The following is a 72,089-nucleotide window of genomic DNA, read 5'->3' on the forward strand; positions in this document are numbered from 1 at the left end:
GAAGCAAGGATTTTTAATCACAGACCTATATATTGATCTTGCCCAAAGGGATAGGGAAAGAGACAAAAGACAAAATAATGTAAAAAAGAAGGTTATGGTGGAATGGGATGTTATGCTGTTTACTATTTTTGATTCATAAAAATACAAGTATGTATCTAAGGATTTGTCTCAGATGAAAAAATATAGTGTCAATGCTCATCAGTGATATTTTCATATACAGAAAATAAAAAGAATCCTTGCCTACTTTATGAGTGGTTGTGTAACATTTTACTCGATCCAAGAAATTGTCAGAGTTTGAGAATGATACCACATTGTTTTGCTTTTTATTACAACTCATATACACTTCCTTTGTGGTATAGTGTCTTATACAATATTTATGCACCATATACATTTGAAATGAACAAACAATTATTCAAATTTTCTATATGCTACATTGAAAATACAAACCACTTAAAATACTGTTAAAAATAATGGGAGCTGTTCTATCATTGCAGTTGTCATCTGGAGATTAAGCTCATATTTGCTCTGTAATACACATTATAATATTTTGCATGGTGTTACTGGTGGTATAATAGTTGTCATCATAGATACAATGTAAATTTTTCAATGTATAGTGTTCTGTAAAGAAACCAGACTTCTGATACATTGTCAAAGAGCTTTTCTTTCCAGTCACTAGTAATTAATGAAACAGGTTAGATCATTTTGTATAAAATTCTGGTATCACATGTCATACATTTGGATGGGTAACACAGAAAAGGAAAAGCAAACTTGGGGCAAATAATCAGTGAAGTGATTGACTTTAATAAATAATTAACTTAGTCTGTGAATACTAGATCAGTGCAATTCATGTTCACTTTTAATGCCATTTGAAATAAGTTGAATTATCAAAATGAAGATGGAACTGAAAATCATTATTTTATACTAATTTTGGCTGGAAACATGTTGAAATCTTCTCTTTGAGTGATACCCAGCTCAAAAAAAAAACACAGGGGAAAAACTGTGAAAAAACTTCTGAGGCCTTTTGTCTGAAATATTTCCCAGAAAAGACGTAAATTATAGGGTTAATGCAACTGTTGGTGATAGCCAGAGTAGAACTAAACTGCTCGCCAAAGTTGATCAGTTCTTCCCAGAAACAGCCTTTGACCACTTCCATCTGGAATAATACATCAAGGAACGTAAAAAGATGACATGGAGTCCAGCACAAAAGAAACATCAGCACCACTAAGAAGATCAGCCTGGTGGCCTTCGTGTCTTTGTGGTTCTTGCAATATTGTGTCCTGAGTGCTCTTCGTTCCCTTGTGTGTTCTTGTAGGGAGTGAATGGTAGAGAAATTGAAGAAGATGATTGCTATAGATGGCAATGCAAACCCCACTGTGCTGAATACCAGGCGCTCGGCTATTGCCCACAATGGGTCGGGGAAGTCTAAAATACATGCTGAGATATTCCACTGGGGAAAGTGTTTTACAGTCCGAAATGTAAAGATTGGGATGCTTACAAGGATCCCAAAGAACCAGGTAAGCAAGCAGATCCCTTTGGCCATGGTTTTGTTCTGTATCCTTCCGTGTGTCAAGGTATGAACAAAAGTCAAATAGCGATCCATGCTGACTGCCACTAGCAAGTAAATGCTGGTATACATGTTTAGGTGAACGGATGCACTGGTGCTACGACAAAAGAAATTGCCAAATGGCCAGTGAAACTTGTTTCTGACATTCTCTGCCCAGAAAGGGAGGCACGTGAGGAATATAAAGTCAGCAACAGCTAGGTTCATAAGGTAGATTTCAGCTGTCTTCAGGGGGCCCTTGCACAGTGAGTAAACAACAAGAACGAGCAAATTTCCAAGCATTCCGATAACACAGATGGCGTTGATGTACTTGGGTACTAAGTAGTAAACGATTTCCCACCAGTCATTCAAGTCTGGGCAGCTAGTTAAGTTGCTCTTGTTTTCACTCTGGTTTGAGAAGGGAATATTCAGAAGAAGACTTTCAGCCATTTTTCAAAATTCTGAAATGAACAGAAGAACATCTTTAAAGCAAGAGAAAAGGACTACAAAAAAGAGCCATAACATTCTAAAAGTTGTCTCCTATTGATTGTGTAACAGACATTTAACTGTTGGAAATTCTTTATTAGTGCTCATTGATTGTATAGGCTAGATCAATCCATGATTCTTGTGGGCAATGGTGAGAAATATTCACAAATTGATAACAATGGAAATTCCTTTACATCCCGTGAAAGTTCCTCTCTTTGTTGCCTCTGTTCAAGGTTGCAGAGAGGAAGGCATGTATCAGTTTAGTGTAAGTAACTCTGTGTGTCTACGTCAGGCTGGTGAAAGCAACAGAGATAGCAGAAGTCCAGCTCCCTGAGAGTAGGGGCAGTCATGCTGGTGACATGATGCATAGCTCGCAACTTGTCCTGCCCTTTCTCATACTCTTGTGTGCTATGTATAACTTTAGCAGGATGGTGCCAGTTTTGCCATGTCTGGGACTGCTAATCACTGTCTGTGTGTGTAACTTGTTTGGTTAAAATTGCATTCTCTTCTTCTCTGTCAGTTCCTCCATCCCAGACTTTGGGATTAAAATTACTGCTAGATTAGACTTTTTTTTTTTGCCCTCAAATGTCAGCAGTTGTAATAATAAAACACTGACTTCTCCTACACCATGTGCTCAAAATCCTACCTGGAGGGAATGCCTCTGCAGCTCCAAATTCAGTGTGCTTCTCCTGTCTAAACAGAGGCAGCTCCAGTTCTAAAAATTCCACCTGAATTCAGCTGGAGAGAGGCAACCCCAGACACCAAAGCATTTAGTATTTCATAGCATTGGAAATACATCTGCTTCTTTGTGGTAATGGTAACTCAGTGTGAGATTGCGCAGGAATGAGAGCATGGATAAAACATTATACCCCTGTGAAGCTCCACCAAATTACCAGCGCTGCCTCCTACAGAGACTTTATTCTCCCAGTGTTGTCATGCATGACCATATTACCTGGATCTTGTCTATTACAGGCATTGACTCTTAGAATTGTTTCAGTAGGTAAGAGATTACTGAGTCTGTGGCGACATCTTACATTTCTGTATTTCATATGCAAGGCAAGTGTGTCAGTCATAAAAAAAGAACCATTAAAAAAAAAAAAACAAACCACAATATTTTGCAATCAGTTGCCCTGAATGTTAACTTCCTCTTACAGCTATTTGTCTGCTCTTTCAGTTTTTACACCAAAGAGATAGCTAAGGATAGAGCTTCTGAAAAGAGCATTTAAGGTCAGGGTTTGTCTCTTTTACATGTATGTACAGCCTCAGTGATGTCTGTCTGAGCAGTTTGCAGTACATATCTCTGTGGTGGAGAAAGGAATTAAGAGTACTAATATTCCACTTCATATGAATCAGTACCTAACGCACAGACCATTTTTCATTACTGTAGAATTAAGCGCACAGTCAAGTTTTATTTGAGTTCATAACCATGCTCAAGCTGGCAGGCTTGTCAGGGGGCTGGGCTGCAATTCAAACTAGCACAGCTCCATGGCTTTACACACCTTTCCTCACAGCAGTCAGAGTTCACTGAGTTCACCAACCATCTTGTGCAATCTAAGATAACTTGTGAGGATCTATAACTGCAAAGAGGGTGCAAAGAGTAAATGAATGAATTATCAGCATCAAGGAAGCAGAAGTCTAACCTTTGTCATAGCAGGAGACTGATTACGGTGGGAGAGTAATGGAAGAAAATCTGTAGCATTGTATATCAAAAATACATGTCAAGAGCAATGTAGAAAGACACCAGTTAAACATTTCCTTTTGTAAATTGAATTATTACTATTACTAAATATAGAGGAGAAAGACATGCTTGTTTTCCTTGCTTGCTCATTTCCTGATATTTTCTTGCTATCAGTCGGTTTGTCAGCCAGGTTGTGCACTTCATATGGCACATGTGGGCTAGAGCCCCAAATTCATCCATCGTGGGCTAAATTAAAAACTTTGGGAATATTTGCTTGTCATTGCAACTGAGATTTTAGCCACAGCTAGATCTGACTTGTTCAAGTAGCAATTGTGCATGAAGTTTCTGTAGAGCTTGTGTTACTGGGATAAATTTCTTCAAAGTCTACTAGCTAAAGCCCTAGTGCTACCACAAGCCACAAGCCACATGAACTTATAGCTCCAGATTTATTCTTGAGAGAAAATGCAATTCATTTGCAATTGCTTAATTAATTTCTTCTTCAAAGGCAATTTTATTTTGTGTTTTGAAGTATTTAAAGCTGATTTAAAGCTGATTGACAAGTAGCCACAAGAATGGTTTTCAGTTTATAGCCTTAATGCATTCCAGTATTCCTGCTTTTATGCAAATAATGACATATTTTTTTTTCTACTTTGAACTAATTTCAGATTAGTTTCCATGTTCTTTGACTATATTACCACTATTACTATTAATAAATAATTCCTAGTTAGGATCATGTCTTCTGGAAACCTTTGAGTTCTGGAAACAATTTTAAAAGCAAAGATAACTTTGAAAGAGAAAATTCTGCAATCAGATAAGTATATTCAGCTATACAGAGATTCAAGGATTGAAACAACATATTTTTACAGATTAGGAGGACCTTCAAAGTTAGCTGCACAATGAAAGAGAAAGGGGATCTTTTACTAGACATAGCAGAGCCAAGAGCACAAAAGAATATATATTTTTTTTAATAGAAAAGCATTTGAAAGACTTTTAGTAAAGATAAAACATTAAAAACAGATAGAAATACCTTGTCCTTGTGTTTCTTGGAAGTGTAGGTGAAGCTTCAAATTCAGGAAAAGTTGGCAAATAGCAGTACAGTGATTACCGAGAGAATTCAAAGATAAATCCTGAGGCAGGACTGAGTGCTGTCGTGCTGTCTGAGTGTTTTGTTGGCCAAGCATGTTGTGTATGATAAAATTTGGCAGAAAGCCTTAGGATTTTTTTTTTTTTCCTAAATGTCAGCTGAAGTAATTTTCGAGGCATGTTAGATATTTCATTCTTGCAAAACTATATAAGCCATATGCCTTGGATTTTGTGTTCATGTAACCATAAATGAAAGTTTTACCGACCTGTAGGCTGGTGGCAGTTAAAAGTTCCTTTGTGTGATTAACTATGTCTGCAACAATAGCAATTTTATCAACAGCTCCAAACCACCCTCTCAGTGCCAACACAAACAAAGCCAAACTTTTCACTAAGTTTTCAGTGTGGTGGGAGCTCCTTCCTTGGCCAGCCCCAGGGAGGGAAGGTGGCACTGCATCCGTGATGGGTTGTGCCAAGGAGCTGGGGCTTTTTCTTTGGGAAAGGATGCTGAAACTTGGAGCCACTAAATCTTTCCTCTGTTTTTGAAAACTGATGTCCTTTGCACTCCACTATTACTGATTATCACATGAGTTTCTGTGAATGTTACTTTTCAGGAGTGCATGATGATGGCTATATTTTATCAGGCATGTACCCATATAGAATGTGCATTTTGTGTGATCGCCTCAGTCTTTGTAGCCTGAGACTAATTGTTTATAAACTTATTTTTATGCTTTTCATTTTAATTGTCCTCTGATTAAAGCAATATTAAAAATAATGAAAAAACAACAAGAAAAAAAGAAGATATATATTGGTATATCAATGTATCAGATTTTTAAATACAAAATCTCTCTTAAGTACATGTGTGTAAAAAATAGGTATTTTCAGCTTCTTTTTAAAGAGCTGTGAGAAATTATGAGGGCACTGGAGTGTTAATTACTTATATGAAAGCATTCTTCCCATTGGCTATCTACCTAACAAATGCACCATCTCTCTGAATTCTTTCTCTTTGTGTCCTTTCTTGTTTGATGAGTTAAAAAGAAAGACTGTGAAGGCTGAGCTATGATATCTTATGAACTTCCCTGTCGTCATAAAAAATACTTTGATGCCAACTCTCTTTTTATTCATTAAGAATATACAATGTTAGGGTAAAATTGACAGAATCTTGAGAAATTGTTCTGATTGAAAACCATAACAATGAAGGAAATTCTAAAATAAATAAATAAATAAAAACACAAAAAAAATAATTTGAAGATTTAAAGGATATAAATATTTTATTTAAATAGCATCTTATTTCAACATGTATTTATTTTACTAAATAAATGAAGCAGTATAAAAATATATCTCAAATGAAGCTACATGCTTCACTTCTGTCAAAATATTTTTTTTAGGCATCTTGATTAAAACTTTTGTTTTGGTGAAGACCTGAAACACATTTTTATTTTTTTATTTTTTTTAATTACTTGGCCTAAGGAGCCCTAATAACCAACAGGAGATCAGTCTTTAAACATTGCAACCCATTCTGACTCAGTAAGGTAAGTGCAATAGAAGAGGAGATCTTCGTCACAGACTTCCATAATTTCTTCTTTGCTTACACTAGTGGATTTTTGTTTAGATTATTTTTTTTCATAAAGAAGAACATTTGAGCAATAACAAGAAGTCTGGAATTGAGCCTTGCTTGGACTTAACTCTATAAAAGCAGCCAACATTCACATTTTCTCATAGACTGAATAGCAGCTGCATCTAAAATCTAAATCAAAAACATTGTCTTACTAAACTCATCATTTCAAAATGGGATCAAAGCATTATACATTTGGTGGAAATTGTGAAATGAATAGGCTCTACTACAGCTCTCAGTTCTTAAACATCTTAGAAAAAGTCCATATAAATGGTATCTTTACAAAAAGAGTGGATTTAATTTTTTATTTCTTTGTGACTTGTGTCTTCATTTCAACCTGTGAAAAGCATATAATGGTTTTGTAACATTTTACACTTTACACAGAAATAGTGGACTGCAAGTGAAAGAAACATGAAGGATCTGTTTCTGTATACAGAATTAAAAATTAAATAAAAATGAATTTGTATACATAATTAAAACATATTCATCTATTGTTGCCTTCAACTTCTGATACTCAGGGTGCATTAGTTTATGTTTTAAGCTTATACGATCTTCAGCCATCCCATTTGTGTTGACTTCCCTACAAAAAATCCCTAATTGGGCCTCTCTGATCAGAACGATTAAACAAATACGTTGATGAAGGCAGAGGTAAGACTGGTTGCTCAGTTAGTACACACATTACAGAGTAGAGAAGTGGCAGAAATACAAAAGGTCTCCAGGGTTCTGGCTCTTGGTTCAACAATTCAGCCATTAAAATCCTCTTCCTTATAGCACAATTGGAGCCTTTAATTATCTGAACAGATTATCTTTTTTGGGACAATTTGGTTTAGCACTTTGATTTTCTTTATGGAAGTGGCTTGTGTATCAATATAGTCATCTTCTATGAATGAACATTTATTCTGGAACAGAAGAGAAGTTCTGTGATGTGACCTTGTGATCTTGGTTTAGTTTGACTAGATTTATTTATGTGTACTACAGACAGTGGTTTGTAGCCACTTAAACCAATGGCACGGTGATTTACAATTACTAATAAACTGATCCTGCCAATATCACGTAACAGTTATAATCAAGCCCTACTACGGGCTGAAACAGCAAAATATGGAAGGTACAAGTAAAATCTGGGAACCTACAATGTACTGACCAAGGAACAGAAGGAAAGGATGATCTAATGGCTAACACAAACAGCTAAAGAATATGGGAGAGCTGAACTAAGTGCCTGACTTCTCAACAAAGTGCCTCCTTAACAGCAACTTTGTCCTACCCACAACAAGCATCAGCTGCTTGTGCCAACTCTTTTTAAGGCTGTTAATTATTCTTTTCAGGTGAAGTCAATAATCCACTTGAAAAGGTCAGTAAAAAGATGATAATTATTCTTGCCCATACCTGGGATGAAGCAGTGCTGGACCTAGGCCCAGGCTGGGGATGAGTGGCTGGGGAGCAGCTTGGCAAAAAGGGGCCAGGGACTGCAGTGAGCCTGGCACGAGCCAGCGGTGTGCCCTGGCAGCTGAGGGAGCAACCTGCATTTTGGGGGGTGTTAAGCCCAGTGTAGCCAACTGCTCCAAGGAGGTGATTCTCCTGCTATACTTAGCACTGGTGTGGCCTTACTTTGTATGTTGTGTGTGGTTCTGGGCTCTGCAATAAGAAAAGGATATTATGGTCCTTGAGAGTGTTGTTGCTCCCTGCAGATCCACGAGGAGGGGAAGCACAGAGGGAGGCACCGCTCTCTGCTCCCAGCACACAGTGTGGTAGGGAATGGCACAGAGCTGTGCCACGGGAGGGTCAGACATGCCTTGACCGTGAGCGTGGTCAGACAGTGGGACAGGCTTCCTAGGGAGGTTGTTGGTGCCCTGTGCCTGCCAGTGCTCAAGAGGCATTTGGACAGTGCCCTCAGTAACGTGCTTGAACTTTTGGTTAGCCCTGCAGTGGTCAGGCAGCTGGACCAGATGATCTTTGAAGGTCCCTTCCCCAGCTGAACAATTCCATACAATTCCATCCCGGAAATGTCAATGGGGTGTTGAGGTAGCTGCTGTTCCTCTGGCAATGGTCCCCAGCCACCTCTATCAGACTGAACGTAGAGTTTTCTGTTTGCATGACTGAAGTCTAAATGAAAGAAGAGTTGGCAGCCTCAGGTAAGAGGGATGACAGACAGTGGGAGGCAGGCAGGGTAAAGAAGAGTAAAAAGTGCAGTAGTAATAATTTGATATTCCCAGCTCTGAGGTCCTGAGGATAAAGTCTGCCCTTGTTTTCCCAGGAACGTGCCTCACATTTTCCCTGGTTTCTGTGAGAATGGGACAGAGCAAAGTGTGCAAGTGTGACCATAAACTGCCAGTAGGTAAGATGTAGCTTGGACATTACATTGGACGTTCATTTCTAGGGTGTTCTTATTTCTTTTTTGGTTATCTGCATAAATGATAGATGCCAATGCTACACAGTGTGTCATCACTCTAGAAAGTGGCAACCTGGAAATCAACATTATGCATTCTACAATCTGCAGAGCCTGGTGTAAGGAATTTTCTTTGCTGCTAATATCAGTTTGCTTTGATAGCAGAGCAAAGGTTTTAGGCAGAAGGCCCACCCTACAGACAGCTATGGAGAGCACCTGTAGGTTCTTGTGTACCCCAGGTCCTCACAAAGAAAAGGAGTATCTGCTGTTTCATGGGAGCTTAGGCTACCAGAGTGCTAGTGAAATTATTTCAATGTTCTTAGCTGCCTTAATACAGATTTTAACTTCCACGTGTATCGAAGGTGTTCAGCACCATGCAGACATGGGCCCTGAATAGAAAGCTGACCCCAAACTTTGCAAGTAACTAAAATTCTTTTGTTTTAACTCACTTTCTGTTGGTACAACAGGAAGTGAAGGAAAGTGTCTGTAACAGTTGCGCTTCTCAGAAGTCTTTCCTGAATAAAAGGACTCAGGCTGGAAAACAAAATGCCAGCAAATTTAATATCTTAAAGTCATTTATTTTCTGTTGTACATACTTTCTGAACAGCAAAACAACACGTGTATGTATTTACATATTTTAATTTAATATATTATTCTTGACAAGTCATAACATTTTCATATTTTACTCATACTTCTCAGTACCACATATCCAAAATTCTCTTTCATTGCCCCAATAACCTCTGAATGGAGTTCCTTTCATTTAAAGGTTGTGTGAACAATATGCTCATGAACAAGACAATGTTGATAATACTGGAAATAACAGAAAGGCTTGAAGTGTTTCATCATAGATGTCTAGGACAATATATAGAACAAACTATAAAAGTACTTATGATATAGGATTATACTGGATGATTAAATAAAACATAGAAATTTTCAATAAATCATCTACATACAACAGTTTTAATAGTGCATCCACGAGCTTCTAGAGCATTTCTTTGGTTTAATTATTTGAAGATTTAATACAGACTTTCCAGCTTGAATGGAACTTTATTGCTCCATTCAAGCTCTCATGATTAAAGGCCATGTATTAATAGTCTGATCATCTCCAAGTTGGTTTTAGATCAAGGTTCCAATAAGTAAAATTGCATACTGACAATTACATACACAGAGTTTCTTCCATGTGAAGTCCTTTGATTTTTTTTTTTTGTTTTAATTCAGTCTAATTTAGGAATTGATATTTTGTATTAAAATCACTCATATTAACTCTACAAATAAAATTTAGGTAGTATTAGAGTCTGAAAATACCATTTTTGATTACTCTGAATATTCAAAACTCCTATTAGCTTCAGTTAGATTTCTAAGGCAGTAAGGTGATGCTCTCCTCCATATTTTGTTTCTTCTTGTGAGATTATACCAGTTGTACTGTGCATTTATACTTCCATTAAATAACATTATGAATATTAATTATGTTTTGGTGAACATTATAAAACTAGTATCTGAGCTGACATATAGGTATGAATGAAGATAGCATTCACCCACCCCAGAAGAGCTCTCCATAGTGAACAATTTTACCTTGTGGAAGAAAGAGTAAAGAGTCTCCTGCTACAAAAAAGACCTCTACTGCCTTCATTAAGCTGGTTGAAGTTTTCCTCCCTTATCTGCATTACCTTTTCTGAGCTATGTTCCATGTGTACAGGCAGATGTAAATCTGCACCTAGCAGAGGCAGGGCAGTTGCAAAAAGGCACAGCTTGTCAATCAAGCAACCCATATTGCTTTGGAGCAGAGAAAGGAAGTCCAAAAGAGGGTCACACCTAAAAATCTATTTGAATAATAGTCCTACAGGATTCATTTAAATTTACATAAATATGATTCCCTTCTATAAAAACATGGTCTAACAAACTGTATGGGTACCATAAGTAGTTGCACAACTCTGACAATAGCTTCTGTACTGGGACTCTAATAAGACAACTGTATGTGCATTCAGACACTTAGATTCCATGGAAATATAAACATTTCAAATGGAACATGCAAGAAATAAAATTCAGCCATGAAAACCATAAATACATTACAAAGAATGATTCAACTGTGAAAAATGTCCATAACATTAGAAACAGTTCTCTGTATGAAGTTTGCATTAAGATCAAACCATTCGTTTCCCACAAATGATGAATGCTACCACGTGTTTATTCTGTAGACCTGCCCTCATTGTGAACAAATTGTGCTACCGTTGTAATGGCAAAACAGACTTTTTCCTTGGATATTCACTTGAAATGGAAGTTCTTAAAGTGTCCAAGGAGTTCACCTGCACAGGCTGTGACTTTCTGCACCTCTGTGGGAGCAAGTTTTTGTAGAATTCCACAGCCTTCTTCTGGAAGTGTTTCCCGACGATAACGTACAGGATCGGGTTCAAGCAGCTGTTGCTGTAGGCGCAGTAGGTAGCTATCTGAGTCAAAATGTCATTGATTTCTTCAAGGCATTTCAAAGTTTCTGCCAAGGAACAGATTGTATCGATGAATGTGCTGATCTGGAATGGGAGCCAGCAAATGACAAATAGCAAGAGCACAGCGAGGACCAGCATGGTGGCTCTCCTTTCTGTCTGGATTAACTTCATTTTTTGTAACTCGCTACTTCGTAAGGCCTTGATGATCTGGGTAGTGCAATAGGTAATTACACAGAGCGGGATCACAAAGCCCACAGCATTCAGCAGGAAGTTGTTTACCAGGTGCCAGTAGGTGGCTGGATAATCAAGACCGCAGGCTGTGATGTTGTATTCTTTGTAATACTGTAATTTTCGGAAGACCATTGTAGGTGAGCATAAGAACAATGCACACATCCAGACTACAAAGCTATTCCACTTGGCACAGACAGTTCGCCGCATCCGTCCCAGAGACATGGTTTTCACCAAGGCCAGATAGCGGTCGATGCTCACTAGTGTCAGAAAATAAATGCTAGAATAAAGGTTCATTTTGCTGACTGCGTTGACAGCTTTACAGAGGAACAGCCCAAAAGGCCACTGAAAATTATTAGAAATGTTGATGGCCCAGAAAGGCAAAGAACAGACTAGCAGTAGGTCGGCAAGTGCCATGTTTGCTAGGTAAATTTCAGCCACTGTGCAGTGACCCTTGTGGAAACACAGTACGATAAGGACAAAGGCATTTTCTATTGCTCCCAGAATAAATATAAACCAAAGAAATCCAGGCTGAAAAGTCTGTAGCCAGAGCCATGCACCTGAATTTATACATTGATATCCATTCAGCTGATGTACTTCAGAATCATTGTAGAAATCTGTTGGAATGATTGGGAGCTCCTTGGTGGCCATAAGCTTATAAAGTTGTGTAACATTTTCAGTTGTGATGGTAACCATTTCTGTGCAGAGAGGTGAAAAAAAAAAGGTGCAATGAGATCATTGCTGCAAAAGACACAATAAGAAAAGCTGGCTCTGCTTTTACCACTGTCCTAAAAACATGGTATTGAACAGGCTCACAATTCACAATTCTCTGGCTTGTTTTTCTTTATGCACCCTGCATACTTGCAGAAGGTTTCAAAAAGCAAACTGCCATGGACTGTGCATTTGGATCAATCAAGGGGCTGAAACAGAAGGGATGAAGCAACAGTTGTCATTGTAACAAGCAGGTTAACTGAAGTTGGAAGAGAGCATTGGCTGGCCTTTATTCACTAGAGCCACTTTTTTTTTTTTAATTTTATTTTTTATTTTTCCCTGTATCTTTTCCTTCCTTCCTTTCCTTCCTTCCTACCATAGTAGGTGGGTTGGCAGGTTTGCAAAGATGGTGGCCATCTGACTACAGTGAGCTAATTTGGGTGCAAGAGCACAGTCTGAAAAACAGGTGCTGTACTGTAAATATTCAGAACAGCCTAGGGTCTTACAGGGAGCCATTTAAGGGCCTAAATGTCAGGTATGTGCTTAAATGTCAGTAGGATCAAACAGTAGTTAAGTGTCCGGGTTTCACTTAGTGACGTTAAAATGTTAACTGTATTGCTGTGTTTCCGAGATGATTAATGCTCAAGTACAAGACTGGTTTCCCAGTATGTATGTATAGTTCCCTGGACTAGGTGACAGTAATACTGTTTTTCTTATCCCAGGTCTTAAAAATACCACTGTTTACATTACAGTTTGGTTGGAACCTTTTCAGATGTACATGTATTTTTAACTTAAATATTTGTCTGATTCATCTGGTGAAATGACAGAGAAAAGGGGACACATTTGTAATTCCTGGAAGGATGAGGTTCTCATTTGTTTTCTAGTTACTGCATTTGTTGTTTGATAAATGTCAGTGCTGGATATACACATAGATATTTGGCTGTTAGATGCAGAATTCCTGAGAAATGATGGCCATATTTTGTGTATTTGTTTTGAATTAAGTGCCACAGTGCTTGGGAACCAAAAGCAAAGATCAAGATGGAATTTCACTACATACACTAGAGGCAACAACAAAGACTCTCTAACATAAAATTTAATAAAATTTATAGCACAGTTGTCAGGCAATACAGATAAACTGGATAGAACAGGCAAGTGGGACTGAGAACTTTGAAATACAGGGCAGTTCAGAAATAGATTAATGCGCGCAAACCAAAATGACAGCAATGCACATTTCCAGTCTTTCATAACTTGAGCAAAGGACAATATTTGCATAAACTGGACAGTAACATAAATATTCTCATCCTCCAAGTTTATCTTTCCAAAACCAAAACTTTTCAAGCCCGTATCTAACCTCAGGAACACATCTCTATCCTCTAGCATGTATCCTGACTCTTCATTCATTTTGTCCTTACTAGAACCACCTTAGCCTTGAGACACCTATGTCCTTTACATTTCTGAATGTTTTCAACCAGCATCTGGAGAATCGGCTGGTGGACCCAGTTTATTATCTGTCATTACACATTGTAGACACCTGTCCAGTGACCTATGCTTTTGGTTACACTGATTATCTGGAGCTTTTAGGTCTTGAGGGTATGGATTGATTTGTTCTATATTGAAAGCAAACACGATATGCAGTGCATGTTATACAACATTGGAAATATTCTCATCTATGTTTGTTATTCATCTTCCATGTGCAAACAACTGCCACAGGTTGTAAATGTTTTGGTTAGAAATCTTATTTTTGTCTGAGCCCTTTCAGAAATCTGCATATACATTGCATTTTTTAATGTGATTTTATTTATTCATATTTCAGTACAATGGAATGTCGGAAAATGCCAAAAGACTCACTGAAACCTAGATCTGGTGCTTCTGATCTATCCATTAGTCTGTATTGGATTGTTTTGACAACCTTATTCTCAACATGCTTATATTGGCAGTTACTTATCACTTTAATTTTCTTTATTGTCCTCTATCTGTTGATATTCTGATTATTTATTTATTTATTAACCTATTTCCAGGAATTTAAAAGAGAATGACAGGTCTGTAAGTCCCTGGGTCCTGCACTCTGTGCCTTTTAATGACAGGTATTTTTTTATTTTACCCTCTCTGGTCTTCTGAAATGTCCCCATTCTCCTTGACCTCACAGACACAAGAATGAAGATTTCCTCTCCTAATTCTGGAAAACCAAAATGGTGGGTTATATAAAATCCTACCATTTTGAGAGCCTCCATATGATCTTTAATTTTTTTTTTTTTTCTCAAATCACATTTATCAAATTGTTCAAATCGGTCATCTTAAATATCAGTTTACAATCTTTTCTGAGAAGATTAACTCAGCTAACATAGCTGTGATTAACACACGGGACTAACACAGCTACTGCAAACAGTAGCTTCAAGTCTCTCTTTCTGTGTCTCATAGAATCACAGAATCATAGAATATTCCAAACTGGAAGGGACCCACAGGGATCATTAAGTCCAACTCCTGATTCCACACAGGACCACCCAAAACCCAGACCATATATTTGAGAGTTTTGCCCAAATGCTTCTTGAACTCTGTCAGGCTCAGTGCCATGACCACTGCCCTGGGGAGCCTGTCCCAGTGCCCGACCACCCTCTGGGTGCAGAACCTTTCCCTAACCCTCAGCCTGACCCTCCCCTGTCCCAGCTCCATGCCATTCCCTTGGGTCTTGTTGCTGTCCCCAGCGAGCAGAGCTCAGCGCCTGCCCCTCTGCTCCCCTCGTGAGGGAGCTGCAGGCCGCCATGACGCCTCCCCTCAGCCTGCTCTGCTCTGGGCTGAACAAATCAAGGGACCTCAGCCTCTCCTCATACATCCTCCCCTCCAGACCCTTCACTATCTTTGTAGCTCCTTCTCCTGGCACTTCGTGCTGTAAAAACACATAGGAAATTCTGATGGATGACCAACAGAAGGTCATCTGGGAACAGAAGATCTTGGGCATTGCTACTGACAGAAGCTGTTGTTTCTGCTGGTAGCGGGCTGTGAACTGGTGGCAAGAATTAAGTGTAAGTGTATTATAAAAATGTTTTCAGGTTGGATATCCACATATATTTAATAAAACATTAATTAGTGATTCAAAGTCAAACAGGCTATGATGTAGCTGGCAATTTCTATGCTGTCCATCATAGTCATGACAAATAGAAAAACAATAACCAGAAATTAATTCTACAGCAAATAACTGTTCAAAAATTGCCTATTGATTGATATTTTTCCTTTAATTTATCTCTTTTAGAGGACTGTGCTTTAGAAGGGAAAGCCCTAGAATTCTTTAAAATAAATTACTTCTATCACATTACCATGGTCTAAGAACAGTGTGCAGGGACTATTCCCGTGCTGTGGGGCTCCTGGATGACCTGCATCCTTGGTCCTTACCTCAAGCACTTCTGTAAAATGTTGGTAGAAATGTGGGTGTGAACAGTATAAAATGTACAAATGATCATTACATGCCCTATTTAAATGATTGCCTGGAGCTATTCTCTATAGCACAGGAAAGTAATTTAAACCACGTGCTTCCTGAATAAATTATGATTTACACAGCCACAATTTAGAAAAGAGATTTATGTCTATTTGCCATTATCTTATTATTGAAATTTAGTGAAAATAAATGTAATCCCTTCACACAGCCTCTATAAACACTTTCTGTGCAGTGCAAGGCAGTTTTAATGTCTCAGCTGGGATCCTCAAAAAGATTTTATCCAATGATTTTGATATAAACACTGCCCAGCTGAAGCAACCCACTTATTACTGAGATTATGAAGGACTGCTGTAGTGGGTTGAACTTGTCTCTGCTGAAGTTCACCTCCTACAGCTAGTCAGCTGCCTGATAGTCACGTAAAAACATTGTCAGACATTGCTTCATGTTGTTCTAGAATATTTTTTTTTTCTTCTAATAGTACTGGGCATAAATGACAATATTTTGGTAGCAGGAGGCTGCAGGGTGCTCTGTGTTGCAGACAGCTATGTCCTGCCCTGTGCAGATGGCACCCAGCCCTGTGTAACCTTCAAACACTGACCTGAGCAACAGAGAAGGGTTTTGAGGTTGGCTGACACAATCATATGTTGGACAATGGGCTGATCCTGCCAGTGCTGCAGAAAATGTACCCTCATGGATGAGCTAGGAAAAAGGTGGTAATACACTGCAGTTGCTGTGCTGCTGGAGAGGGGAGAGGGGTCCCAAAAGGTGATGCTTTGAAGTGCCACGGCCTGAAAGCTCTGAGGACTGGGCACAGTCATTAATGCCTCTCACCTGGAACCTGGTAGGATGTCCTACTGATCAAGGATGGACTTACATGTACCATCCTGGGGGGAGCATGTTAGAATAAAGGCATGAGAAGAGCAGCAAGCCAAGGATAATGCCCAGAGTACAGAAGACTTGGAATAAGGATCAGGTGAGGATGGAAAGTCTTCATGCTACTGCTGTACGTGCTGGGCTCTATGGATGGTCCTTACTGAAAGAGGAGAAGCAGAATATGATAAAGCAAAACAAAAAGCCCTCAAAGGATCATGAGCTGTGAGCTAAAAACACAAGCACAGGGGAAAAAAAGTCAGAGCTCAGTTAATGATGTTACTGGATACGAATAGGTTTGAGGAAAGCTAAGCCATTTTACTCCCCAAATGGGGAAATGCGTCAAGTTAACATTTTTTCACAACCTGTTTTGGGTTTGGATGAAGCCCTGCAGCTACTGGATTCATGGACTGATTAACACCTCTGAGAGTGGTGTTAATCCTTTCTTGTACTATGTTAAACATTTGTTTCAATGCTAAGATACAGTGAGATATAATCTGAAAGACCAAGGGACAGACCAGCAGGCAGAAACTGTTGTCAAATAACCTCAGCCTTCATGGCTACCTGTTGCCACAGGGTCAGGTTGGGTTAAGTGTAACCTGTGGTATAAACAAGGGTATTTGAGACTAAGAAGGGGGGAAGAGGGCTATTTGGCTTAAGCTGAGCCAGAGCACTGTGTGCTTGTTTAATAGTTCATGGGACAACTTTTTATTGGTATCCAAGTTAGAGATGAGATGTTTGAGTTAACTGGCAAAAAATGGCATAAAAATTCCCTGAGGCGAGGCTCTCTTGCCCATGGAAATACTTCTGACTACAAAAGTACTGGAATTAAAAGCATGACGCAATATTTCAGATTCTGATAGTTTATGATCTCTCCTATTTGTAAATTATAGCCACATCCTGGTATGGTCAAATTGCCCGCTGATTACATCAGCTAGGATTATAGGGCTGAAATGAGTCACTGCAGGCATCTATGTTTCCATCCCTAATTTATGCTTTCCTGCAACAAACAACACTTCTTTTGCCCTCAAGCAAGAGTAAAATCTTGCTCAAGAGCAAGCAAGAGTAAAATCAGCTCAAATCAAAACAAGGGGCTGAGCATCCATGTGGTTATAGTTCAGTGAAGTGTCTTCAGTGTGAGCACTTGCTAGCTGCTGATGTTGTCCTGAGTGTACATAGTTAATCCACATTTCATAGAGACAAGAACAATTTCCAGTTTCCTTTGCTCTTTGGGATCACCATCCTGCTCTGAGTCTTTGTGAAGTCAATCCAAAGCATCTGGGGGCTTCCATACCTGGATTTCTCTTTTTTTTTTTTTTTTTTTTTTTTAGGAAAAAAAAAAAAGTCGGGGAAGAATTTGAAAATTTGGTCATTCCCTCAGGATTTTTCTGAACTCTGGAAGTCCAGACAACCATTCCGTTTTTTTCTCCAGTATATATTTAGGGACTGGGATACCACTGGGAGCCTATGTTTTTAGGTCTTTGAGTACTGGTTTCTATATGCAACGATGTTCTGCCTGTTTTGTCACAGTCACCATGTGTTTGTGTGCTGAGGACAAACTCATGCATTCTCAGCTCGGAAAGCTGAATTAGAACAACAACAAAAAACAAAAACAAAAACAAACAAACAAACAAAAACAAACAAGCAAACATCAATTCAAACAAAGCCCCATCACATACAGGAAACACAGACAATCCTGCCTGTGGCTTCTTGCAGGCTTTTCTTACAGGCTATGGCCTTGTGGTTCAGGGCCTTGTGTAATCTGTTGCCAAACCTCTAGCCAGAGCACAGGAGCACTGCTGCTGAAGCTGCTTAGAGGAATATAAAATTGTGCCTGCCCCACAGGCACAGAGATCAGGCAGTGCAGGGACCCCTGCACATCTGCTTATTCTGATGATGCACAGTGGCACTGCACAGAGAAACATGCATATCTGCTTGGGAACGGCTAGGTTCCAGGATAGGATTTTGTTGTCAGCATCTTCCAGCCTGTGGAATCATTACTTTGAAACCATAACAGTTACAATCATTTCAGTGTTTTTACAGGATACAGCTGATATCCGTTTTTCTTCCTGTATTAAATTAATTGGATACATGGAATGAACTCAGAGGAAAGGTATTTAATTAAAATAAACAAACATTACCTGGACATAAGCTTGTGGACAAATGCTATTGCAGAGGATTATTCTGCATCCGGATTGTTTCTGTTCCCTGAAATAAAATAATACAATACTGATGATTACTCAGCCTTGGGACTCTTGTAGGCCACTTCAGGTAAGATTTTATGATCTCTGAATATATACTAAAATTCTTGTGAGATTGCATTGTGTCGGTTTATGCCTCACCTATTCCCCAAAATGACTGTCCCTTGCTCTCAGAACTGCTGGAAACAATTGCATGAGACCTATTTGGTGGTAGTGACTGGGAGATGGGTATCTAGCACACAACTCCATTTGAGTGATACAGATTCAGAACAAGGGCCTTGTAAAGGCTAGATATGACTCTCAGCTGAATTCCAGACTGAAGTCTGTAACATTCTTAACAATAATTTATGATATCTGATTTAAGTGCTGCCAGTGACCAAATGGTTTTCCAGATATGTACAGCTTCAGATAAAGCCAGATGATGGTGACACAGAGGAGTGGAAAAGCTGGGAGGACAAACATATCTTTGAGAGAGTGGCTGCATACTGAGAGGGGCATTGGCTCACTTCTGACATATGAGGCTTAGAGATGGTGCTTTTTTAGAAGACAGAGCAGCTACAGAAAGAAACAGCAAAACACCCAAGGCCTGCCATGGTCTCCCCTCTAAATCCCTGTAAAGAGCCAAGCCTGTTATGATGCTATATATTTTTGTGAGGATTTGTACCCCTGAACATATCTGAGCCCAGCCTGGGCAGCCAAGTATCCCTTGCTGGTGGCTATTAGTTTCACAGCCTTACTTCTTCACGCTGGTATAAATGCTATAGTAAAAGCAACAGAGGAGCTGCCAGAGGCATAAGAAGATATAGAGGTATCTGTCCAACACATCTGCTATTACTGAAATGAGAAATAACAAGACTTTAAAAGATGTCATAGGTAAGGGTGGTTCTCTGCAGCATGGTGCTTACAAGAAAGCCTATTTCCTGCTGACTGTGGAAGTATTGCTTCTGCTTTCTCAAAAGCCTACCTATAGCGTTAAAATTGATGGACTCAGGCAAATAAGAGGTATCACAACTTCTTTTAACTGCCTCAGTTAAATATTTGTGACCATCTGACAGGTCACAAATATTTGCCAGCCAAGGAGAGGTAGGTTTAATTTTTCACATTTGGAGGTTTTCCTTCCAGGACAATGTTTGCAGGGAAAAAGGGAGTTTTACCATTTATTTAGTGTCATGTTATGACATAACAATCTCAATGCATATTCCTTTAACTGCACACCTACGGGTCTAGCAGGTCTGAAGAACATGTGATGGGATAACCTAAGCGGAAGCTTTGCTCAGCAAGAAGTCAAAGGCATATTAGATCATCGTAGTCTTCTGTGATGGACCTTGTTCTTGGAATTTGTTGTCAACAAAAACACGGGCAAGATATGCTCCTTATAAATTCTGTTCCTTCTCTGTAAAGCTTATTTTCAAAGCTTCTATTTAAACTTTTATATATACATCAGTAACTGTGATAATTCTGACAGAATATGTTATCTATGGGTAAAATAACTATAGCTGAGATGAAGAGCAGAACAGAACAGCTACACTCCTGTGAGAGCTGGTAGGAGGAAAATATGAACCGGATCAGTGAGAATTACTGAACACAGGGTAATGGAAAAGGACCAATATCACTATGAACACTGCGTATTTAGTCCAAATATAGTGATGGTGTTCATCCTTTGATTTGATGCTATCTATTTTAGAAACTGTTCTACTAACAATGCACTCCAAAATGGTACTAATGTCACACAAGTCTGATGTTGCTGCCATTCTGAAAGAACATTTTTGTTACAATAGTTTTATTTAATCTGAAATGAGAAAGAGTGATTTTTAACATTAGTGTCTGGTCTAGGATCAGAATAGCAGGATCATCAAGTTTATTCAGCCATTATATCATTCAATTTCAAGCTTGTCACCTTCAGAAGTTTTAAAGACCCAACAGGATAAAGCCCTTAGTATCATTGTGATATGGTTAACTTAGTGATATGGTTTAGTGTTAAGTCAGATGTTGGACTCAATGATCTTGAGGTCTCCTCCAACCTAGACAATTATGTGATTCTGTGTGTTTGTCTGGTCATCTTATCCCATCACTGGGCCAGATTTGAGACCTTTCTAGATCCCTTCCAACCTAAGATTCTTAATTTGTTCTTCTTGTGCTAATAGTTGAAACTTCCAGTTGGATTCAGGCCCACAAACAAAAGTAGAATTTTGTCAGTGAGTAAGTGAGTGTCCTTAGGAAGCTATGGACATTTTGGTGAAAGCACAATGTGAGCTGGCTTTTTCTATTTTTTTTTTTTGTTTTGCTAATATCAGGACACAGCAGTGTCTTGTCCAAATTGGAGAAGGGAGGAAAAACTGACTTGTATTAACTGGGGGTTTCAGTGGGGAGCCTGAGTGCCTAGGGAGCAAAGCTGGCACACTGGGGTGCTGATGAGTGATGCCGGGGGCTGACATGTGCCCAGTTACATCTTTTGCTCTGGGCTGTAGTGTGATGTGTGGGCTGTTGGAGCCATATTTCAAATGTGTATTATCTGTGTAGCACCAAAATATGTACTGTTGCATTTACTTTTCTAATCTTTGGGTTACTTCAGTTACCTCTGTAGATGGCTACGGGGGGAGGTGGAGAGAGATGGGGAGATCTCAGAGACTTGAGCTTCACTAACATTAAGTTAGTGAAGAAAGGGAAATGCATAAGAGAAAACAAAAATCTGTGATTTTGAGACAGCAGCAGCCAGGTGTTTGTAAGGTCATTTGGGTGCTTTAATATGGGCATTTTGGAAAGTGCAGGGTGTCTGCAATGTCTGCCTGAGGGTGGTACATGATACAAGGTCTCTGAAAGTTGTGTTTTTCTGGAGCCACATGAAACACATTGGAGTTCCTGAAAGAGTCCCAGACACTGTTGGGATCCCTTTGCCTTTTGATGTTAGCAAAAAGACTGGAGGGTAGAGGACATAACTCTGCTGCGAAACTAGCAAATCTTTGGGCTTAATAGGGAGTTACAAGGGCTATAAAATAGAGCATTGTGGCTGTAAAATGAAATGCAGAATTACAGCAAAAGAAGATAAAGAAAAGAGTCTCCTGGGAATAAGTCTGTTAAAACAGTCCAGATTTTAAGAGCTGAAAAAGAGAAGCTGATGATTTGTTTCAGAAAATAATAATAATTTTTAAAAATGAAATATGTTTATGCTTTTCAATTATGGAAAAATACTTAAATTTTTAAAAATATTAAAATAATAATTTAAAATAATATTAATATTAAAATATTAAAATTTGTGTTTGAAATAAATAAGAGTCTGATATGGTGTTTAGTATATTAGACCTTGGCTTAATGTTGTTTTGAGGAATATTCCTGCTCCTTATCTTCTGGGACATTAGGAATGCTATGTAAAGTTGTGCTACCTTGGCAACAGCTGAAGACGATGAGATAGAGCCAAAGTTTTTTGTTTCTGATATTATGTCTTTCCTCTGAAAAAAGGTATTATCTATGAGTAAAATAACAGAAGAAAAAAACAAACCTACCTTAGTACATTTATTTTTGCTGACTTTCTGACCTCTTTAAAATCTGCATGTTCATAACACCTTCCTCATTCCTGAGACTGCTGTATTTCTCAGAGTTGAGTTAAATTCCATCTGTATTTTAACTTTTCATAACTATATTAAGAACAACATAAGCTAGAAATATTCAGCAAGAAATAACTCTTAAAATTATAATTTCTCTTGTAGAAATATCTTGTCCTCTTTCCCTGAAGCATGGAGGAGAGAAAACACATGTTTAGTTAGAAAGGTAATGCCACAGAGCTCTGATATATCGCTCCTTTTGTAACATTTATAAATGTCATGTATTAATGTATTGTCCACTAGCAATAACATCACTGAGAGAAATTACAAATGTGAGTGGACTCAGTTACTCAGAAATCCTTTTTTTCTCTGAAAAGTTCTCAGATGAGCTGTCGTGAGGCTACATGACTTATACCCAGTCAGTGATGATCACAAGGGCTAGGTGTGACTAACAAGGTGCTGTAAAGATTTAGTCATGATCTTGCTATACGTATGAGCTTACGGAGCAGTTCTTTGGAGCTGTACATTCCTCTTGTATGGAAATTTTTCATGGATATGGGATTTCAGAAAGCATCCCCCAAAAGAACTGCCATTGATGATAAAATGACCGAATCTTCCTCTGGCAGAGAAAGGCTGCATCAGAGCTTTGTTAAATTAAAAAGTAGCCTAAATCACAGGGAAGGGTATAAGCACATAAATAGTCAAAAATGCCTAATTGTCATGGCAAGGTGCAGGTTGGACAAAGGAATAAAATATGATGGTAAATCCCTCAGCACCACCACTCCTTAAGACTTCTGCTAATATTTGAAATACTACTATTGTCTTTGGCAAAAGAACTAAGTGAGGTCTGTAACTGTGGGGGCATCAAGAAGTAGTATTTGGTACACACAGGTCCTATACATGGTGATGTGTGCACAGCAACCAATTCCCTAGTTTAAATTTAGACTCAAATAAATGGTTTACTGTTTTGTTTTCCTGTTTCCTGGAGATTTCCTTTGTGTTAACAGCGAGCAGCTTTTTCCTTCTCTTTTGTACGTGATTGATTGGCAAACATAGTAGGAGAACTTTCTGTACTTGTTCAGCAACATTTACCATAGCACTTAGTGAGCAGAGAAAGAAGATGGATTCACAAATTGTCAAACTACTCTGAGAACAGAAATGATCACTTCTTTTCTCCCTCTCCCAGAACACATTTCACTGTCTGCTGCAGAGAAATTCAAACATCTCTGAGGAGGTTTAAGCTGTTCTGACATACTAAGTTATTCTTTTTTCTGTCCCCAGCTTTCTCAACATGGTATACGCCTAGGTAGGAACAAAGTATATGATGTATGATGCTCTTAAATCTAAGTGTTAATCAAGCATAAGCCAATTTGATGCCCTCTTTGTAGTCATTGGGCAGATGGGAAACCTATATCCAGGTCTCTGCTCTGCCAAACTTGGAACAAGGTCTTCAACTCAGGTGATCTACATGCCTGTATCCTAAGACACCACAAGGTCATTTAATAATGTTGATTGAGACTATTCCTCTTGATGAAGCTATTTCAAGTTAATATAAGTACCTAAATAATTTTTGAAGCAGGGACGTGAATCTGATTCTTCTGTTTCTAGAAAATATCAACAACTGAAAGGTTCATAATGACAATTTTGCAACTCTTTCCCTCTCTCCTTGTGACCAGTGAATTACATCCTAGGAGTTCTCAAGTCTCTTTAATCTTTAATTCTCCAGAAGCTTAATCCTCATGGACCCCTGCACTACCAGATGTAATGCAGCTCCACTCTAGGACTGGTGTCAGGAGTAGCTTTGTGTCTCTGACAACCAAGATGCTCTCTGATTCTTTTACAGAAAGGCACATTACCTGATGCTTTCAAGTCACAGCTGAGTTTACACTTCTGTGTGCACTGTATGTGTTTGCTCAAAATATTTTGACAACTGTGAGAGAAAATATTCAAACAGAAGAAAATTGACCACAAACTCACTCTGCAAAGTTGGCAGAGTATCTTGTTCTGTTCTTTTTGGTATTTCCCATATGAGAACTGTGGCTGAAAGTTGGGGGGAAAAAAAAAAAAGAGAGAGAGACTATAAATTTCCTCATCTTATGAAGTGAAATACAGTTCTGCCATGTTGGAATAGATTCAAAAGAAGTTGAATCTCCTTCCCTAAGCACTGCAGGAGCTTTGGGAATTCTCTGCTGTATGAGAAGGGCTTGCTGTACCCCACACCACTGCAAAATACAAAGATGTTGGTGCACTAATGTTGTGAGATCTGTTTGATATCCCTTGCAGGAGTCTGATGTCGTGTGAAATGGCAGGTCTGATGGTATCACACTGTACAATGCAGCTATCAAGTGGCAGACAATACCGTGAGCCCAGTGAATAGCTGAGGTAATCCATATCCAGTGATAAAGAAAAATGCTTCTGACTTTATCAAGAATTTGTAGTTTGTACAGCAAGATTATATTTCTTTGTTAAAGTAAGCATTTCCTGCTTCAGAAAGCAACCTTTTCTGAAATCTAGATGGATCAAAACTATTGCAAGTGCCATGCTGAAAACAGCTATGCTGGGGAAGACATACATGAATTTTCAACTGGATAATGGCAACTTTTGAGGGGTGGGCTGCGGGAACTGTTCCTAAGATAGGTCCTTAGAACTGGTCTTGGGATTCAACTAATTAGTTATATGGCTGGAAAATAGGAGAGTGCAGATGAAGCATACCAGTGACATAAATTGCTTGATATCTTCTCTACAGAAATCAATGGGAATATCCTGCAGAGAGCACTGGACAATACCAACAAAGCAACAGAGGTGGAATAATAAAAGGAAAAAACCTGTAAGCTCTGAAGCATTTATGTTCCCCAAGAAGATGGAGCAACTGATGCTCCTTTGTTTGCTTTGCTTTAGTGGGGGCCCAGGATTTGCTCGGCAGCGTACAAAACTCCACTTAAGGCTCCCTCACTGAGGAGTGCATGGATGTCTTCATCAGCCCTGCAGTTTGTTGCATTGCTCTCACCAGGCCTCTTCAGCTCTGCTTACCCCACTCCTGAAACACAGCTCTTTTGCCTGTTTAGCAGCACTAAGTTCTCATGACAAAATGTGAGGGTCTAATGGCCAAATAGTTTTTACCACTGTTGCTCCCTTTTTGCACTATTTAATGGTGAGATTTGCCTTTCAGATGAACTGGATCTATGCCCTGATAGCACTTTCCTTCTAACACCTTGAGAATGTTCTAACAGCCATTTAGGAAAAAAAAAACAAAACAGATTTGCCATCTCTGGTGCTGCCAATTGCTAACGTGTTTACAGAGTTGTCAACGGCATTTGCAATAATGCAGTGTTTCCTGCATGTTTTCACCACTGACTTTCACAATTACAGCTTTTTAGAAAATCCTGTCTCCCATAACTAAGTATGTGTGGTTGACTGGTTGCAGTCTCTACCATGCAATAGCCATTTCTTGGACAGATGCTGCTTTAATTAGTTCTTAACATACGGGCAATTGATTTTACTGTAGAGTTGATTCAGGCTCTGTTGCATTGTGCAGCAACCTAAAGGATGTTTTAAACTAATATTTTGTCTGCAACTACAGATAATTATCCCCACCAGGAGCTGTAAATATTGTAGTCAGTACTACGTCTTCTATTATTCAGCCACATACTGATGGCTCTGTGCAAGGAGAGGATTCCTCAGTGCAGGCAGCCCTCTGAGGGCATCTCAGTCAGAACCTGTCCTCTTTATAACAGAATGCCTTGGGTTCTCTTAATGCCTCCCATCAAAGTAATATGTAGACGGGTTCACATCAGGCTCTGACAACAGAATAGGCTAGAAAGTATGATTAAATATATAATGGTCAATTATACTTACAGCATTCATTTTAAGCAGGCAGAATATAGTGGAGATGAAATTTATCCAGGTTTTTTAAGACGTGATACACATGTGCTTCTTAAGACAGTCTCAGTTTAATTCAGAACATCTGACAACATCTACAGATCTATCCCCGAACCCACATTACCAAATTATTAACTAAAGTTTCAATCTCTTGAAAAGCCTGACTTTTCTAATACACTATCCCAGTGGACAATCTCCATCATTACTGATTGGTGTCATGGAAGGTAATACAAGCATGACATGATACTCATTGTCTAAATAGCAAGCGATCGTTACTAAAATAATTGTTGTTTTTTCCCCTTTTCCCTTCCCTTCCCTTCCCTTCCCTTCCCTTCCCTTCCCTTCCCTTCCCTTCCCTTCCCTTCCCTTCCCTTCCCTTCCCTTCCCTTCCCTTCCCTTCCCTTCCCTTCCCTTCCCTTCCCTTCCCTTCCCTTCCCTTCCCTTCCCTTCCCTTCCCTTCCCTTCCCTTCCCTTCCCTTCCCTTCCCGTCCCTTCCCGTCCCTTCCCGTCCCTTCCCGTCCCTTCCCTTCCCATCCATTTCCCGTCCCGTCCATTTTATACTCTCTGAAGAACTCCTAAAACCAGAATATGGCAGTGCAAGCACTGGCGAATTTCCTTCTCAAGGAGAAGGAAGTCTGGAATTTCTTCAATTCAGTGATGAACTTCAGAAAGCCATTTTGCCTTGTCCTTCCTAGGTCAAACATGTCCTGCTGTGCTGTCACTTGGGCAGATGGGACAGTCATTTCATATTATTTTTATGTTTCTGCTCCTGACTTAGCCAATAAATGAAACATTTGCACTTTTAAGAGGTCAGTTTTCAGATACCAGGTTAAAAATTACCACAGTCTATATCACAGAGGAAAGCTCAAAACTAGATGTACATACCTATTTAAAATGGTAAGAGAGAGAGAGAGAGAGAACAATAGTGAATCTCAGACTGCATTACAATTACTTTGACATCCAGAGCTGATAAAATTGGGGTTTATACACCCAAACCAAAACAAAACAGTTTTTCAGCTGAAAACCCATGACAACAATTTTTATGTGCAAATGTACCATATTTCTATCGCCAGAATTAAGCATTCAAATAAATGTTGATAAGAATTTGGTGATAAACTAAATTGTACAAACAGTCATGCAGCTTTCAACTCTGAGTGGTCTGGAAGGCTCAAGATACTTCTCCAGCTGAGAAGTGGTGTGATTTACAGCGCCAATTTACGATATCCAGTGTTTGTATTATGATTTTGCTTTTGCCTTTTCATGCTTTGCCAGTGTTCCAAAATTAAACCATCTGTTAATTTGTTGTCTCCACTTAGCTAGCAACGGGAGATGTCAGAGACTTGCTGGAACCCGGTGCAGACAATCTGTTTTTCACTCTGTATCTATGGGTTTTGAGCACAGGTGGTTACCAGGAAGATTTGTCTATCTGCTCTTTCCAGAATACCAGTGTCAACACAAAGATATGGTGAGGATTTTGTCAGAGAGATTATCCTATTATATGGCACAGCTCCTTCAGAGAGTTCTTGCACCCCAAGCTAGCAAACGCAGAGATACTTCTATGTTGGGGCAGTCACACGGTGTGTGAATGTCAGGACAGGAACAAGTGGAGAGAAAGTGAGAGGATGCCAGTTCTGGAAGAGAACATAACACTGCTAAAGAACACAAAGGAGAAATGCTGATAGTTTTGAGGAAGGAAGGCTGGAGGGTAGGAAGGGAGGGAAGAAAAGTGTGGTTTAATCTCCCAAAAGGGAAAGGGGTTTCAAGACATATGACTAAGGATTCCTGTCTGAGTCAGATATGCTAAAGTAATCACAGAATCACAGAATTGTCTAGGTTGGAAGAGACCTCAAGATCATTGAGTCCAACCTCTGGCCTAACACAAACAAGTCCTCCACTGAACCATATCACTAAGTTCAATGAGAATTTCATATGGGAATTTCATTCAAATTGTTATAAAACCTAGATCTTTCACACAGTTTAGATCCTGCTCTTACTTCACTTCAAAATAGTCCAAAATTTGAAATTGTTTGATTCTGGTACTTAGAGTCAAATCTTTCTTCAAATTTTTAAAGCTGTTTGACCAGATATTTCATTTATCCCAAGCCAAAACTTATTAATGCATTCACTCTATCTCTCTCCCCCCCCCCCCCCCCCCTTTTTTTTAAACAAGCACAAAAGTGCAATGCAAAATACAACAGTAAAGCTGTCTGTAGTAATCCACAACACAAAGTGTAGCAGAATGAAATTCCAGATGTCTTACTCTGTACTGTAATCATTATTCAAATGTCAATTTGTAGACCAACTCTGTTGTGGAAGAAAACAAATTGCTGTCTTGCGTTTCCAAAAAAAGACTGATATTTCCAAAATTCGTCAGGAAACACCCCTGAAAAAATGACTCTGCTTTATTACTTCCCCTTCTTTCTGGTTCTGGGAAATGCTCCTTTTGCTGAGCCAACTAGCTGGAATTGGCTATAAGGTGCCATTTTTAATGAAAAAAGGTTTCTCAGTGGAATGATGTAAGTAGAAGCTAAGAGAACACAATGCATATATTATGCAATATATAAATATATATATGTTTTTAATGGGGATGTCATAAATCAAAATCTCCTGTGAACAATATCCCAACCATTCATGAATTGCCGCCTTCTCTGATTCATTAGGACTGTTTTGATTGACATAGTACAACTTCAAAAATAAAGTTGCAGCTCACCAAGGGAAAAAGAAGAGTAGAGCCATCTAGAAAGCTGTCAAGTTTTAAACCAGTGCCCTTGTTCTTGTAAACGGACAGTCTTCTTTCTTCATTACTTGATTCAGTTACTTGTAAATCTCAACAAAGAAGGAAAGTTTGTGAGAAGATAATTGCTTTTATTTGTCTGCCCATGAGGGATAGTCCCAGATCCTTACCACTTGGAAATTTTGGCATTAACTAGATTGATGATCCTTGGAGTTCCTAGAGAAATGATACTTGCCCAAGAAAAGGAGAAGAAATAAACCAATTTATCGGTCTTGGTTGTAATAGAAGGACACCCTTCCTATGAAGAAGGACTGGGAGAGATGAGGATATAAAGCTTGGAGAGGGAGGGCTCTGGGAAGACCTCACTGCAGCCTTTCAGTTACTTAAAGGGGGCTTATAAAAAAGATAGAGTGTCTTTTACATGGGCAGGTAGTTATAGGACAAGGGGGGATGGTTTTAAAGTAAAAGAGGGGAGATTTAGATTAGATGTTAGGAGGAAATTCTTTACTATGAAGGTGGACATCCTTGGAATTGTTCAAGGCCAGGCTGGATGGGGCTTTGGGCAACCTGGTCTGGTGGGAGGTGTCCATGCCCATGGCAGGGGGGTTGGAACTAGATGGCCTTTAAGGTTCCTTCCAACTCAAGCCATTCTGTGGTTCTATGATGATGATTTTATGATAATAGAGTGAAGAATATAGTCTGTTTTAGGGAAAGACTGCTGGAGAACATAAGAGGTGCATGCAGACCTGAGCTAAAACCTAGTGTCAATATTTTCGATATTTCTGTCCTCCCACTTGTTTAAAGATCAGGTCCCACCTTTGAATTATGTCAGCTTCACAGCTACTTTTTGTAGAAAGGCTCAGGAGCTCTGATGAACTGCTCCCAGCTTTCTGGCCTGCTTGTTGTCTGCAAGCAGTTTACAATCACATCAGTAAGGGATTGCTGCAGGGTGTTCTGCATGTGTGTGGGCAGATGGCTCACACTGCCCTTCTGGAGGGAATGTGCTGCCCATTTCTATGCCCCATGGCTCTTCAGAGAGGCAGAGCTTCAGACAGTCAGTGAGCTGGTAGATCACACAGCCATGACAAAAGGAAAAAGTGCTTCCAGGCTCACAGGGGTGCAACTCCCAGACAACTTGCAGGAACACTGCAGGAGGAAAACCAGCTACGGCCAGTTTTCTGCCTCCAGACAAGCACATGTAAATGCCATTAATATAAAAATCAGCTCAACCTCAAACCATAGCTTGCTCTCCTTATTATTGAGTTTATCTCAGATAATGTGAGAGGGAGAAATGGATTTCTGCATTTTGGCAGCTCCATCCTCTGAAATTAGCCAGAGCTTGAGGTCTGGCTTTGTTCCAATGCTGTCACTGCACTGACATACCTGAGTGTGCAGGGTTTAGCACTGGCAGGTCTACAAATCTGAATGATAAGATTATTATTATTATTTTATTTTATTTTATTTTATTATTTTTTTTCAGGGATCACAAAAGCTCAACCTTGCTGAACTGAGTTGAGGAGTTAATGTACAAGGGAGGTAAATATAGCATAGCAGCAAAAGCAAGTCAAATCTACCACTGGCAAATTTGAATAGTTCTGAAACATTTTGCAGTGTTGCTTTACCATAATGTCAGAGTGCTCCAGGCTTGCTTATCATCAGAACAAAGATAGCATGCTTTCAGCACGCAACTTAGCTCCATGTGTTTGTTTTCTGGTCTGTGTCTCATTGGTGTCTGTTCACCAATATTTGAGGCTTGCAGTGGTGTGCTGGACCATGACCAGGCTTCCTCAGCCCCATTGTGCTAGTATTACTGCTAAGTGAATGATATGTCATCATACCATCAACTGTGGTTGGCAGCCAGTGCAACTTTGTCCATGGGAAGACAGCAGCCTGCGGTCTGTGTTTAGTGTTCTTGTTGCATTGCTCATCCTGTTTCCCCACTGCGGTTGTGCCCACTCATCTCCAGGCTGTCATGCTATAGGGATGCCCTTTCCCCTCTCCATCGCTGGCTGGGACATCTCACTGTTTCCCTTATCAGAGCCTGACCTCATCAGAAGCTGGGTAAGGGGCTGCAGTCTTTGAACAGGGTTTGGTGTGAAACTGTACCCTGAGCCTGTGTCATATTTACTCTTTAGTCAGGTTAGTGTTATTGACAGGGATACATGCACAAGGGATGGACCCTCCTGCAGCTGTGCTTGGAGATGAGGTCGCCCTTGTCTGCTGTCTAGTCTCACAAGTGCCATAAGACACTTTTGCTAGTTTCAGAACTACTCATATGGCAATGTCAGCTCAGGAAATAGGTCCACTTTAAGCAAAAGTCCCTTGACCTTACGTTTAAGCTTTCTCTGATCAGGAACACTGCAGCAGCACAAGGGGGAGAAGCAGGAAGTAGAAGAGTGATAACTCTGCTCATCCATACAGCTGCTAAAGTCTGAGTCCCCCTGAGAAATGGAGCCTCAGTGATGCTGGGGGCTAGCAAGGAATGGCTGAAGCAGTTATCACATTGCTTCTTTTGCACCTTAAGAGATAAAATCAGGTGTGGCTGAACAGAGCACAGTAGGGTCAGAAATTTGGAGAGGGGCATCCAGCCAAGGGGAGAAGCTGGCTGAGCTCTCCCCTACCGGCAGCTGAGCGTGTTGGTCAGCAGCCGGAGACTTCAGGCAGCGTTTGGTCTTCAAGCACTGCACCTTCACCCAGAGCCATGCCAGCTGCAAGGGAAAGCTTCTGCCTCTGCTTCAAGGCACTGTGTTCGCAGTCCTGCACCGGCCAGGCAGAGATGCAGCTTTTCATCTTTGCGTGTGTAAAATCTGAAGTATGCAAGGAGGAAGAAAGACCAACATTTAGATAAGGCTGGGGAAACCCAAAAGCATGGAGAGTGAAGGGGAAGTTTTTAAAACCATGAGTGACAAGGGAACAAGCCTGGTGTATGTGTAACTTAAAAAAAAAAAAAAAAAAAAAAAAAAAGAAGGTTTTAACTAAATGTCATTTTAAGAGAAAATATTTATTCTCTCTTTTTTTAAACTTCATTAGCATTGCTAATGACTTCAGGTTTACATTTGTTGCTGACTTGGCTACTGGGAAGGTGTGTTTGTTTTGAAAGCAAAGCTCTGTTTGCTAACATGTTTCCCTGGACTTGCTGTAAGACTTTTTTCCTACTGTGACTTTGAAAATGGGGGGATTTTTCTTTTTTTTTTTTTTTTTTTAAGAGCTTTTTATTCCCTTCTTTCTGTGAAAAGCAGGCTATCTAAAATTGAATGTTCGTAAGCAGTGAATTTTAGACTCTTCATAACCAATGTACTAAAATACTCCCAAATTCCTCATTTTCTGTCTGGGAAAAGACTTGGAATGTTGTAATATTTACTCTGGGAATATAGCTCCGATTTTATTTTTTTTTTTTAAGCCATGTTCCAGTGCGGTGATGAGATCCTTAATTCAGGAAGCTCTAACTCAGGAGGAAAGGCAGTTTTTTTCTATGGGTTGGCAGTACAAAATGTTCAGGTAACTCTGAGTAACACACTTACTCCTGTTTCGGCATGTACAAGGCTCAGTGGAAAACTGAAAGAAGTGTTCTGGAGATGACTCTGCTTTGGCTATTCTGAAGTCTTTATTAACTTAGGGACATTTATCTCTTCTCTCTGCGTTTGTACTATTCATGTTGAAAACAAGACAGATATATTTAGAAGTCTATGACTGATTCTGAAGTGTGAAGGTGCTTCTCTTCATTATTTTCTTAAAGGCTGCATGTTTCCAGAAAACAGCAGACAAGATAGAACTCATATGACTGATATTACACAATATCCTGATGCTTCATTCTTACAGATTTTGCGGTAAAAATGTATTTTTTTTTTCTAGCTCTGTTCAAGATTCTCTAAGAAAATATGTGCACTGTTCAAGACAAGAATATCTTCTAATCTTAGGAGATGGCATCTGTAGGATTACACATAATGTATCAAACCCAAGGCTTCTAATGACAAACTGAACTCTCTTGGTTGCATGGCTATTTTATTATTACAGTTATTGTGCTCCAATCTCTGCTTAACATACCAAGTAATAGAAAATCAGCAGCTAAAATAATAGCATATACTTCAACCTTTAGTCTTTTTGTTATAAGATCCTAATCACAACTCCAGTTCTAAGCCTGTATTTATATTTAACAGCATATTATAAATCACGCTCTTACTGTATTTTTTCATTTGAATACAAATGTTAGAAGGAAACAAATAATGTTCAAATGTCAACTGAAACTTTTCTTCCTACATTACACAAGAAATAACTTCAAAATCTATTTTTTTCTAGTTAGTCAGTATAGATGAGACAGGTCAGAAGTGTAAGTTATACACACATCCACATTTCCTGAGTCACAAAGTTGACAATCAAAACAATAAACAGAGAAGAAAAAAAAATAAGTATCAGGGAATACAGAATTGCCTCTGCTGTTTCCTTACTATTTAGGCAATTTTTCAGCTGAAAAAAAAATTAATAGTTTGCACTTTCTGTTCTTTTATAAGGTGAAACAAATGGTGCAAATCAGATGCCTTCTGGACAGAATAAATCATGTCCCTTGGGTAGCCCATACCAGATTGCCCCTGTGGCAGGGGAAAAGCCCTGTGTCTTTGGCATCTTGGGTACACTGAAATAAAACTTTTTTTTTTTTTTTTTGAAATGCTATACCTCTATGAAACCTGCCAAGTTACCAAACCATATCAGCAATAAATATTTTACTTCTCCTTGTTCCTAGAATGCTAATAACATTAGTACTGTTGTAATTGAAACAGAAACATTAAGAATTAAGAATTCTTAAAATTCTTAAATTTTAAGAATTTCTTGAAATTAAGAATTCAAGAAGTGGTTTCAAAAAGCAGTAGTCTGTATTGAGTTTAAATGACAACTTTTTGTATGAAAAAGAAGTGGAAACACATACCTTGACTGTGAATTCAGCACTGAACAGGTACAAATGAGAGAGTGCAACACTTCTCAGTGAGCAGTCACGCTCCTTCTGTTGTATGAATGAGTCTAACTTCTGGTTTTCTGCCCCTCCCTGAACAGAATAGACTCATCCCCCTGTTGATGACATCATATTCCTGGATTTTCTGCCGTGCTATATTTTGTTTCAGAAGCAAAGCTTGTCTGCTCTAACCAGCATGAAACCACTTTTATTTGACTATGGGTGGTAAACAATTCAAATCAAGTTAAAATAAAGATTTGCCACAGTGTGTATAAAAAAACTATATGTGTTTGAACAAGAGTCTCCAGAAATGTGTGTGCATAAACATGTACACACACATACACAAGCCTGACCTTTATTGTGGGTGATGTCATGTGCATTGCTTTTACCAGTGTTAGACACAATCAACAGTTACACAAATTAGCTTCTTGCAAGACTTGGATCTTTAAAAAAGAAAAGAACAAATATATCATTTACAATCTTACATCCTTCCCATTCAGGGGAAGAAATTTAGTGTTTATGTCTCTGGAAGACAGTGTGTTCCTCTTCCTCAGAAGAAATCTCTGGCTACTCATTGTGCTAAGAATGAAGACAAATTCCAAATACCACTTAAAAATTTATATAGGACCAAAATTTCTTCAAATTTTGGATGAAACGTCTGTAAGAAATAGAATTATACCCAAAGAGTAGAGAAGAGCATTTTTCCTATGACAATGATTTTTATTCTGAATTTGAGATCATAACAGATCTAATTTTACCTTATTCATAATAGGCATAACTGTTTTTCCTCTATTTATGCAATTAAACTGAAACCTGAAATGGCAGCTGTGGTTGCAGCATCCCAGAGGATACATCTTCATTCTGAGAATAAATGAACAGAGAATACATCAGTCTATTCTGTTTCACACAGATTTCTAATTCTGAAAGTAATAAATTCAAGAAAACTCTTGAAGCTATACATATCATATGTGGTCTTTTGTGATCAAAGTATCTAGCAGAACAAGTATTGGGCGCCTGCTCCCCTCTCATTCTCCATTTATAATTCTCAGACAAAACTCACTGAACTTTTCCCAACAGGAATAACTGTTCTGCTTTCCACTCATGTTCCTTTTATTTCTCTGAACTTTTATAATAGCTGCTAGAAAATAACAGTTTTTCTTTCTTTAATGCTGCAAGCCCAGTAAAACTTTTTGACCAACAATGCCTTCCCCTGGTCCATTCCTGCTTTCTCTGCAACAGTTCTAGTTCGATCATGTAATTTCAGGACTCATATCTCCAAGGTCTTCATCCTGAATTTTTCCTTCGATTCTTTATATTTATTAATTTATTAATTAACCTATTTATTTATTTATTTATTTATTTTGTTCCTTCTGTATCCATATAAACATTTTAGAACTATAACTGGAGTTTCTTTTTTTGGTTGGGTATGGTTAGAGTTTAAACATTAACTTAACATGTATTCATAGGAGGGCTTCTGCTAGCTCATTTGTAGCAGTGTAATAAAACCCAGCTGTAGTGAGATCTGCTCTGTTAAGCCTGAGGAATGTGGACAGCCTCTTGAGGAGCAGGTGAGGGGTGTTCTGCAGTCTTCAGGAGCTAGCCTGCTATGGACACTTGCTTCTGAAAGGGGAAACATACCTCTGATCATCTCAAGAGCTTCTGAGAGACCAGCCTCTGCAAAGGAGGAATCATGACTGGTTCAGGGGAGTGGGGAGGTAATGCACATGCCCCTGACTTTGCAGTTAAATTACTTGGCCATTTGGAACACTGCAGTCAATGTTCTCCTCATATTTAAGTATCAGGAGATAGCATGTAGAAACTTCAGTATGTAAGCATAAAACTAGAATATCTTGAATACAGAAAGATGACAGAACTTTTCCCTCCCCTCCCCTCTCTGGTTTGCTAAAGAACAACTGTCTGAATGGCTGCAAGATGCCACAGCTGGGAGTCATAACTAGTAGTTGTGAAAACTTTAATCAGCTTGAACTTGGTTACATGTGGGCATTTTTTTCTTAGGAAATCTTAGCCAAGATTTTGCTAGGAAGTTGAAGGAAAATATAGCTGAATATTGGACTTTATTAATTCAAGAAAATAAATGGTAAGTAAATAGATATAAGGGGAGTACTGCTTGCCTTGGTAGTTGTTCAAGATTATTGCTAGTGTTTTCTGGGGGAGGACATTTTGTCTCTTGATTTTAGCTGATTATTTGTTGCCCTTTTCCAAGTGTGTTTTGCACTTTCCTACTTTACTGCTGATACTATGGCTGTCTTTGTGTTTCTGGGTTTGGAAGAGGGCAGTAGTCCTCTGCTTTTTGATGGGGAGTTATGGTTTTGAGTGTTGGAGTTTGAGCAGGAGTTGCCTGATGAGCAGAGGACTTGTGTTCTTGACCATGCATGTGAAAGAACAACATCTGCCTCAGTGGTTATTACAACTCTTTGTGCGTGCATGCAAAGAAGCTCTTCTTGCAGCTGTGTGTATTTGCTTCCTGTAAAAACCCACTGTCTTGCACAAGATTTAATGATTAAAATCAGTGGTTGAAGAGCCTTGGATGCCTTCTCTACATAGGATCTTCAGTTGCCCTTTCCTTGCCCTTATCTGAGTCTGATACTCAGAGATAAATTGTGTCTGGATAGTTCTCTATCACCAGTGAGGTTTTTGTATCACGCTGAATCTCAGCCGCTTGGCATGTGTTCTGGTATACTCCACGCCCCCTTTTGGTCATTTGTCTTTCTGGAATAATAACAGGTTTTCGTCTCTGCATATTTTTGGCTTTTCAGAAGAAAATGTGTTTAAAAACTTATTTCTCTAATTCATGTAGAAATGATCTTTCCTTTTCACAATCAAAGAATTATTTATTGTACTTCCTTCTTTTTTGTATTATAAAGAGGGTTGACAATCAATATTTAGAAGCTTTGTGAACTGCTGAGGGTTGTAAAAAAGGGCTTAGTTTCAGAAGTCTTCTCATGAGACAGAGGTGGATTACAGATTATCAGCAGAGAATCAAGGATGATGATCGAAACATTTGTGACTTACTTACTAGAGGGGAAAAAATGTTTTGTTTCAAAACTGGATTCTCTTTGTGGTATTGTACAGGTAGGCAGTCAGAACCAGACCTCTTCAGTTCCGTGAGAGGGGCAGCATTCATCTTTAGAAGCAGTGGCATGAATCTCAACCTACCCCTTTGTGAGCATGTACAGGAAATTGCAGAGACCTGGAAGTAGTGTTGCTCTCCTAGCAGTAAAATTACTCTCAGCTGAATATCCAGTGCTTCAATCTGCATTGGATGATACCAAGTGAATGGCATTAGAATGAACAGAGAAGTTGGGGATATGGAAAAGCAGGGTCTCTTGTTAAGTCTGTGCATGCTGTAGCAGGCAGTACTATTGGGATGAGAGCTTATATCTGTAAGATATAGAAGTTTTTAACCTGTATGTATTGTAAGTACTGGATGGAGCATCACGGTAACTGAAACTCTAGATCCTGCTTCTTCCTTGGCATTGATCATAATTTGGCTGCATCTACAAAGAGGAGATTAGTGCCTTCACAGGGAGCTGACATCTACTGTCTTCCCTCATGACTTCCCAAGTAAGTGCTCGTTATGTAGATCCATCCCTACAGTAATGCCTGGCATCTCTCTTGTACTCAATAGTAATTTTATAGCTTTTTATCACACTTGGAAACAAATAGCATTAAGGTTGCATGTCTCTACTGCTTCCCAAAGAGCTCTACCTGACCAAGCTTCTCAGGAGAGTGCCACTGCATGCTAGTGCATGGGATTAGCTGGAGATACAGTGCAGCAGGATGTTATGGTTTAGGTTATACTTTTCTACTCTTGTGTCAAGTGTTCTTCCCCCTTTCCTTTGCAGATGTTAGGCAGGGTTGATGGTAATCACTTAGCACCAGGAAAAAGATTAAAGGAAAAAAAGAATCCACAGCCTTGAAGTACTGGGTAGTGAGCTTATCCTTGCAATTACTGAAGCTTTCCTGTAAACTGTGTTACAGATGTGCCTCAAATTTAGCTCCTCCATTCAGGAAGGAAACTTGCTGTTTCTCCTCAATAAATTCTTTTTTTATTCTTATCAGAAACTTTAAGACTTATGAGTTCCTCTGTATTCTCTCCAACACTTCTGTCAAACACTGACAGAACTTATCAAAGGAGGTACTCTGCTATCTGTATCCAGTCCTGTAAAGGTATTTTGTAAGCTACATGTTGTACAAGCTAAGAAAATAGCCTTTGTCTAGTATTCTTTATCAGAGATTGAGCATCCCCAAATAAACTGTTGAATTTCAACACAATTTCACTTTCATGTAGAGAATCAGTAGGCTTTTGATCTCCATGTACATCCTATGTATATATCCATGTATATATACACACACCGAGTTCCTTTGTACTGGTCAATCAAGTTCTGCTAACAGAGATGTAATGCAAACACAGGAACCACAGTCTGTTTGGTGCATGTATATGTAGAGCAACGATATCTGTTTAAGGTAGCTGATGGGAATTGTTTTGATAAGCATAATTAGTGCCCCAAATATGAACATAGGGTAGCTGTGTGACCTGCTTTTGCTGGAAGAAGTGGTAAGATTGAAGCAACAAGGCACAGGAGCAATTATCACTGAATTTGATGAAGGTGGGAAGGATGAGAACAGAGTCACATCCACTATGATTCTCTGTAGTGTGACTTCACTGTAGGTGTTGATGAATGGGTGGGAGAGTTTATGTCCCATAAGCTTAAATGGCAGCATGGAATAAGTCCTGAAAAAAAAAAATTGCCTGTGAAAATCTGCCAAAACAAAGAATGCTGTGATTCCAGTTGAGATACTGTGGCTATTGTTCTGTTCATATTATTAAAGCTAATGGATTTTCAATCAAAGGCAGCCATATACCTCAGGGATTAATATATTCTGTTTGTGTCTGGGTCTTTCATCTTTTACATGAAAGCTCCACTGACTTCCAGATTTGGTGAACTACAGCCCTAGTAAGATAATGCAGATTCCCAGGACAGTCTTTATAGCCTTTCAGATCTGCATGGGCTGAGCTTAAGGGAAAAGAAGGTTTAGGTATAAATATTATAATGCAAGCTTATTTGTACTGGAAAGGCTGCTGATGCATCTTCAGTACACACAGAACGTCACCTGGCAAGTTGTTTTTGTAAAACATTCTGCATGTGCCTTTATATTGGTTGTGGTTTACTTTTATCATTATGTATGTATTTTTGTCTTAGATTTTTATTTTAGTTTTACTTTAATTAGAGGTACAATACTTTTTAGGAAAAGGGTAACTCATGACCGTATGAACTACCTGAATAAAAGGAGGGGCTCCTCTTTTAAGTATCGAGAAAATTATAGAACCATATGTGCTGTTGGCTTTCTCCCCTGTTCTTTTTTCACAAAAGGTGATGTGCAGTGTATGTGTTTATTTCCCCTAGAGGTAGGTATTGGGTTTATTCACACTTCTACCAAGTATACAAACCACAAATTGTGGCTTTTATGGCATTTTCAATACAGGTTGTTTAGTAAAGGATTTTAAAATGGATTCAAGGGTGCTTTCCTGTAAGTATTTGTAAATTTGTCCTAAAATCAAGTCTGGAGAATGGAAGTACTGGATGCTGTCTAAAGCCAGAAAAATGAAAGAAAAGCTTGCTTCTGGCAGCAGGATTGACAAGTGTTTCAAGGGCAGTGACTCTTCAGCTCCACAGGCTGACCTGGGTGCTGCCTGTGGGGAATATGAGAATAACAACTTTACCTAGAAAGCATCTAAATTCAATGTAAATTCATAGAATCAAAGACTAGTTTTAGTGGGAAGGGGACTTAAAGACCATCTGGTTCCAACCCCCTGCCATGGACAGGGGTAAAGAATTTCTTCATGTCTAATCTAAATCTACTTCGTTTGAGTTTAAAGCCCCCTTGTCCTGTCTCTACACCCCCAACAAAGAGTCCCTCCCCAGCTTTCCTGTACCCCCCTTTAGGTACTGGAAGGCTGCTGTAAGGTCTCCCTGGAGCCTTCCCTTCTCCAAGCTGAACAACCCCACCTCCCTCAGCCTGTCTTGGTAGTAGAGGTGCTCCAGCCCTTTGATTATCTTTGCGGCCCTCCTCAGGAGTCCTTCTAATATATCCATGTCCTTGTGCTGAGGGCCCCAGAGTTGAACACAGCACTCCAGGCAGGGTCTCATGAGAGCAGGGCAGAAGGGGAGAATCATCACTCTTGCTCTGCTGGCCATGTTGCTTTTGATGCAGCCCAGGATATGGTTGGCTTTCTGGGCTTCAAGTGCACATTGACAATTAAGCAGATGTGGTCACCATCGTTTAGCAAAAAACAAACTATCTTTTTTTAAAGATAAGGATAGCAAAGATTTGATGATCATAGTAACTGAATACAAGAATAATAACTCCAGGTAATTTGAATATGAAAAATCTGTATTTTTTTTAAACCTTATTATAGTGACAAATGACTGGCAGTAAGTAATTTGTACTACAACTGGTAATATTTGTGAACCCTTATCTGCTTTTTCTGAATACCAGCAGTTTCTCAGTGTGAAGTAATAGTTCCTGTAATAACATGATTGGCTTCCCTCATTCTAAGCATTGCATTCTGGGTGAGGGTGCAGAAAGGGGCGTAAGCCAATTGGGTTGTAACAAGTCTGTGTGAAACTATGGAGAAGGAGGATTAATTCTGGATAAGTTGACTCTACCTTTCATATTCATGAACACCTAGATATGTGTGCACAAGAGCCATAGAATCACAGAATGGTTTGAGTTGGAAGGGACCTTAAAGACCATCTAGTTCCAACTCTCCTGCCATGCTCATGCCACCCACTGGATCAGGTTGCCCAGGGCTTCGTCCAACATGGAAGTGGTGTGATTAGGATTATTTGTATATGATAAGGAAAATGTGGAACACAAGTTACTGAGCTACTCATCATCATCCAGGTTCCTTCCTGATGATGATAATCCGAGTTTGAATATGTCTCTTTACAGCCATCGCAGTCTGCAGTTTTACCCTTCAGAAATTGAGGTGAGGTCTCTGCCCGTTTTCTTTTATTTTCTTATTTTGTGTACCTTCTGACTACAGCCTGTATCCTGGTTTGAATAACAGGAAGTTAAATGGCACTAGCATTGGGCTATTAACTTGTTGTCATCAGTCTGCTATCAGAGAACTAGCCTTCAGCTAATGAGTCATCTCTGCCATGACCTTGGCATGAACAGCACATTCTTCAGTGTTTACCAGTTTTATGACTATTAATTTTGCCCTGTCTTTTGTTGCACATCACTCTTTTAACCCTTGCTCTGTTGTTTCTTCTGCTCATTTCCTAAACATCTTTGCATTTGTACTGCAGTCATTCCTTAAAATTTCTGTTACAAATCTATCTTTCCATTGCTAGGCTGTTTTAGGAGTAAGACTGAACCAACAGAGTTAGGACTTTGAAACCACATTCTTCACATGTGACTAAAACAAGATCGTTTAGTCTTTTCTTTTTTCTTTCTTTCTTTTTTTTTTTTTTTGGATTTCATAGCAGCTGAGATCAAACTTTCCCAAAGTCAAACAATATATCATGTATTGTTTATATATATATATATATATATATATATATATATATATATATATATATATATAATTTTTTTTTGCCATAGCCCTCATTTACCTGTTTCTAGTCATGTTGTGTATAATATTTGTACTCACCTAGATCTTATGTGAGGTCAAAAGAATAGATTCGTATAACTTATTGTTTCAAAGTTTCAACAACCTTCTTAAAATGCTTTGAGGTAAACGCTTATTGGAGAGTCAAACTGTATTTACTATAGCAGAAGAACTGAAGAGGAAAGCCAGAAACTGAGCAATTGCAAGCTCTTTAGTTTCACTTTTGCCCTGCAGATATTATGGAGCAAGTCCTTACTGAAATAATTTCCAAGCATGTGAAACACAAGAAGGTAGTTTGGGACAGTCAACAATAGTACACCAAGGGCAAATAATGCCTGATCATCTAGATTGCCAATTCTCATGAAATGATAGCTGGCTGGGTGGAGAAGGAAAAGCAGTGGATCTTGTCTACCTTGATCTTAGCAGTGCCTTTGATACACTTTCTTGATTGTTGTAACTGAACTGGGGAGATACAAACAAGATCAGTGGGCTACATTCTGCATGAAAAACTGGATGGATCACTGGGCTCAAAAAGTACCAGCAGTAGTTAAAAAATCAAACTGACATATTGTTATGAGTGGTGTTCCATCACTGTTTAATGTCTTCATCAGCAACCTGAATGATGGGAAAGAATGCATCCCAAGCCTGAGGATGACATGCTACCTGGGTGGTAGCTCATAGGTAAAGGCTAAGGTTGCCATTCAGAGGGACCTCAGTAGGCTGGAGGAGTTAGTGTTAGGTCAGAGGTTGGACTAGGTGATCTTGGAGGTCTCTTCCATCACGGATGATTCGGTGATTCTGGGTTGATGGACAGGAAACATTACTTTCAACAAAGACAAGTGCAGAGTCCTGTATCTGGGGTGAAATAATTCCATAGCTCTGTACAGGCTATAGATGGGGTAGGCACGAAAAGATTTGGATGATCCTAATGAGTAGCAGAGTGAACATGAATCAGCACCATCTCCATTCCAGGATGAAATTTTGCAGAATACTTGATAGTAAGGGTATAGCCAGCAGGTTAAAAGATGCAGTTATCCTTCACCTTGCATTTTTGAGGCTAACTGGAGTAAAGTTTCCATTTCCAGCTGCCTCTGCACTCCCAGGCTGATATTTAAAACTCAGCTAGACAGAGCCCTCAGTAATTAGATCTAACATTGAAGTCAGTCTGCCTTAAGCAGAGTATTGGGTACTGTTCTGTGAAATTCTGGCAGTTCAAAAGATGAGAGCATCTACCAGAATCTTTGGAAAGTTTTTCTGATGCTTGACAGTTTATCCTTCTTGTTGATTTTTCAGACTTTGTGTGTCTTCTGAGCATTGAAGTTCTTACACCTTTGCCATATTGGAGAAACCTTCAATTAAGCTTTATTCTCCATATAGATACCTGTATTCTGTGATAAAGTTATTTCTGGACCTTTCATTTGAAAAGCTGTAGATATGGAAGTCTGTGGTAGGTTTCCCAATATTTTAACAACTCATGCTCTTTTCTAACCCTTCTCCAGTGTATTATTGTTTTCCCCAGCTGGTGTCACAACAGGACAAAACTCCACCTCTGGACCAGTAGTAAGAAAGACTACTTTCTTACTACTACCAAAAGGAGCTATAATATTTTGTTTCTTCTTAGACATCTCATCATTATGCTGTCAAGGATTATACTAAACAGCTTCTTGTCACAAAGGGGGAGTGTGGCTGAATTCACCTGCTATTCACCTGCTGAGGTTCACTTCTACAGTCCCTTCCAAGTCTTTTTTTTGAGATGAGCAACTCTTCAAGAGAGGAGCCATGATTGAGGCTGGGCTGTCTTCCCATTTGTATGTTTCACCTGGGACCAATGTAAGCTCATATTTTTTTTTTTGCCTGCTTGTAACAAAAAAGATGAAAACATCTTCTACATTACTTTTTTGTTCCCTCTAATCAAATCTATTATTAAGAGTCTTTTTCTTTTATCAGTCAGTGACCTGAAGGTTATGTAAGAAACCTCAGAAGAAGTATAAATGCCCAGTGGACAGTTCTCATTGCCAATAATACTGGAGATCTGCCAGCTAGCTTTAAGCAATGGTAGGTGTGACATACCGATATACATGTATATACATATGTATTTTTTTGGTATAATTTGAGTCCGTTAATAATGCTGTTGCATAAGAACAGATTAATTACCTCCAAGAACTCCACTTTTGAATTTCTTCCAGAAATTAAACTAACACCTTTCTCTGCCTCTTAGTTTAGAAAGATTGGTTTTCCTTTAACCTGTGCTAAAGAAGATCATTAGTAAAAATTAGCTGTTCCATTACTTTTTACCAAGCGTTTGCCATGCTGATAAGCTGACAATCCTCTTGAGGATAAAAGCTATCATTTTTCTTCTAAGGAATAGAGTAGTATGTGCTTCTTCAAGGGTGTTGGCATGAGTCCTTCTTCTAAAGTTCAGTGGAAAAAAAAAAAGTAGTTACAACCTCATTTTCTGTATCTCACAACATTTTCCTCTCTTTCCCAGCTTTGCATCCTTTACAGTCAAGAAGCAATTTTTGGAGGGTTGTGATGAGAATTCTGGTATTTGCAAGAAATGCAGTATTCAGAAGTGGTGTATAAATAGAAATGATACATTTTGCCAAACTGGATTTTTAAGTAGAAATGGAATTGAAGAAGGAATACAAGCCCATATTTGGAAGATGTGTATTTGTGTTAAAAAGAGATCTTTCTTCATAGAGATTTTTATAGAGCTCAAAAGTTAAGGCCTTTTAATTGTGGTGTGAGAAATACCCTTAAAATAAATGAATAAATATGTGCTAGCTGTGGTCTTTCTGTTTGGTCCTGGGACACGCTAATATGTGTACATCTCCCCTTTTTATACTTATACACAAATAAGAGGAAGGATACTTTTATATGTGACAGTGTTTATTCCTTTTAGCTTGTGCTTTTTAATTTTATTTTTAAGTCAATTGATTGCCTCATCCAGAAACCTCAAATATTGAGCATGACCAGGAATATCTTCATTTATATGCCTAAAGAAACTTTAGCTGATCCATCACATGTCACTATTGTAAAATATTTTTACACATCTACCTCAACTTTTCACAACTTTAAATGTTGCAGCTTCTTTACTTATTTCTCTGGTGTTATCTTTGTGGTTACCACGTTCCAAGTTCTAAGTTTCCTTCTGAGGTTTGACTCCTAGAGCTCTGCATGATGGCTTCTCTAGTTAATCTCTGAGAACTTAGTTTTTCAACCTATCCCTGGTGATTTTCATGCTTTCCAGCATTTCTTGAATATATCCTCCTACCATCTGTTTATTTTGTACCCATTTTAATATTCACATAATTCTATTAAATAAAAATAGAAACAATATTTCTTGAAAACTTATACGATAACTTTACTGGTAACCTAGTAAAAGATTTACTGAAATTGGTGGGAATACCAGGTCTATTGATAACTGTGGAGTACTGAGAAAGTGTTTTTTTTTTTTTTTTCCTCCCCCTTGTGGGTAAAATGTGTGTGATTTTTAATTAAGGAGAAACTAAAAGCCTTTATATTGGCTCAGGGAAGTATTGTTTATGTTTTTTTTTTTTTTTTTTTTTAACCCCATAAGTGTAAATCAGGGTAAACCCATCATCCTCCATTTCCAGTAAATTCTGCAAGAGTAGCATCAGCTGAGTGCACTCCAAAGTGAAATGCCATACTTAGACTTTACTAGTTGGCAGGTTTTCTCAACTTGTTTTTTTTTTGTTTGTTTGTTTGTTTGAGGGGTAGGGTGCTTAGATTTATTCCTGTTTGAAAGGTGGCATTCTTTATTAGGGACAAAGAGGAAACACTCAGAAAATAGACTCTCTGGAAGGCAATGAGATCTCCTTTGTCTATGAGCTGGTATGTGGTTTGCTTAATAAAACCACCTTTTTAATAATCTGTTGTTGAGAATAGGCCATGAAGATTTATCAAGAATAAAAAGTCTTAGATTAATTTTATTTACCTCTATAACAAGGTAGTGCATCTTACAGGAAAACTCAGCAGAGTAGTCCTATGTTTTGACTATAAAGTTTCAGGCTATATTTTGCATCCTGTTTGCCCATAAAAACAAAGAAAACATGATTTCACTGAATAAAGTTCCCATTTAGCCAGTAGGCTCATGACAGGGTGGGAGTGGGGGGTGGGTAGGGGAAGGAAGACAAGAAGAATAGTGTTATATTAAAGAAATATGGAACAGCAACATTGTGTGGAAAATATGTGAGTGTCCTGGGCTATGCTAAGGAAAACATCTTGTAAGACCTGTGCAGAAAAAATATTTCATTATTCATGCAGTGGTAAAGCTTGAAGTGGAGTAGAGTCTAGTTTTGGGTGCTCCATTTCAAGAAGAATATAGATCAGCTGAATAACCAGCAAGAAGAAAGCAACGAGAGTTGTCAGATCTTTGAATTTGAGATGAAGAAATGCCCTAGACAGGAAGAATGAAGAAATTGGGGTTCTTCAGTTTTAGGAGAAGCCTGAGCCCTCAAGTAAGTAAAGGATGCTTTAAAGAGGCATGGGAGGTCATTCCTATTTTAGGCTATCAATAAATCATGGATATAAATTGCAGTGAAGGTGATCTAGGCTGAACATCAGAAAAATCTTTCTAATCCAAAAGAAAGTGAGGCACTTGCAGGAAGCCTTCATCGCTTTAGAAGTGGGTATATCTTATTGGTTGTGAGGAAAAAGGATCATCTATGTGATCTATGGAAGTCCTGTCCAGTCTTCAAGGACATATGGTTCATTATGAGTTCAGTAGGACTGCAAAGGATGTAAGCTACTTGACCTAAAATCAGAATCATCATCTAAACATTTTGAGCTGATCCTAGAGTGCTCAGGGATGACGCCTCCATTAGCTTAAAAATGCTGGAATTAAGAGTAGTAATAATAAAGCATGTGTTTTATTGTTGGAGATGCCAGGGAAGACACTTGGAAACTCACTAGCTGCATTTCAATCTTTGCTTAAAGAAAAATAAAATGTATCTCTCTCTATATATGTATCAGTACTTGTATTATAACATAGAGACTAAAAGGCACTGTAAGTGAATTCCTCAGCAGCCTCTTTCAACTAGAAAATAAGTTCATGCTGAAATGCTGCATTTCCCACTTTAACTGCTGTCTGTTCTAGCATGGTTTGATCTATGACTGAGATATCTGGTCTGACAATAACTAGGACTGCAATACATTTTTTCAAGTATCCTTCAGTACTGTTTGAATATGAGCATCTCTTCTAACGATAAAAATCTTGTAATCTTGCCTGATGACTTCTCTGTAAGGCAAAAATAAAATATAGCTTGTTGTACCAGCTGTTGAGGGAAACACAAGCATTTAGATACAAAATGTATATGGGGGGCATCTAGAAGCTTAATTTTATTTTTTTTAAAACCTGTGAAAGGGACCTCAACACGTTGCCTCTGTTTCAGTAAGGGTAAAGGAGGTCCTTAGAAGTGATAACATTTTAAAGTATCACTGCTCTTTCCTGAAACAGTGATATCACTTTCTCAGATGTATTCTATTCACTTATTGAAGAAATCAGGATTAAAATAAATAAATAAATCAATAAATAAATTTCCAACAATCATCCATATTCTGTGAGGATACGAGAATTGCCATGGAAGAATGAACTACCAAATTAAGTAAAAGCCATCTTGTGGAGGTGGTCTTGCTACTAGACAAGCAATGTTGCAGGCTTGATCTTGTGCTGTTAGAGAAAAATTAGTTTTCTCATTGGGGATTGCAGGACTATCAGATTACTGTTACACCTGTGATATCTGTGACCTGTTTTACCCCCAGATTGATTATTGTTATATGCTTATCTTTTAATATGGGATTTCATGGTATGTTGCTGACAGTTTCTGCCATGCGCAACAGGTGAGAATGAACAGCAACACAGACTACTTTGAAAATAGACTGCACAGTTTGCTTCCTAGATGATGTCTGTCTAAACACCATTATGATGCTTCCTGCATTCACCTGAACTCTAGGATACCTAGGGCACTTTGGCAGCCATGACAAGCTTTGTAAAAATGTACATTTCTTTTTTTTTCTCCCATTCTCCCCTTCTTCCCCCCCCCCCCTTTTTTTTTTTTTTAAGAGATGACTGACTCACAAACATGTTAAGAATTATGATGGAACTGATGGAACACGCAGGCTTGGCCTTCCTGAAAAAACAACAGTTTTGGTAAAGAGAAAGAGAAAGTCTATTGAATATGCAGTAACAGTTGGTAGCCTTCCTGGTTATCTCAGGGGATTGAATAATAAGGGACAGAAAACTAGCTTACAAGTATGCATTGGCTGTAGGCTAGTCAACAACAGTGTTGACTAATAGGTGTGAAAAACACATTTCCAATAGACACTTGCTATGACTGAGGTATTCAAAAGGTATCTGCATTTCAAATGAAGTGTTTATGTTACTATTAACTTCTGTTCTGTCACAGTCCACTTCTCCCTCCCTTTTGTATGCTAATTAGTAGGAGACAAATAGTGCCTGAAAAATAACATCTGTTTAATGACAAATAAAATGCAGGTCAGTATATCTGTGGTTCAGAAGATTGCTTCCCAACTCCCAGTAATCTAATGCATGAAATAAAGGTGCTGTAAGAAATTTGTAACTGGACACAGACTTGGCCATGCAGACTCATAAGTCTCCACTCAGCACACAGTGCTCTGCCTGCCCACTTCCAGGAGAGCGAAAAGTATGCTTTTCTCACTGTTGCACAGATCTTCATCGAATCTTGGGGAGAAAAAGCTTCTTTAGCATGGACATGGCAGTTCCGCACACAACAGTACAGTGGTAGATGCACATATATTTGAAATTGTTTGATTGTGTGCTTTGAATAGTTGTTTGAAAGGAAGCAAGTCTGGAGAAACAGAGCAGCTTAGTTGAACTTCATTTGAACTCAGTGAGCTGAAATATTCAGCAAAAGAGACCACTGAACAGGCTTCTTGAGCTGCTGTTCTGCCAATGAAGCATATTTACTAGATCAACTTTAATAGTTTCTGCTAGTGGTACATCAGTCTTCCTGAGTGGTTCACTTCAGTGGTGCTCTGTGTGGGGGGTTTGTATGTTTGATTGTGTTGCCTTTCTTAGGAAGAGATTGATCTTAGCTTACTCTCTCCTCCAGTTAGCTTGCACTAAATCAACTCTGTTTTTCTAGGTCTTTGCAACAATTTGTAGACTTCTCTTTTGGTAACACCATGGTGAATTGGAGCAATAGGCAGTAAATTCTTATAAGCAAGAGTAGTTGTACTACCTGGATATGGGTCACTGAACCACTCCTACAAAAATGCAGAGTATCTGTGGGATGTCTGAAAAAAGTCCCAAAAACTTTCCTGGAGAAAAAGATAAACAATTTTATTGGCTTTTGTTGGTTTCAAGTTATTAAACTAGTACAACCATTAAACTCTGAATGATTTATAGTGATAACAGGCTAGTGCTGAAGGCAGAGATGCATAGAAATCTTAAACTAAACTGAAGGTAGAACCTTCTCTGCAGGGAAACAGGAATGGGAAAGGAGGCTGGGCAGGACTCTGAGTTTGTAGTGCCACTATGCTTCCAGTAAAGTCTGCAAAACTGAACTTTGCTTTGCATTTGTAATTTCAGCTGCTGGGTAGAAAAAAAAACAAAACAAAAAAAAAAACAAAAAAAACATTTTTGGTGAACAAGCCTGAATAGAAAAGCTTTCACTATAGCCCTGAAGGCAATTTCTGAGGGACTCTAACAGCCTTAGGAAGATAAACTTTTTTCTGGAGTATTGAACCATGGAGACCTTACTCTCCACTCCAGTCAGCAAGGAGTATTTAGCTAATTGCATATGTCTTGGAGGGATGTGAGAGACAGATGATTACATGTTGATCAGGACTGTAAAATCAGTACAAGTGGCTAGAAGAGCATGAAATAGATCAGCTGCCTTACTGGCAACAAGTGCAGAATGTACTGCTGCTGTCTGTCCTGTTTCAAACAGCTAACAGGAAGCTCCTGAGTTCACTTTAAGACTTCTGATGGCTGAGCCAACAGTCCTAAATGACAAGACAATGATAACCTGTAAATGTTGCTTTGGAGCGAACCCTGACTGGATTTATTCACCTCATGAAAGTATTTACTGTCAAACTCCTAGAAGTGGTTTTGTGTTTTTTTTTTTTTCAAGACAGCAAGGACTACTCTAAAATTTTGATAATCTAAATCTCTGTGTTGCTATTGTGTTAAGAATTGTCATTGGAATATTTAATTTGTGGTATAGTATGGTTAATATATTTATTAAAAAGCATATGTTCATATATGCAGATTTATGTTTGTGCATATGTGTAGGCAGAAGTATCTCAGCAGTTTTCTGTGTGGATTAGATATGGGCTTGGGAAACACTGGGAAACAATTTAGAAACATGCACACAACATGATTCTTCTTGTCCTAGCACTGTGTTGTTGTAACCATTATTCTGATTCTATTCCTGTGCTCTTTAATTTGGACTTGTACAAAATCTGGAATGTGATCCCAAATGCCTTTTAAGAATCAGATCAGACTCCAGATGTTAAAGAATTCAAAGGGAAATTAAGACTTCTACTCTCAATTTCAAGACTTCCTTTTGTCTGCTGGCAAGTCTAGAGTAAAGCTAAAGAGACCTAATTTCAGTCTGTATTTGATAACCCAACAGAGATGATGCAGCTTCCAGTCCCTGCTGCATTTGTACTGCTGGCTTGCCTGCATGTCTTCATTAAGTTCTGTGGCTTTGAGAGGTCAGGACTACTAGCTGTGCAGTATTTGCCTTGTGGCTTTCTCCGAGTGTAGTGACATCTGTTGGCTTCCTTGTAATGATCTCGAGAAGAATGCCAGAGGTGGGTGAAGATGACTTGATGTTTTTATGAATGAGAAGGACCGAAAGAGATTTTTTCTGTTTTATTTATATTACTCATGTCTATACCAGTGACATATCCTTCTCTTGAAATGCAAAGTGAACATTAGAGTGGCTTGTGTACATGTATACAGGTTTTCAGCTCCTTCAAACTTTAATCTGCTACTGCTGTTCTGGTGTAGTGGGAACATGAGGGTTAAGGCAACAGCAGCTGCTGTCTGTTTTCCATAAAGCACTAACTGGTCACCAAAAGTTCAAGTCCAAGTCCTGAATGTGAGGGAGTTATTTTCTAACCACCTTTTGCAAAAGTGAAAAGCCACAACCACTTTTCTGTCATGCAGACAGTGAATTGCAGTTAGAGATTTCTGTTGCCCTTGGCAGAGGCAGTCATTCAAACTTTCCTCAGAGAGTGTTTGCATGCTTCAAAGTGAAAGCAAATTTATAATAAAAAGCTATCGCTTATTCACTGTGTGTCTAGTTGTGTTGTCGTGTTTCTCCCCCATTCCCTTCTGGGAATATATTTTAGCCCTGTATATGGAGAACTACGTACTTTTTGGTTTCTGTATCAAAAATAAATAATGAGGAAAGAAGACAAAATAAAAAATGAATCCAGAACCACCTATTTTCTACCAAGAGATGAGGTTAAGTAAAAGAAAAATCTGATTACTCATTCTTGGTCTCTGAAAATAGGTGGATTAGTTTGAGTTAGGGAAGATAGTGACTGTGGACAGACCTGTGACTCAGGTCTGTCCTGCCCATCCTGAAGGGATATCCAGGCTGCTTGTTGATCACAGCTGGAACTGTTGCAGCTCACAGCTTTGGAGGTTGAGCAAAACCAAGATGTTGATGTTTTTGTCTGGAAACATGGGGGTCTGAAAAGGTTGAGTGGTTCCAGAGATGACTCAGCAGCTTGTATGTCTGTTCAGAATGGTCAGATAGCTGATGTGGTAACCTTAATTTTCCCAAATTGTTGACTTCCCTGTTGACCAGAGCCCAAAGTATACAAAGCATTTGTGCACATATTCTACTTAAAGAAAAATTCAATGATGTGAGTCAGTATTACAAAACATTTGAGTGAAAAGCTAACCATGGGTCTGACCTGACAAAACACTACTACCAGAGAAGCTTCAGGGCAGCCACATTTGAAGTGGCTTTTGAAAAGCTAGCTCTTGCAACAGCTCTGAATTTCTTTGATTGAATCAAGATTACTGTGGGGAAAAAAATGAGCAGACTATTTCACTGTGATTCTCATTTTTAACTTCAAATTTAATTTAATATTTACAATGTAACTCAGTGGTAAAATAACAGAATGCTCTGTTTATGATTAGGTGACCATGGATACTTTGAATTAAAGAAAACAAATAAAATGTTAAGATAATCTTTGTTATTCTTACCATTTTAAATTTAGATCAGGTCAGATGAGAATTTCAGAATGTCTTTTCATCCTTTATCTCAGAACCCTAACTTTGAGGGCTTTTGGTTCTCATTTAGAGGAAAGTAAATTAATTTATATGGTGTCCTAGATTAACATTTAAATAAAAGTTAAATTTCAGTGGATCTAAGATTCATCTTTAACTACTGGAAAAAGTAAAGGTAATTATTAATCTCACATTTGGGGGAAAATGTGGCATTTAGTATAAGACTTCTCTGGCGCTTCCCTCTACTCCCCATTACTCCAGTAGTGCAGTTAGATAGTGCTCATTGGATCATCCACTTACAGCACTGTGGCCACTTTATTTTCCTGTTACATCTTTGGCTTTTATTAATAATCACTGTGCAACTAAACAGAAAAGAGTAATTTATTAAAAGCAAATTTTAGACAGTTGCAAGACAAAAGTATGTGCAATGGAAGGGTCTTAAAGCTGAATGAATTATAATATCAAAGCTGGAAAATGCTCATGGCTGAGCTACTGTGATCTGTGTCCAAGAAAGGAGGACAAAGATCTGCTTAGGGGTATGAAACTTAACTTGCAGAAAACAAGTAAGTATTGTCAATTAACAAGGAATTAAATATATCATTAAGAGGAGTTTTTCTATTAAAGCTTTTTTTTTTTTTTCCCCCCCTCCAATCTTCCTTGCAGAGAGATAAATCCATGTGACTGAGGATAAACTGTAGGGATGTGGGTGGGTCAGATGTTACTATTCATACATAGCGACTCTGCTTGAAATTCTGCAAGAAATGTTAATGTGCTAGTCTCACACAGTATTTCGGCAGGTGTTAGTTAAGGATGCATTTCATATAATATAGTGCAATTTTTTTGTAGTTTTCTCTCTCTGTAAATCCTTTACATCAGTAGCTGGAGAAAAAAGAGAAAAATTCTGATAGTTCTTGGGTTAGTAATGTGCTGACTACAGGATAAATTCACTGTGGTCAGATGCTGCAGATTCCAATTTTAAAGAAGATAGATCTCAGATGCTAGATTTACCACTTACCATAACATTAATACAAATAGGACCATCCTGCGCATGTTGAATGAAATAAGCAGCTTCTGTGTGATGGATGGACATTTGACAATTTTAGCCCAGTTTCTGTTGTTTATTCTTGGCAGAAGTACCACTCTTTCTCCCCACTGGTTGAGAAACTGGATATTAATAAATCAATGATGTCTGTTGAGAGGGTTCTGCTAAAGTAATTTTTATGCCCATCAGTGGTCTGAACAAAGACACTAGGAAACAGGCCTTATATTGATGCTCTTGCATCACAAAGGACAGCTTGCTGTAACAAAGAATAAAGTGTGGTTATCAGAAATCCATTAAATTATTGTATCTCCTTTTGTTTTGGAGAATATTTTTTCCTCTAGATATGTGTTTGTACTTCTTAAACCTCATTTGAAATTTGCAGCATACATTGCTTCAACTAAGGAGCTTGGTGTACCTGGCAGATTCTCATGGATGAAAAAACTGAGGTGGTATGGAGATGTTGTGCTGAAGAAAATTTGAAGGATTAAGAGAAGCCAAAGGGCGATCATTTCCCTGTAGAATGAGAAGTCCAACAATGGCATGTGTGTAACACAAGTTGGAATAAATTTCAGTGATGTGTTCTCATTAATATCTAACCCCAAATTAAATCTGCAGTAGTGCTCATGTTAATTGTTACCCATCAGCGTAACAGCAGAAAGGCTGCTTGCATTCTGCCTTGACATCTCTCTTCAAATGTAGGGGACTTGGTTTTCATCATTTGGCATTTTCTATCTGACCTCCATGGGAGTAATTACAAACTGTAGTAAGCAAAATACATAAATTCTGTCCCACAGCTGTTTTTTCTTAGGTAAAACTCTGAGACATTCAGTTGTATCAAAACATTTATCTAAGAATTTATTGCTTGTGTATTGCAGGATTAAACACAAGGTAGATTTTATAAGGAGGCCTAATTAGCTTCTTCGTGACTGAAACTGTTTGTATGCTCCACATTAAGTCACAGATGGATGTGTGTGTGTGTGTATATACTTGATCATGCACCTGGATAACATTAAACATACTGACATTCTAAATTTCTGTCTTCAGAGGCATATTGAAAATGTGGAATAATGATATTGCTAGCCCACAGGCACGCACTAGCATGTCTCCGATATATAACACACAGAATAGTGGTTCCAATTAAGAAAAAAAAAAAAGATGTTATTTTGGTTACACTAATGTTCATTCCTCATAAATTAGTCCTGTAATATTAGTTCTATTTCACACTGGTAGCATTTAGGAACAATAAACTTTAAAGGGCTTTATAATAAATATGTATAATATTTATATTATATGTATAAAAAATAGGTATATTTTTTTGTTATACCCAGCCAGAAAGATGTACAATCCACATTAAAAAATAAATAAATAATCAAAGGTTGCTGGAAAATCTTACTGTTGTCATTTTTACAAGTAAAGAAAACAAATCTCCCATTAGGAAACTTGCCCAAGACTGTGAAAAAGTCTGTACCATGGCTTAGATTTGAAAGTGGGTATTTGGCATGTTAGTTACCTACCTATTAGCCATATAGGTTACAGTAGATATGGTTTAACTTGAATAAAAAATATGTGAAGTTTTAAAGCTAAAGTGATGTAGAAATAGGTACCTTCTGTTTCACTGAATCAAAGTAGCAGTAGTTAGGTATGATTGCCTTTTTGTGACAGCTGTGAATGTGCTCAGCCAGGCTGAGGCAATGACAGTACCAGCTCAACGTGATGTCTGGGGCTGTGAACTTGCCTTTATGGCTTTGGCCTCTAACTGGAAGATGCCTTTTCCTGAGGCAAGGTCTTGAGAAACTGCTTTGTAAGCCAAGAAGGGGAGAGGTCAGAACTGCATTTAATTTCTCAAGTGTTCTGTTGTAACAGTTTTAGTTGCATCAGTTTTCTCCCTGTTTACAATCTTTGTACTTTGAATGGTAGGTAATTGATAATTCTCTCTCATGTGGTTCAGCAGAAAAGACCAGAATTCTCAGTAAAACCACCCGTTAAACTAGTATGAATAATTTTTTCCTTTTTTTTTTTTTTTTTCTCTCCTTTCCCCATAGGGCTCTTCTTGCAGTATTTGAGTTCTTCTCCAACTTAAACACACCCACTCACCCAGGTACATAAACTTTTCTATACACTCTAGGGCAGGTGGAATTGTGTGTCTGGCAAATATAAGACAAGTGCTGAGATCCCTCCTTTTGTCTGGTTTAACTTCTGAGGAAAGGGAGGAGCAAAGAGGGAACTGTATTAAAAAGTAATAGTGAACCATAGAAAAATATTTGCTTTGTGTAAATGTATTTTATTATCTCTTATTGCAGCAGATGTGAATTTCCCTCTGTGAGTTTGATTTAGCCAATGGAAAGGAAAATAAACCTGCTTTAAATTCCAACAAATCAAAAAAAAAAGGTGACATTTTTTTTAGTGACACTAAGTATTCATTCCATTCCCCAATTGTGACTTGAGGAAACTACCTAACTTAAGATAAAAAATTATCAACTCCTTATTGTTGATTTATAAAGGAGACCTTTTTTTCTAGGGTCTATAAACTAAGTTGTATTTTATTCAGTCTTGGGTCCCTCTTGATAATCCCGGTGATCAAGGTTGTCTTGACAAGATTTAGTCATTTCTTTGGAAACAAGACATGCTCTGTTCTGTTCAGCTGGTAGTGCTGTCTGCCTACTATCAAATCTGGGGGATAGAGGCCAAATGAATTTCAGTCACCTCGCAGTAACCATGTAATGCATCTGTGGCAATCTCTAGCTTCTGAGGACCAAATAGGTGCAAATAATTCTTGGTAAAGTGAGTAAGAACCATAGTTGTTTTGAAGATCATGAAACCAGTGCAGAATGAGGAGCTAAACATGCAAAGGACTACAAAGTTAGCCTCATGTTCATGTAAACCAACAAATAAAGATTTAAAGGGAAAAAGATAACTTAGAATGATATAAAATGTCAACCTACTTCATGGTAAGTTGGTCAGAAGATGACTCACTTAAGGCCCTTAGGGAGGAGAAAAGTGGAATCCTGCTCAATTTATAGTAAGGTTGATTTTTCCCCTCCACCCTCTGCTGGATTTTTTTGTGGTTGTATTGGTGAAGCACATGTTTCCTTATTTAGACTTCTTTTCTTCATTAGTTTGCTGACAGTTCTTGAAGCTGCCTGGAGCCTAAGATGTTTATAGTTGAACAAATTTAAAAAAAAAAAAGTGTGCGTGTGGGGTTGTTAAACCAACAAGAAGTTAAAATTGAGTAAAAACCAAGCTGGGATTTCTTAAATCTGTGTACTGCTTTGTAAGCAGTGCAACTGAAGTGATGACATGGCTGAGAGACAGCACATAGCCCAGATCTCTAATGCCATCTTAATATTGCCTAGGTACATCTGAACGAAGTAAACCTATGGAGTGAGAAAACCTCTCTCTGAGAGGTCAAAACAACTTTCATCAGCCTAAAGGTATTTAACATTGTAGCCCAGTATTTCTCCTTTCATTGACTGTATGGGCTTCTGGCTAGACACTGTGAACTGGGAACAGAGTATCTGAAGTTTCAATGCAAATCTCAAAGATGCAGAAGTAGGGAGGGGAATCTACTCTTCCTCCTTTCTACCGCTAATGCCATAGTTTCAGGTTTTGCAGAAACGTTTGGGCTTTATTTCAAGCAAAGAACATGCCCACAGGACTAGCCCACTCTACCTCAGCAAAAGAAGTGGGCGAAATTCTGCATTCCTAGAGTCCAAAAGGAGAGACCCAATTTTCTTCAAGGACTACAAGATTTTGCTTTAGAAGTCTGAGCTAGCCTTGGCTGGACAGGAGCCTGGAGACATAGAAGTTGAATGCCTCAGTTACCTTCTGAAATTAGAGCTTGAAGTTGGTACATTTTGTTTCCATTTCAATTCTGAACAGATAATTTATTTTATTTTTTATTTTTTCAAAAATCTCTGATTTGTGTACTGGGAAATTGGGATCTTGGCTTTAGAAAATATTCTGGTACTGCAACAAGAAATCTTTCCTCAGGTAGAATTAAAAGAAATGGATGAGCTGAATTTAATTATTTCACACAAGCTTAAGTTCTTTCTTTTCCCTGACCTCTGGTGGGAGGGGGACAAATGATGAAACTCCAGCTGCACCCTCAGCATCAGTGGGTGTTGTGTGACTATTCTGGTGTTCATAGATTAGCTGTAAAAAAAATAGCTCCAAGTTAGAGTGAGATCACAAGAGAAGTCACTGAGAAAACTTAAGTGTAATAATTCGGCTTCCAACCCTCTGCTCAGATCAAGAAAAAAAAAAAAAAGGCTGATATCTGTGTTTATGTTAAAATTAGACAACAGTGTAAATATCCTTCATACCTCAAATGTTTTTCTTGGCTCTGAGCTCTTTACGGTGACACCAGGAAACCAATTTAGATGCATTGTTTTTCCTTTGAAAACCTGATGGGAAGATGATAAATCTGAGCTGGCTAAGGTAATACATCTACAAATCCATATGAGCTGCTTTATCTTGCTATCTATAATCTTGTTTCCTTCTGATTCTTATACATCTGTTATTCCCTGTAGGAGAAAGGAGCCTATTTAGGGAGTCAGTGTTAACATCTTATTGGACAAAGGAAAAGTTAAGTGAAAAATGAAGAAATGGAGAACACCACAAATAGGAATATAAGGAAGAGTTTGAGTTAAGTCTTCTTTCTTCCATGCAGCTTTGGGATGCCTCCATAAATCTTGAAGTCTTAGAGAATGTTATGTCTGTAAACAGTGAACACAATGTTTATGAACATGCCGTGCCTACCCACAGCAAGAAACTAATTGGAACCCCGCCCCCCCGCCCCAGTTGTTGTGATGGTGCATCTGTTAAATGTTTGAGACTTGCTAGCAAATTCTTTGGACTCCTCTTGTGCCAGGTCTAGCCCCTGGAACTCATGCTGACCATCCTCAGCTGATCTAGAGTTCTATTACAGGCTGCAAGAGGAATTATTTTCAGATGGATTTCCAGTAGGAAAGGAGATTGAATGATTTCCATTTAAGTTGACAGAGTCTCTTGTGATGGCAAAAGTGGAAATCTGGTTTTGTGTCAGCTGAGGACAATGACTTTGTGTATGAGTTTATGAATTTTATCAAGATTAACATTGAAGATCAAATTCTCTATCAATTTAAGATCTTGTTGCAACAATTGCTGCTCCTATTTATGTAACTTAAAGAGCTGGCTAAATTCTCCATGCTATGGGATGATTAGTAGGATTTGCTAATCAAGAGAACTCCACAATACAGTCATGAGACCATACGGCTAATTTCCTATTGTTTTTGACTAAAGCAGGAAGTGTTCTGTTCCATGTTCCTGGATGTTAGCTACCTCTTTTGCCAGATCTAGCCCATGGGACTCATGCTGACCATCCTCAACTGATCTAGAGTCCTGTTATGGGCTGCAAGAGGAATTATTCTCAGATGGGTTTCCAGTGGGAAAGGGGATTGAATGATTTCCATTTAAGTTGACAGAGTCTCTTGTGATGGTAAAAGTGGAAATCTGGTTTTGTGTCAGCTGAGGACAGTGATTTTGTGCATGAGTTTATGAATTTTATCAAGATTAAAACTGAAGATCAAATTGTCTACCAATTGAAGATCTTGTTGCTATGGTTATTAAATACTCATTACTACATAACACCATTGTTACATTAAGATAATCTAACTGCCTAATTATTATTAAAAACTGTGATTTAGGCAGCTGATATTAACAGAGCTGGACCCTTAGCAGTCACTAATGCAAATGATATAAGGTTATTTTAACTAAAAAGGCTGCAAGTGTGGCTGTTCATTGTACTGGGCTGGTTCTGGCTCTCAATTCCTTCTGAAGAGGGAAGCCATCATGCAGTTTCTGTTACTAGGGAGAACCACCTGAAGTGTGAGGGTAAATTTCTGCCTCTCTTCATTTGCCCACTTTCTTCCTTCTGTGATAATTAGTTATTAGATAAGGGAAGCTTCAAATGTCCTACCACATTACAAGTACTTCAGTTGAAAATGCTGCAATTGGCAAATCTGACATGTGAGGTTTAGTATTGCACAGGGATAAGCAAGAAAGAGGATTACAGTTGATCTGGTCACATTTGAAAGGTCAATGAGTACTATTAAGCCTAGGGGGTAAAAGAGAGCTGTTCCTAATGGAAATCAATGGAGTGAAATTCTTGTCATGCTGAGCAGAGATATAGGCCTGAAATAGGAGTTTAACAAAGAGTGCAGAGCAACTGCGAAATATAACTGCAGTTAATTGGACCAAAATGAGTTTAATTAGACCAGCTAACTGTCCAATTCTCCTTGGCACTTGTTTGAACATAGCACTTGGTATTGGAAGTTAGTTACACAAATTTTGCTTCATGGCTTATACATTTGTTGTTTTATCAAGGGAAAGAGGAAGATGAAAGTTGAATGTATAAAGAGAATAAAGGCATAACCATTAAGTTGAGAACAACTGCAGGGAGGAAAGCAGCTGAATAGATCCCTATAGACTAAAGAAAAAAATTTAAGGGGATAATGTTCTTATGTTTGACTAAGGGTAGTGTGGAAGGTTGTTTTAAGTAATAGATCAAGAATGTTAAAAATTAGAATTACGGCAGTAAAGTAAATTAATGTCTGCCTTTGGACTTGTATTGTGATGGAGAGATCTGTAGTTCATTTCCATGGTGAGTAGTTTTGCTGTATTTGCTTCACTGGTATAGTGGGATACAAAAGAAGTTTCATCACACTGGTGAAATGTCAGAATTTAGTGTCTGCCTCAAACTCAGAGCAGCAGTTGGAAATTCAGGTAGGCTTTCCGATCCTGGCATCTAACATCCTGATGGACTTGCAACAACAATTTCAAGGCCTTCTTGGACTTGAACTGTAGTGGTAAAGCCCCTTGTGGGTCACTAGAAGAAGTGGTTCTGGAGTGGGTGTCAGTGTGTTAGGATAGCTGAGGTTCTTCCTCAGTTTTCCCATTAACATTGAGGTGGTGCTGGGGAGTAATTATCTTCCTCCGTTGTTTTCAAACAGGAGGTGTTATAATTTTGCCAACTTTTGTGGAGTTGTGTCCATACTCAGTACAATGGCATGGAGGATGAAGACAGTTGTTGAATATGCAGCTATTTGTAGAATGAAATGAAATACAGGTAAACAAGGAAAGTCCCATGCACAGATGCATTTGGCGTTCACTGAATAAATATCTCATCATGCCTCTACATGCTTGAAATTCATCCAAATTTTCACTGTTTCTGAGCTACAAATTCAGTTAGGATTTACTAAGAAACACGTTGTTTTACCCAAAGGTCACAAATACAAGAGGCTTAAAATAAGCAAGAGAAGCTATACTCAACATCCATAGTGTGAAACCGCTCTTGTGGTATTTCCACACTGTGACAGGGCCAACTGGCACATGGAGGAAAGGAGTAGATCTTGGATCCTTTGCCAGCACTACTTAACATCTTTCTTCTATGAGGGCCAATGGTCATGACATGAAAACTGCTACCACTTTTGGTAGATAGTAGCTGTCACTGTGTTATATTTATATAAATATATGAGTTATATAAATATATATGCTATAACGTTATAGCTGTCATTGTGTTATATTTAAGGGGAAGTAATACTTGTAAAACTTGCATCCACAGAAGGCGGGGGTTTGCAAGAAAGGGATGTAGGTTAAGGAATATTTAGATAAGAGAAAGATATAGGAAGAGCAGTACTTGTGTCAGAGTTCTTCTGCAGCTCCCAGCTGTTAAAAACTCAGCCATTTGAGAAAAACACACTTGTTCCTTAGGTCAGGTTGGGGAATCTAGTATGCTGGTTGCTTGTCCTTCTGGAGGCTGGTGGCTCACACAGACAGGTCCTGCACTAGAGAGTAGGTGGGAGGGCTTGATTCATTCTCTCCATGTATAAGTATCCACAAATGTATTTTTGAGGCTTGGAAAGCTTACTCTCAGTCTGTCATTTTGCATCTGTTGTACACTTGCAGGAATCACTTTTATCAGGAACGAAGATCATATCTTGAGCACAATTTTTTGAAGAAAATGAAAAATCAGTGCTCGCTGAGGTCATTTGGAATGGATCTCAGACTGGCTGCCTTAAGCTCTGAACATGAAACATGCTACAGACTGATAGGGCAAATGTATTTTATTTCCATTACTTTTCCTGTTAAAAAAAAAAAATATATATATATAACAAAACCTTTTCTAGTGTATTCAAAATCTAAACAAATGTGTATTTCTATTACTGAAGCAACTGGTTTGCTGAAAGCAAAATGAGATTCAATTTGCCGCATAAATAAAGGAAACACACAAGCTTTTCGCTTTGCCGGAATGAAAGAGAATGCATTGTCCCGGTGTTTTTCTGCATATGGGCTTTGGCCAAAGGGGAAATACAACAAAAAGGCAAACTGATTTGAAAATGCTCTAGGAACACAAAACATGAACAATAATGGATCTCTTTGTTTTGTTTTGTTTTTTAACAGTTAATTACTTTTTTATAAAACCCACTGTAATGGAAGTACTAATATGTTAGAAGAGAGAATCAGATTTGAGAAGGCAAACAGATTCCTAAAGTATAATGCAGAAGTTACTGGGCTGATAGGCACATCACCTCTGACCTTTTGTTATGGGCACAATTGACCATTTCTAGCATGCAGTTAGAGTGGTGTTTTTTTTTTGTGGGGGTTTAAGTCTCTTTCTTTCATCCCACATCCCCTTGTACTTCACACATAGAACAGCAAATAAAGAAACTATTGGCATAACTTGAAAACACAGAAAAACCTGGATCTTGCAAAAAAAATCTCTTTGGCAAATAGTTTTGTGCTGTAAACTTACCTACAGAAAACATTTGCTCAAGGAGTTGTCCTCCCTCTTGAAGACCATGATGTAGTGAGAAGAAAACATTTGTACCAAATCGCTATATTTTGGGACACGAATCCAGTTATTTTTAGCCTGTCTCCTGGGTGGGCACCTGGGTTGTTAATCTCAGCCAATTTATATGCTTTTTGAGAGAACTTAAAAGTAACATGTTCTTCCCACCCCTGTAGCCAGCACAGACCAGAAGGCATGATTACTTTTGTTCATGCACTGCTTTAGGATGTTATGTGGTTGTTTTCCATTTGGGGAAAAAATTCTAGGTTATGCTAATTTTTAGTGGCCCCTTAGTTGCTACTTCACCTTGTTTTAGAGTGGGTTAACAGGCAGCTCTGAAAATTCCTAGAAATTTCTTGTTTACATTTGGGCAACCATAAGACATAGAAATGCTTGCTCCTTAGTGAGCAAGATAAATAAATGTCCTGAAAAACAAATGAGATTTCAGAACAAGTGATAAATTAATGTATTAATTTCTCAGCTATTTTACTGTTAGAAGATGCATATGTAAATAGCAGATGACTATACTTCAACAAGTTGAAAGTGTCTGCAATCTTTTTCTCAGTGACACTTAATGCAGCTAGGAAAATTAATATCAGTAGTAATAATAAGCCTCATCTCCCAGAAAGCATCTGGAGAGTCACACACTCTTTGCTCCTGAGTTTTACACAAGCTGTTACGTCAGAGTCCAGAAGGTTTTTTTGTGCACATAAGTCAGTGCCACAGTCATTTCTAAACCAGTGCATCTCCTTTTCTCTACTGTGCAAATCTGTTGTTGCCTGACATGATCATTGGATCTCTGTCCACTTTACTGTATGCAGATATTAAAATATGACTAAGAAATACTTTTTTTTTTTTTTTTTCCCCTAGAGGCTACATATCAGTTATGTTGTTACAAAGAAATAAGCGTTCTGACACCTTGGTTTCTATTTTTTCTTAACCTCCCACCTGCCCCATTTTTTTAATGTTTGTGTTAGCCTGCATCAGATGATCCAAAATTAGAAATCCAAATTCTTCAGAAAAAGAAGTGACGTCCACAAGACTATGGGAGTTTTTGTCTCCAGTGCCAGCAGCATGATAGACAAAGGCTGATGCCTTCAAAGCACAGATCAAGAAGAAGGGGGGCTTCAGATCTATGTGAAACCAAAGAGCAGAACTGGGCTTTGGCTCATTTAATGAATCTAAGAGATCAAGGACTATTAATGTGCTTGCTTCCAAAATCAATTATCACGTGGCCTTTGCCAAGAGGAATCCACTACTATTCATGATTCATAGTATCAAAGAAGGGTGGCAGCCTGCTAGCGTTATTGTGGGTAAAATATTACTCAGTATTACTGGTATGATAAGACATTCCATTAGCTTGCTTCAGCAGACTATGCATTATAAGAGGCCTGGGGTTTGTATTCTGACTCCTGATTCATAGACAGCCATATCTAATGATATAAGTCTCATATCTGATGAGAGGAAGCAAGCAATAGAACAGCATGTTCCCTTACTTTCTGGGAAGGGTCCAGTTCATCTCTTAATTCCTGTGTCCATTTATGATGTAAACAAAGACCTTCACTAATTTTCTTAAGGAAAGTTTGGCATATGCCTTGGTAATCTTCTTGTCATGATCTTGTTTTCAAATAACAGATCCTGGCAAAGTTAATGCTTATTACATATGCTGGACTCTTGGTTCCATTATTTTTATCTTTGTTTTGGCAAAAGAATTGGAATATTTCTAAACACTAGAAATCCCTTCATGTCTCAATTTTATTACACAGTCTCAAAGTTAATGAGTAAAGCTGCTCTTCAGGCAATATCAGCTTATGTTTCACCCAAAAGCTATCTGCAAGTAGTTCAGCGTGGGTCTTCCCACCACCCCCACCTTGACTTTATTTATTCTGAAAACCCTGTAGCTGTCTCTGGAAGATATCGAGTCTTATTTAAAAAATAAACAAATAAACAAAAAAACCCACCCCTTTTATTCTCTTGGTATGCTTTAAGTGAGTGTTTTTGAAAAATGCATAAAAAGGATTTATACAGTGGAGAAACAATAACAAATACTGCATAATATTTTAATTTGTATGCACTCTCTTACTTTCTATTCCAGGAAGCTCTGTAAGCACAATTTAATTTATCTTCCTCACTTATCTATGCAGTGGTTAAGTATTGTCCCTACCTCATGCATGAAGAAATTATGATGCAGGGCTAGATTTGAAGAAAGCAGCTTCTGCAAACCTCCTGGGTCCTGTTCCTCTGTGAACTTGGTGTCCCTGGTTGCTAACAGCCAGGCTGGATGGTGCGCCCAGGCTGGGTGAGGAGTGCTGCTTCTCTGAGTTATGGAGGAACAAGAAAGAAGGTAGTGACTGAGCCAAGTCAAAGGAAATTCAAATGACTTTCCTTTCTTCTTCTTTTTCCTCCCTGGGTGTTGTTATTAACATTCTTTTAAAACTGACACTTTCAGTTACTGGTGCTGATTTATCTTTCTACTTACTGGGTTGTTTTTGTAGAGTAGAAGTACATGCCCCAGCTCTGGGGTTTTCAGGGATTTTGTCACAATCCTAGTAACACCTTCTGCTCCACAGCAAACACTGTTTTTTATTAGCAGGTGTTCCTGATTAGGTCCTGCCATCAGATGCTTGCTGGGTGTGATGTCTGTCTTTCACCTGGGAAACAGGAATAAGGCCTAAAACCATGATCACCAGAGATCACTTGTGTGTTTGTGAGCACAGACTAGGGCCGTGTGTGTCCCTGGGAGGGATGGACAAACCTGCTGCTTGTGTTGGAATGTCTTCTTCCTACTGAGTGTTGGGCTTGAGATTTTCCACAGCAAATGTGAGGATAAAAAGGAGGTGGGGACTGACCTCATAGTAGAGCAAGCTTATGTGGTAGTAAACATGGTGTGACCGCAGTCCCAGGACAAGCATCACAAACATCTGTAGCACCAGAGAAAAAAATTAAAACAACTTGTGAATTTTACTTCCACAAGATGTCATGTCCTACAGACTGGTCAGGCTTTCTGTGCTGGATGATAAAGCAAACCAGACAATATGCCTTGTGCAGGGAACAGGCTTCAAAGCACAGAGCCTACTGAATAAAGGGTGTGCTGTACAGTTATAACTTTGGGCAAAGATTTTCCACTGTATTGGAGAACAGTTAGTAAGGGATGAATTAATCAGTCTTCAAAGTGTAGTTTATTATTATTATGAAAAATTGTGTATTTAAACAAATTGTAGAACCAGGAGGTAAAGGAGTAGACCACATTCAATCAAATTGGCTTCAGTGTACTGTACAGAATATATCACAATTGTTTCCCTGCTTTTGCATGTTTCTATTGTATGGAACTGATGATGCATTAACAGCTTACTGTCATAAGAATGCTGGCAAAGACTGATGATCCTCTTGTCTGCTTTCCCACTTCTTCCAGTCCTTTGTTTTTCTTTGTTTCATTTTGTGGCTTTGCATTAAGAAGTCTTTGGCAATTATAGTGCCATACAAATTTCATACCTGACTGTTCACTTGCTGCTGTACATCACTACTCTCTGGCTTCGCAGAGGTCACTGGAGTCCATTTATGCTGTAAGACTACAGACTAGTAAAATCAAATGTGTACCTAATCTTCACACTAATTTCCTAGCTATGCAGTGCTTCTCCAATTTTGAAAATACTGGCATGGGGTTGGAAAATATATCATTGTCACATTTTGCCAGAAGTTAACTTTTAGAAAGATGGGAAACACTTGAAATGGGAATGGGAAATAAAAGAGAGTGTGTGTGTATGTGAGACAGAATAGTTGCTGACTATCATTTTTATTAAAATATTTATTCACTCAAATTTTGGCAGAATTTCCTTGGGAAATCCCCCTGAAGTGATGTACTTGCATAATAGTTGGTTGACCAGTTCTAGCAAAAGAGAAGGGGCTGTGTGGGAAGTCACATGGAGGATTAACTATGATTCTACTGGGTTAGTGGTTTGTATTAAGAAGTTTGTCTGCATCATTTTATCTTGCTTAGAAAATGATTCGTCACTAAAGACAGTTGAAACTGATCATCAGATAATGAGAGGGAAAAAGTTGATTAGTAAGGAAGGACTGTGGTAACATGTGCCAGTAATAAGCTCTTTCAAGTTGATGAAATTTAAAGCTTAAACAGAAGTCATTATTTAATAACAGATGACCATAGCAAGTGATCTTTGAAAGTGCATTTAGAGTGCTCTGGAACAAAGCTGTTTGTTATCTGGTATCTGGTCTGCATTTGCAAACAAACTTTAAAAATGGTACATTTAAAAAACATTTTCTCTCTCTTAATGTAGAAATAAATTCAGGAAATGAAAGTAAAATTCTGAATTTTGCTATGAAGCTGTCTTCTGCTTTTCCTCAAGAGATTGAAATCAATAATTTATGAAGCACATCTCAAAACCCCTGCTGGGCCCCATTTAGAAATTTGTTGCTGGGGCTTTTTTCTGTTGTTTTAATAAGGGAAAGATGACCTTGAGTAAACTCTTAAGTTTCCATGCATACGTCTGCACCTCCAGCACAGCCTCATAGATGTGTCAGCCTGAATTGCCTGTGTAAAAGACCGATGTGTGGAATCTGTTTTGCACATGGCTTCTGGCTTGACAGTTTAAAACTTTGCTGCACTAATTGAGTCTTTATCCTTGGCTAATTTTGAGAAACACACAGTGGATTTTGTTGGAAATGGGTGATTCTGTGTTACTTCCCTAGTGAGTGTCCCTCTGAGAAAAAGAAAAGGTAGCAACAACTCAGAAATAGACCCTCTGCCTCTCTGGTTACTGAAGAGCAAGAGCAGAAAGGAGGTTTAGCCTTTGCAGAACTGTCTCCACCAAGGAAATCTTAACATTCCCTGCTCCTGGATTTTAGCTAAGAAGGGTAAAAAACAAATTTAACCCATACCTACCGTATGTGCATAGTAAAACTGTTATTACTGTCTGTGACGATGTTATGGAAGTCTTTTGAGCTCTGAACGCCTAACACAAGTGAGATCAAGATGAAAAAAATAAAAATGAGAAATATTATTACTTCACTGTTGTGAGAGAGCATGACAGCAAATCTGTGTCAAAAGAAAGTAACAGGTTGCTTTGAAACCTAATGTTATAACTAATGTTGGACACTACGCTGCTGTCCCTACAGGACTGCCTATTCAACCACTATGACCAGTAACGTGTATTAGGGGCTGTATTGGTGATATTATTTATACTACTTTTATACTCTGCAGTGTGACATTTGGCCTTAGCATGGTATTCCTCTCACTGGGATAGAAGAGCACCACACTTGTGGTGGCCTCAGTTGCCAGTGAGGACTGGGTATGAGAAGATGCTGTTCTTCAGGTTAAGGATATGGGTCAGCAGAGAGTGCTGAGGGTGAGAGGACCTTGATACTAATTTAGGTAACACTCAGGCCTTGTAGTGACATTGTTCAAGATAAGTTTCACTTTTCTGTTTCTACTGTGGATAAGCTGATGTGTGGAAGCACAGGGCACTAATATAGGCAAAGGGAGATGCTAGTCCCTGTGGCCTATGAAAGCCCTGGTGTCCTTTTCACCTAGCAAAGCATCCATGTTTGTAGTAATTCTACATGACGCAGTGTTTTTGTAATAGTCCATTGACCTCCATAACCACATAGCTCAGACTGTTGTGTTGAGCAATAAAGAGTCCCAAGTTTAGAAATTTTATTCTATCCATCTGCAAGAAACTTGCTTCATCTTTTTTTCTCCCTTCTCAGCAATATCCAAAACCCAAAAATAAAATAATACTGCTTATGCTCATTTCTAATGGAACAACAAATTCAGCCTGTTTCTGTGTACTTCGCAATGCCTGAAGCCCATAAAACATTGCAAGTGTTCAACAGCCACAATGGTCATCAGTCACTGCAGCAAAGAAACCTCTATTAATGCAGTAGTATTTTATTCTAATCTCTTGCCAAATAAGCATCAACTGTAATAACTCAAGGGGTTTTGACTGAATGTCATCTGAGAAAAGGAAAGATGACACCTTGGGAACTTCTTCAAGAGCTGGTGAGGTGATACTTTTAGAGGGATAAGAAATCAATGAAGCAGAAAGCTGATGCAAAGATGAAGTTGGCATTGGCAGGATTGTTTGTCAGATTTAACTACAGAACCACAGAGGGAGGAAAGGGAAGAAGAAGAAAATAGCAGGGAGACTCAAAATCAGAACTGCTAACTAGACTATTTTGTTTGCTCTTGCATTGCTTGGTGTTCATAGTGAAAACCAAAGGGAAAAACCCATGCGTAATAGTTTATGAGATGAACAGGATACTTCCTTTCTTTTTCCTCTCAGCCTTGATCTTCTCACCTGGGCTCCGCTCCTTTTCTAAACTGTTCACATCCCGTGTCCTATTGTTCTGTGCTCATTTCCGCCCTCTGTATTCTGTGATGCCTCTGCTGCTGTAATTCCATCCCTCCCAGCTTCCACTCTTCTTGTCTTTTTCTATTCGACCATACCCTACTCGTGATGTACTGTTCCCTATGTAGGCACCTCTCCAATTTTGAAAATTGAAATAGCTCAAAGGAGTCTGTAGTGGGGGGACAGGTAGGCCTTCCAGCAGGGACACAAACAAAGGAAAATCAGTGTTTAAAATCTAACTTTTCAAACAAAGATGCATGATTCTCTTCACAGGGCCTCCCTGATTCATTGCCTTTCTCTGCCATTATGGGAACTAGCTGTAAAAAAAAAAAATAAAATTGGGGGTATTTTCCATTAAAGTTTTGTTTGTTTGCTTTTAACTCTGTTACTTCAGTGAGTAATGGAAAGTCTATAGCCATCACTGCTCTGTAAATAATACTATAAAGAAAATACAACTTATGCATGGAAACGTAACTTTTCATAAACCTGTTTGGTGGTGAGTTTATTCAAGATACTTGTTGAGGAAATGCACACCTCTAAATAATTAATGGTGGTCTGCAGTACGTTTATCAAATTTATTTTTCAGAATGACGCCATAAAGGAATTTAAGTGATGGTTAGCAACCTCATGAAAAGATTTTACTTATAATTCCCTATGAATATAAAATATTTATGGTTAAAAGCCCTGAAAGGTGTGTGCAGGGAGAGAGCCAAGAGAGTTTGTGTATGTTGATATGAGGGAGAGAGAAGGAAAAAGAAATAGGGTTTCATTTGTTCTTTATCTCTCAGATAATCTTAATCTCACAACATGTGTGAAGTACAGAATCACAGAATCTCTAGGTTGGAAGAGACCTCAAGATCATCGAGTCCAACCTCTAACCTAACACTAACAGTCCCCACTAAACCATATCCCTAAGCTCTACAATCTAAACGTCTTTTGAAGACTTCCAGGGATGGTGACTCCACCACCTCCCTGGGCAGCCCGTTCCAGTGCCTAACAACCCTTTCAGTAAAGAAATTCTTCCTAACATCTAACCTAAAACTCCCCTGGCGTAACTTTAGCCCATTCCCCCTCATCCTGTCACCAGGCACATGGGAGAACAGGCCAACCCCCACCTCGCTACAGCCTCCTTTAATGTACTTATACAGAGCAATAAGGTCACCCCTGAGCCTCCTCTTCTCTAGGCTGAACAAGCCCAGCTCCTTCAGCCGCTCCTCATAGGACTTGCTCTCCAGGCCCCTCATCAGCTTCGTCGCCCTTCTTTGGACCCGCTCAAGCACCTCGATGTCCTTCTTGTAGCGAGGGGCTCAAAACTGAACACAGTACTCGAGGTGCAGCCTCACCAGAGCCGAGTACAGGGGGACGATCACCTCCCTAGCCCTGCTGGTCACAGTGTTTCTGATACAAGCCAGGATGCCGTTGGCCTTCTTGGCCACCTGAGCACACTGCTGGCTCATATTCAGCCGACTGTCCACCATCACTCCCAGGTCCTTCTCTGCCTGGCAGCTCTCCAACCATTCCTCTCCCAGCCTGTAGCTCTGCTTGGGGTTATTGCGCCCCAGGTGCAGGACCCGGCACTTGGCCTTGTTAAACTTCATACAGTTGACCTCAGCCCATCGGTGCAGCCTATCCAGATCCTCCTGCAGAGCCTTCCTACCCTCGAGCAGATCGACACACGCACCTAGCTTGGTGTCATCTGCAAACTTACTGAGGGTGCACTCAACGCCGTCATCCAGATCATTGATGAAGATGTTAAAGAGGACCGGCCCCAGCACCGAGCCCTGGGGGACGCCACTAGTGACTGGCCTCCAACTGGACTTGGCTCCATTTACCACAACTCTTTGGGCCCGGCTATCCAGCCAGTTTCTAACCCAATGAAGCGTGCGCCAGTCCAAGCCAAGAGCAGCCAGTTTCTTGAGGAGAATGCTGTGGGAGACGGTGTCAAAAGCCTTGCTGAAGTCAAGGTAGACCACATCCACAGCCTTTCCCTCGTCCACCCAGCGCGTCACTTTGTCGTAGAAGGAGATCAGGTTCGTCAAGCAGGACCTGCCTTCCATAAACCCATGCTGACTGGGCCTGATCGCCTGCTTGCCCTTCAAGTGCCACATGATGACTCCCAAGAGGATCTGCTCCATGAGCTTCCCTGGTACTGAGGTCAAACTGACCGGCCTGTAGTTCCCTGGGTCTGCCCTCCGGCCCTTCTTGTAGATGGGCGTCACGTTTGCTAGCCGCCAGTCAGCTGGGACCTCCCCCGATAGCCAGGACTGCTGATAAATGATGGATAGGGGCTTGGCCAGCTCCTCTGCCAGTTCTCTCAGTACCCTTGGGTGGATCCCATCCGGCCCCATCGATTTGTGCACATCCAAGTGCCGTAGCAGGTCACCAACCAGTTCTTTGTGGATGGTGAGGGCCACATCCTGCTCCCCGTCCCCTTCCACCAGTTCTGGGTACTGGGTATCCAGAGAGCAACCGGTTTTGCCGCTAAAGACTTAGGCAAAGAAGGCATTAAGCACTTCCGCCTTTTCCTCATCTCTTGTAACTAAGTTTCCCCCTGCATCCAGTAAAGGATGGAGATTCTCCCTAGTCCTCCTTTTTGTGTTGATGTATTTATAAAAGCGTTTTTTGTTATCTTTAACAGCAGTAGCCAGATTGAGCTCCAGACGAGCTTTGGCCTTCCTAATCTTGTCCCTGCACAGCCTCGCTACATCCTTATAGTCCTCCTTAGTGGCCTGCCCAATTTTCCAAAGATTATAAACCCTCTTTTTTCTCCTAAGCTCAAGCCACAATTCTCTGTTGAGCCAGGCTGGTCTTCTTCCCCGCTGGCTCATCTTTGGGCGCATGGGAATAGACCGCTCCTGTGCCATTAGGATTTGCCTCTTGAAGAGCGCCCAGCCTTTCTGGACCCCTCTGCCCTTCAGAAACGCCTCCCATGGGACTCCACCAACTAGTGTCCTGAGCAGCCCAAAGTCAGCCCTCCGAAAGTCCAATACAGTGGTTTTACTGGTTCCCTTCCTGGCCCCGCCAAGAATAGTGAACTCCACCATTTCGTGGTCACTCTGCCCAAGACTGTTCCCGACAATCACATCCTCCACCAGTCCTTCTCTGTTTGTGAAGAGAAGGTCTAGCGGGGCACCACCCCTGGTAGGTTCACTAATCAGCTGCGTCAGGAAGCTATCTTCCACTTTCTCCAGAAACCTCCTAGACTGCTTCCTCTGGGCTGTGTTGTGCTTCCAGGAAATGTCAGGGTAGTTGAAGTCCCCCACGAGTACAAGCGCTGACGATTTCGCAACTTCTGTCAGCTGCCTGTAGAACTCCTCATCCGTCTCCTCATCCTGGTTCGGCGGTCTATAGCAGACCCCGACCAGGACACTAGCCTTGTTGTCCCTGCCGATCCTAACCCAAAGGGACTCGATCTTGTCATTCCTAGCCTCGAGTTCTACAACATCGAAAGACTCTCTAATATAGAGAGCCACACCGCCACCCCTTCTATGCTGCCTGTCCCTTCTGAAGAGCCTATAGCCAGGCATCGCAGCACTCCAGTCATGAGACTGGTCCTACCACGTTTCCGTGATGGCAACCAAGTCGTAGCCTGCCCGCTGCACGATGGCTTCCAGCTCCTCCTGTTTGTTACCCATGCTGCGTGCATTGGTGTAGATGCACTTCAGCTGGGCCTTTACCTTATCCTCCGGCCTTGCCATTGCTCCCCCTGGCACAGCCCCAACAGTCCTTGCTTCAGCCCCATCCCCCTTCTTACCTAGTTTAAAGCCCTATCAATGAGCCCCGCCAGCTCCTGGCCCAGGATCCTTTTTCCCCTAAAGGATAGGGACCCGAATACAAACAATTGTGAAGCATTGCTGGGTAAGGTGACATGGGGAGGAAGAGCTGTCATGGTTTATGGTCCACCTGCCCTGAGACATGGAGTGGGGAAACAACTGTAGAGGGGTGGGGATCCAGAGGTCACAGAAATCTTGTGGCAGCCTTCACTCATTTTGTACATCTCCTCCCTGCTCCAATAATCTCAGGATAATGTTTAATTCTGATTTTAGGAGGGGAACAAAAATTAAATTAAAAAAAAATATTCCTAAAAAAAAATAAAATTCCAGAAGAGTTTTTGACCTATTGGATCTGTTTCTGTTTTCTCACAGAACTCAGAGAACAGAGAATATTGTCAATTTTAGTTGCACATACACATTCTGGT

General features: G+C 39.2%; 2 protein-coding genes and 1 long non-coding RNA gene across 13 annotated transcripts; 1 reads left to right on the forward strand and 2 right to left on the reverse strand.

The window, feature by feature from the left end:
* Positions 1-293: 293 nt before the first annotated feature.
* BDKRB1 (bradykinin receptor B1) lies at positions 294-5,037 on the reverse strand. Of its 2 annotated transcripts, none has more exons than XM_068682812.1 (2): positions 4,732-5,037; positions 294-2,001 (listed from the first exon to the last, which is right to left on the reverse strand). In XM_068682812.1, exon 2 carries the CDS (start codon positions 1,988-1,990, stop codon positions 917-919), a length of 1,074 nt encoding a protein of 357 aa, XP_068538913.1. In that variant the 5' UTR covers positions 1,991-2,001; positions 4,732-5,037; the 3' UTR covers positions 294-916. The 2 variants fall into 2 exon arrangements, with proteins under 2 accessions (XP_068538913.1, XP_068538914.1); XM_068682813.1 differs by lacking the exon at positions 4,732-5,037 and adding an exon at positions 3,667-3,685.
* A 2,486-nt stretch (positions 5,038-7,523) lies between these two features.
* On the forward strand, positions 7,524-20,020 carry LOC137856926 (uncharacterized). Its single transcript, XR_011096881.1, has 4 exons — positions 7,524-7,965; positions 8,315-8,528; positions 8,651-8,731; positions 19,894-20,020. It is a non-coding gene; the product is annotated as an uncharacterized lncRNA (long non-coding RNA).
* On the reverse strand, positions 9,972-33,892 carry BDKRB2 (bradykinin receptor B2). Of its 10 annotated transcripts, none has more exons than XM_068682819.1 (5): positions 33,737-33,872; positions 31,437-31,622; positions 28,792-28,907; positions 18,604-18,670; positions 9,972-12,149 (listed from the first exon to the last, which is right to left on the reverse strand). In XM_068682819.1, exon 5 carries the CDS (start codon positions 12,145-12,147, stop codon positions 11,005-11,007), a length of 1,143 nt encoding a protein of 380 aa, XP_068538920.1. In that variant the 5' UTR covers positions 12,148-12,149; positions 18,604-18,670; positions 28,792-28,907; positions 31,437-31,622; positions 33,737-33,872; the 3' UTR covers positions 9,972-11,004. The 10 variants fall into 10 exon arrangements, with proteins under 10 accessions (XP_068538920.1, XP_068538916.1, XP_068538921.1 ...); XM_068682815.1 differs by having other exon boundaries at positions 30,654-31,622; XM_068682820.1 differs by lacking the exon at positions 28,792-28,907.
* Between the last annotated feature and the right edge of the window lie 38,197 nt (positions 33,893-72,089).

The sequence above is a fragment of the Anas acuta genome, chromosome 5 (assembly GCF_963932015.1).
Source record: "Anas acuta chromosome 5, bAnaAcu1.1, whole genome shotgun sequence".
NCBI classification, from domain to species: domain Eukaryota; kingdom Metazoa; phylum Chordata; class Aves; order Anseriformes; family Anatidae; genus Anas; species Anas acuta.

Bases quoted from the DNA above. Each gene is read 5' to 3' on its own strand.
- BDKRB2 (XM_068682814.1), bottom strand. From the start codon at position 14,291: ATGGGGACATTTCAGAAGACCAGAGAGG. The intron at 12,150-14,263 runs GTAAAATAAAAA...CTCTCTGCACAG, and splicing joins ATTTCAGAAGACCAGAGAGG to AAATGGTTACCATCACAACT.
- BDKRB1 (XM_068682812.1), bottom strand. From the start codon at position 1,990: ATGGCTGAAAGTCTTCTTCTGAATATTCCCTTCTCAAACCAGAGTGAA.